The following is a 72,089-nucleotide window of genomic DNA, read 5'->3' on the forward strand; positions in this document are numbered from 1 at the left end:
CAAGCTAAAAACCATCGTAACTCACTCATTTCTACTCGGATTTTCGCAAAATTTACATTTCCAGAATCCTCTCGTCGAGATCTACAACCTAGTATGTTTTAATTTCAGTTTTCTTGAAGTTGTTTTAAGACGAATTTTGGTAAATTTCGGTATTTATACTTATATATTGTGTTTTTATTGTTTAATTAGGTGAAGAATTGGAGGACGAGTTTGGGGACTCGTATATTGTCGAGGATAGCGGCTAGTTGCTTGTTAGGATTTGGGTTTTAAGGTGCTAATTGCTCATTTTCTAGCTTAAGGTAACATGTTTCGAGTTACTCGACGAAAAATCGTCACATGCTTTGATTTTTGTATGTTTTTGTGATTTTTAATTAAGTAGTTAATTTCACATGTTAAAATGATTGCATGCATGTTTAATTCATGTATTTTTGTTAGTTTTAGTTAACAAGTTAGTATTGGGAACGATTAATTATGTTTCAAACGGTCTTATACTGAACAAAAATGGAGAAATGGAGGTGTGGGGGTGGCGGCAGCAGGCCCGGCAGCAGCCCGGCAGGCCCACGGCTGGCCCATGGCTGGCTCGGGTCAGCCCGTTGCTTGTTTCGCGGTTTTCCATGCTTTGTTCGTCATTTTAGGTTCATTAATGATATAATTATAATAAGTAACATATGGTTAAACTTAGGAAATGAATCATAATAGTAGTTAAAAATTATGTTAATGGTAAAAAAAAATATGTTATATTGATAGTTGCACATGTTAGGGTAAATTATAAAATGAAATTGTAACGATTAGGCTCAAAATGAATTATATAGCTATAATAGTAATGTTTTGATGATTGTGCCGAAAACTGAGCCTTGGTCCCTTTGACTGATTCGATGTCAGTCAATTGTGTGATTGGTCACCGCAATTTAACCCGCACTGCCGCAGTGGTGGGGTTGCGGGTAAAAATTCGGTTGGATGAAATTTTATATGAATTGGATAATCGGCATTTTTCTTGTTTTAGGCCATTTATTATATTTATGTTTCACATGTGTAGTTAGTTGATTTGAGTAGCTTCTTATATTGTAAAAATGGCCCTAGATTCCCTAAAGCCTTTAATATTGTTAAAATTGCTAGAATAATGGGTATTGAATATCTCTTGCAGGTTGTTGTGTTTGTCATAGATAGGTCTTTATAGTCTCTGACGAGTATATGTTCACTGCTTAATAGCCTTTGTGTTCCTGACTAGTGGATTTATATCCAAGTTGGGGCATGACCTCGTTACTTATTTTGATAGTAAGTGGTCAGCTTAAGTACTAGCCAACCCTTTGGTGGACTCCTTAGGGTACTCACTTTGTTTTAGAAAAATTGTGGGTCTTGGGTGCGGTGGTGTGTATCCGCATGTCTAGGTCTGCGCAGATTTTAGGCTAGGGTTGTGTTGTGTCTTGGCCATGTTTTATTAATATTAACCGCTGAGCCAAGATACCGGTTCGATTACCTTCCCTATCTCGTGGTATAGACTCGAGTTACAGAGTGACTATTGACCGTACTAAGAACTTATGCCTGTCTTTGATATATTGCCCTTTCTTGTTTGGTGATTTTATGAATTGTAATAGGTGAGATGTAAGCCGGTTACAATTGATAAAGTTTGGATTACAATTTGTTATATGTTTCACATGATAGTTAAATTGGTCAATTTAGTATTCATATGTTATAATACTTGGAAATTAGATTAATTATCTTATTGTTTACATGTTTTACTACATGTTACATTAATTATGACGATTCGTGGCTGGGAGGACTCGAAGTTACTCCCCACTGAATTGTGGCTTTCGTGTTTGTATAAAATGCGATTGACAGGTTGATGATGCCAAGTTGGGGTCACAGACGAGCTAGTGAGTATAAGGAACCTTTGACCTAGTTTGGCTATTCTTATAGTAAACCTTTTTCTATTTTGGCTTTGTATATAATTTGAAGGGACATATGTCTCCCTTTTCTATTTTGGCTTGTATCACTATATTCCCGCGTCTTTAGTTATGTATGTAAATTAGTTTGTTAGAAATTGCAGGTTATGGCACTCTTCTTCTGGAGATGTTTGTGAATGGTTTAGGAAAATTTTTGAAATTACAGGTTTTATCTAGTTGAACCAATTACAAACATATCCTGTCAGTTTTTCCGTAGAATTTACGTCTTTATTTAAGGCTAAAACTTAAGGGTGTCACAATTGGTATCAGAGCTTGTTGCTCCCGACGCACGTTTGTGCACCCCACTTAAAAGTCACTTGACCTTTAAATAATAAACTTGAGAGATGGATAGGATGGGTAGATTTAGGATTTTATGTGGTAGTCTGTTTGTGATTGCTAATTGTTAGGTACTAATTAATTTTCTTTTTTGTAAGATGGCTCCGCCAAGGAGAGACATTGATGATGCTATCTTACTAGTTCTTACTCAAATTCTCCAAAACCAGCAAAATCAGCAGAATCAACAAGCTCCTCCTCCTCCTCCTTTCGCCGAGGGTACTCCTGCACCTATACTTGGGTGGCTAATCAATTAACCCGAATCAACACTCCCACTTATGGTGGAGAGATTGATCCAGCTGCTCTTACAGGGTGGTTTCGGGAGTTGGAGAAAAGCTTTACACTGTATGATGTTAAGGACGAACATAAAGTGAAGCTAGCCTCTCATTTCCTAGTACGAGAAGCAGATCGATGGTGGTCCATGACTGGGCCTACCGTTTCAGCTGAACCAGGATTTGATTGGGAACGTTTCAAGGAATTAGTGGAGGCCCGATTCTATCCGCAAGAACTGAAACAGCAGAAGTTGAAGGGATTTATGGAGTTGAAGCAAGGAAGCCTTCCAGTTCAGACCTTCACCGATAAATTCAATGAGTTGGCTCATTATGCAACTAGATTGGTGAAGGATGACAACGAAAAAGCTTTCTTTTATCTTGAAAAGCTCTCTCCTAAGATCAAAAGTATGGTCCGCCGAGACTCTACTAGCTTTGTTTCAATTTACAACGATGCTTTGTGGGCCGAGAATTCATTGAAAGAGATTGAAAATGAAGCTCGTGCAACTAGTTCTAGTCTTGGCAAGAGGCCTTTATATCCCTCTTCCAGGCCCTTTACTCCTTCACCTAGGTTCATCTCATCTCCCTCTGACCCAAACAAGAGAAGATTTGTTTCTAATGTTCAAGTTAACCGGGGTGGTCAATCTTCAGCTTTTCATGACAATAAGGGTACTAAAGACCGAGTGTGCTATAACTGCAAGAAACCAGCACACCCTGGTAAGTGCTTTGTTGATCCTATCATATGCTTTTCTTGTAACAAACCGGGCCACAAGGCCAATGTTTGCCCGGAGAGGAAGGTGACGGCTCCTACTACTCCTGCCGCCCCAGTGAGGCCAGTGAGGCCGAAGGGTCGGATCTTTGTCATGAGCCGAGCAGAAGCTGAGGCACACCCGGATATCATTACTGGTACATTTTCTATTTTTGATGTTCCTTGTTTGGTACTATTTGATACGGGTGCCTCTTTATCTTTTATTTCAATAAAACTCTCCAATAAGTTATCACTTGTATCATCACAAGAAGAAAGCACATCTATATCCTTACCCTCTGGTGATGTCTTTTCCTGTTCTAAAATCTATCCGGAAGTCCCTATTTCTATTGCGGGATCTATATTTCCAGCAAATCTTTTCCAATTTCCGCTTGAAGAATTTGATGTCATTTTGGGCATGGATTGGTTACATACTTATCATGCTCGATTTGAATGTCGAGATCAGAAAATAATTCTTACAAGCCCTTCAGGTCACCGTGTGTCTTATCAAATGGTTAAAAGACAAACCGGTACTAAATTAATTTCTGCTATGAAGTTTGTCGATGCGATGAAAAAGGGTCATCAAGCCTTTTTGTGTATGGTGACTACTTCTGATTCTTCCTCTCTACCTCCTAAAGAGAACATTCCTGTAGTATGTGAATTTCCCGATGTTTTTCCTGATGAGCTACCGGGAATTCCTCCTGAAAGGGAAGTTGAATTTGCTATTGATCTTATTCCTGGTACCGGCCCTATTGCTAAAGCTCCTTATAGGCTGGCACCGTCTGAAATGAAAGAGTCAAGACTCATTTGGATGATTTGATTGCCAAAGGTTTTATCCGACCTAGCTCTTCACCTTGGGGTGCTCCTGTTCTCTTTGTAAGAAAGAAGGATGGATCTATGCGATTATGCATAGATTATCGTGAACTTAACCGAGTTACTATCAAGAATAAATATCCTCTTCCTAGAATTGATGATCTTTTCGACCAACTCCGAGGTGCTTCTACTTTTTCTAAAATTGATCTTCGTTCGGGCTATCATCAAATTCCAGTCCGAGAAGCTGATATTCTTAAAATCGCCTTCAGTACGAGATATGGTCATTTCGAGTTTACGGTGATGCCATTCGGATTGACCAATGCTCCAGCAGTATTCATGGATCAGATGAACCGTACTTTCAGAGAACACCTCGACAAGTGCGTTGTAGTGTTCATTGATGACATCTTGATCTATTCTAAATCTGAAAATGATCATGCCAAACACCTTCGTGCTATTTTGGAGATTTTGCGCCATGAAAAATGGTATGCTAAATTCTCTAAATGTGAATTCTGGTTACCTAAAGTGACCTTCCTTGGGCACGTCATTTCAAAAGAGGGCGTTATGGTAGATCCTGCCAAAATTGAAGCCGTTGTTGATTGGAAAAGTCCAACCAATGTTTCTGAAATCCGTAGTTTCCTTGGCTTGGCGGGTTACTATCGGCGATTTGTGAAAGATTTTTCAAAGATTGCTAGGCCGATGACTCAGTTGTTGAAGAAAGAGTCTAAGTTTGTGTGGTCTGAAGAGTGTGAAAATGCCTTCCAGGAATTGAAAAAGAGGTTGACTACCGCTCCGGTGTTGACCTTACCTGAAGAAGGAGTGGACTTTGATGTTTACTGTGATGCTTCTAAGCATGGTATAGGTTGTGTCTTGATGCAAAAAGGGAAAGTCATTGCGTATGCCTCTCGACAGCTTAGAGTTCATGAAGTTAACTACCCGACTCATGATCTTGAATTAGCTGCGGTGGTGCATGCTTTGAAGATTTGGAGACACTACCTCATTGGAGTCCATTACAACATCTACACCGACCACAAAAGCCTGAAATATCTCTTTACCCAAAAAGATCTGAACATGAGACAAAGAAGATGGTTAGAATTGGTGAATGACTATGATGCCGATCTAATTTATCACGAAGGAAAAGCTAATGTGGTGGCTGATGCTCTTAGCAGAAAATCCTGTCATTCTTTGAATTCTTTTCGGGACTTACCTCCTGAACTTGCTTTAGAACTTCAAAAACTAGGAATAAGCCTTGTAAAAAGGGGCTCTCATCATCTTGATGCCATGTCAGCTGAACCTGACTTCTACCGTGAGATCCGTGCTTGCCTTTCTGATGATCCTACTTTCAAATCCATTCGAGCTAAAATTCAACTTGGGCAAGCTAAGGATTGTAAGATTGATGATGATGGGTATCTTCGTTATCATGGTAGAATCTATGTTCCGAGTGGAGCTGATTTGAGAAAAAGAATTCTTGATTAAGCACACCTCTCTCCTTACTCCATTCATCCGGGAGGTACCAAAATGTACAAAGATTTGAGATTGCAATTCTGGTGGCCTAGGATGAAGATTGAAGTTATGGAGTATGTCAGTAAATGCCTCACCTGCCAAAAAGTAAAGATAGAGCATCAAAAGCCCGGGGGTTTGCTTCAACCCTTGGATGTTCCTCTTTGGAAATGGGAGTCTATATCCATGGATTTTGTGATGGCTTTACCCAGGACTTCCACTGGGAAGAATGCTGTTTGGGTGGTTGTGGACCGATTGACTAAATGTGCTCGGTTTATTCCCATCAAAGAGACTTGGAGATTAGAAGTTCTAGCTGGTGCCTATGTGAATGAAGTAGTACGCTATCATGGGGTTCCTAAAGATATAGTTTCAGATCGAGACCCTCGATTTTGTTCTCGTTTCTGGACTGCATTACAGGAGGCCTTGGGTAGTAAACTATTAATGAGCACTGCTTTTCACGCCGCCACTGATGGTCAAACTGAGAGAACAATTCAAACTTTAGAGGATCTTCTTCGTGCCTGTGCTTTAGATTTCCAAACTTCTTGGGAGAAATGTTTACCTTTGGTTGAATTCTCTTATAACAACAGCTATCAAGCCTCCATTAAAATGGCACCATATGAAGCTCTGTATGGTAGAAAATGCCGTACTCGATCTGTTGGGATCAAACCCAAAATGTTCCAATGTTAGGACCTGATTTGGTGACCGAGTCCATTGAACAAGTTAAGATCATTCGGGAGCGGATGAAGGCCGCTCAGGACCGTCAAAAATCATATGCTGATGTCCGTCGTCGACCACTTTCCTTTGAGGTTGATGATCAAGTATTCCTTAAAGTGTCACCTATGAAAGGAGTGAAACGGTTTGGTGTTAAAGGGAAGCTGAGCCCTAAATATATTGAACCTTTCCGGGTGATTGAAAAGATTGGTCCTGCTGCTTACCGTTTAGAATTGCCCCCAAATCTGAGCAAGGTTCACAATGTCTTCCATGTTTCTCAATTGAGGAAGTACATTAGTGACCCTAGCCATATCATTCAAGAAGAGATTCTTGAATTGGAGCCTAACTTGGTGGTTGAAGAAAGGCCAATTCGGATTCTTGAAAAAGCCAACAAGCAACTTAGGAGCAAAGTTGTACCTTTAGTCCGTGTTCTTTGGCGTTGTGGAAATGTCGAAGAAGAGACTTGGGAAACTGAAGCTTTTATGTTAGCTAAATATCCTGAATTATTCTCGTAAGGTATTCCTTTTCTTACTCTTTTTCCGAGTTACTAAGCCATGTTTAATCATAATTAGTAAAGATATTATTCTTACTATAGAACTTTAAACTAAAAGTTTGAAAATGCTTTTATGATTTGCAATGGTTTTAACATTAGTGAATGTTAAATCTCGTTGTTGGTGACGTCCCAATAATGGGTTTTCTCATTTATTGGCGTAGAAATATTTTTATGTCTTGATATGAATGTGGATGTTCTTGTCTGATCAACGAGAGTATCACCGTTTCATTGAAAAGATACCTATATTTTCTTATAACTATAATTTCTCCTTCTAGGTTTCGAGGACGAAACTTTTTAAAAGGAGGGGTGATTGTAACGCCCCGTAATTTCGGACCGTTAATATATTTCGGAAATAATTTATTAATCAAATAAAATTTGATATTTAAGTATTTAAAGTAAAAATAATTCAAAGAAATATAATTTTATTATATTTTGAAGAAAAGTATTTATTTTGATAGTTTCGAAATGTTTAAAAATAGTTTAAACCGTGTAAAATCTTTTATTTTGAAATAAGGGCGTATCGGGGGGGGGGGGGGGGGAATGACAATTCTTTTGAACATTGGGTAAACGAATTTGGAAATGGGTCGTATGAATACTCAATTTTCTTGTAATCTCGTGTTTAAGAACTTTGGTCTTGTCGGAATTTACGTTTGACAAGCGGATTTAATTATTATCGAAACGAGTCAAAACCGACTAGTAAAATCCCGACTAAACCCGCACCTTTCCTCTCTTTCTCCTCTAACCCGCGGCACCCCTTCCCCCTTTCCCTTTTTTCTGATTTTTCTTTGTCTTATGTTCATCTTCATCAACAACTTTCCCAAAAACCAAACACCATTAAAACTTATACAAATTCAAGCTAAAAACCATCGTAACTCACTCATTTCTACTCGGATTTTCGCAAAATTTACATTTCCGGAATCCTCTCGTCGAGATCTACAACCTAGTATGTTTTAATTTCAGTTTTCTTGAAGTTGTTTTAAGACGAATTTTGGTAAATTTCGGTATTTATACTTATATATTGTGTTTTTATTGTTTAATTAGGTGAAGAATTGGAGGACGGGTTTGGGGACTCGTATATTGTCGAGGATAGCGGCTAGTTGCTTGTTAGGATTTGGGTTTTAAGGTGCTAATTGCTCATTTTCTAGCTTAAGGTAACATATTTCGAGTTACTCGACGAAAAATCGTCACATGCTTTGATTTTTGTATGTTTTTGTGATTTTTAATTAAGTAGTTAATTTCACATGTTAAAATGATTGCATGCATGTTTAATTCATGTATTTTTGTTAGTTTTAGTTAACAAGTTAGTATTGGGAACGATTAATTATGTTTCAGACGGTCTTATACTGAACAAAAATGGAGAAATGGAGGTGTGGGGGTGGCGGCAGCAGGCCCGGCAGCAGCCCGGCAGGCCCACGGCTGGCCCATGGCTGGCTCGGGTCAGCCCGTTGCTTGTTTCGCGGTTTCCCATGCTTTGTTCGTCATTTTAGGTTCATTAATGATATAATTAGAATAAGTAACATATGGTTAAACTTAGGAAATGAATCATAATAGTAGTTAAAAATTATGTTAATGGTAAAAAAAAATATGTTATATTGATAGTTGCACATGTTAGGGTAAATTATAAAATGAAATTGTAACGATTAGGCTCAAAATGAATTATATAGCTATAATTGTAATGTTTTGATGATTGTGCCGAAAACTGAGCCTTGGTCCCTTTGGTGATTCGGTGTCGAGTCAATTGTGTGATTGGTCAGCCGCAATTTAACCCGTACCTGTCGCAGGGCTGGGGTTGCGGGTAAAAATTCGGTTGGATGAAATTTTATATGAATTGGATAATCGGCCTTTTTCTTGTTTTAGGCCATTTATTATATTTATGTTTCACATGTGTAGTTAGTTGATTTGAGTAGCTTCTTATATTGTAAAAATGGCCCTAGATTCCCTAAAGCCTTTAATATTGTTAAAATTGCTAGAATTGAAATGGGTATTGAATATCTCTTGCAGGTTGTTGTGTTTGTCATAGATAGGTCTTTATAGTCTCTGACGAGTATATGTTCACTGCTTAATAGCCTTTGTGTTCCTGACTAGTGGATTTATATCCAAGTTGGGGCATGACCTCGTTACTTATTTTGATAGTAAGTGGTCAGCTTAAGTACTAGCCAACCCTTTGGTGGACTCCTTAGGGTACTCACTTTGTTTTAGAAAAATTGTGGGTCTTGGGTGCGGTGGTGTGTATCCGCATGTCTAGGTCTGCGCAGATTTTAGGCTAGGGTTGTGTTGTGTCTTGGCCATGTTTTATTAATATTAACCGCTGAGCCAAGATACCGGTTCGATTACCTTCCCTACCTCGTGGTATAGACTCGAGTTACAGAGTGACTATTGACCGTACTAAGAACTTATGCCTGTCTTTGATATATTGCCCTTTCTTGTTTGGTGATTTTATGAATTGTAATAGGTGAGATGTAAGCCGGTTACAATTGATAAAGTTTGGATTACAATTTGTTATATGTTTCACATGATAGTTAAATTGGTCAATTTAGTATTCATATGTTATAATACTTGGAAATTAGATTAATTATCATATTGTTTACATGTTTTACTACATGTTACATTAATTATGACGATTCGTGGCTGGGAGGACTCGAAGTTACTCCCCACTGAATTGTGGCTTTCGTGTTTGTATAAAATGCGATTGACAGGTTGATGATGCCAAGTTGGGGTCACAGACGAGCTAGTGAGCATAAGGAACCTTGGACCTAGTTTGGCTATTCTTATAGTAAACCTTTTTCTATTTTGGCTTTGTATATAATTTGAAGGGACATATGTCTCCCTTTTCTATTTTGGCTTGTATCACTATATTCCCGCGTCTTTAGTTATGTATGTAAATTAGTTTGTTAGAAATTGCAGGTTATGGCACTCTTCTTCTGGAGATGTTTATGAATGGTTTAGGAAAATTTTTGAAATTACAGGTTTTATCTAGTTGAACCAATTACAAACATATGCTGTCAGTTTTTCCGTAGAATTTACGTCTTTATTTAAGGCTAAAACTTAAGGGTGTCACATAGAAGCTCAATGTGACCAAACTACAATCAAATGGAATAGGCCGGTGTATGTCAAATATTAGTGCACAAAATTGGCCTCACAGCTCTAATAAACGTCCTAATTTGACACAATTGACACGACATAAATGACTCTATCAGATTTCCAAGACTAACTTAAAACTTTGTCAAGACTTGGTTGGGGGTCTTACAAGAGTCTTGTCTCAATACTCACACGAGTCTTATTTCAAGACCCACCAATAATCTTACCATAATATATTCAGAGCACTTACTATTATTATTATTACAAGTAATTTAGGGTTATGTAATAAACAAATTAAAATCAATATTGATCATTAATGATGACAGCGAGAACGTAGTTAACGGCTGAGTGAGGATATTTGTATTATTTTTGAGTCTTTTTTGTTTGTTATGTTACCTTTGCCTTTTTTTAAACTATGATTACGGCCAATTTGTCAAAATGAGATGTGAACTAGTGAGATGCAAAATACGTGATAAACAGGACAAATGCTTCATACTCCTTATAAATGAGGATAGTATTGAGGATATCTGTTTGTTAACATCCATTTTTTGTGTGAGAGAATGCTTGATTAATTGATATGTTTGACATCGATCATATTTATAATAGCTTGTACTTTCACATTACTATTAATCAGAACAAAATAATGATATGGTAATGTGTAGGAGGAGAAATAATGTTAGAGATTTAAATTGTGAACAAAAAATGATTTATGATATCATAAGGCTTAAAATGATCTATGATATGATAAGCTTAAAATGATTTACAATTTAAATTGTGAGCAACAAATGTGGATGTTTGTTACAATTCATTCAACAGTAAAAAAACGATTGCAGTATTAATTACACTCTTTAAACAAGAAAACAAAAATGTGTTTAATATTGTGGAAGGACACTTAACAAAAATACAAGAGGGGGATGAGTAAATATTCAAAAAAGATAAACATTTTAACGTAATCCTTTTGGACAGAAAACACAATGGGTGAATGATAAGAGTTCAAATCATCTCCATTTTCTATTCATTTTCTTTCTCTTAATGGTTATAACTTTTATTTTAGGATAAAAGAGAGGACCTCGATTCATTTAACATAGTTTAATCAACATAATTTTTTACATTATCGTGATGAATCTTATTTATCAAATTTTCTCCAAACTAAACAGTCCTAAACCCGTGCAAATTTGCAAGGTTATGCTATTGTAAACATTGTTAGAATAAAAGAAGTGCACAAAAAATAATTTTTGTATCAAGTCATATTTAAAATATGATGGTTTTAGTAATACATTTTGTATGCAAAATATATAATCATATATACATATATAAAAGAGAGTTTTTTCGAGCGATCTGAGAGTGTCCACATCATCAAAAATTAATTTAGGAAAGTATCATAAATAATAATTGTTGATGTAAAAAATAAAGTGGAGAATCTTTTAATTATTATAATATATATATTTTCTAAATTATATTCAAGTGATATTTCCAATTTTTATATCAAACTTTTACATTTCAATTGGCAAAAAAGTATCGTTAAAAAAATTATTAAAATAATATAATTAGCTTCGTGGTAAAAAATGCTATCATTAGAGTATAGATTTCATATTATTTGTACATATTAAAACTTCTTAGTATGTAAAATTGTGTAATTTTTAGTATGTTTTGTCCCACATTGGAAAATAACATAGGTGTGGTGAATATACTACATATAAATATAGAACTAGTTTTGTAACCCGTGAAAATCACGGGTTTGGCTTTTTTTGTTGGTTTGTTTTCGCTGTATTGTTCGTGAAAGTGCTTTTCGCCTTTTTTCTGTACTTTCTTTTTGACTTGGAGATATTATAGTTAGAGGTGGCAACTATTGACACGACACGAAAACACGACACGAACCCGGCATGAAGTTAGCGGGTTAGGGTTAAGACTTTGTAACCCATTTAAGTAATTGGGTCGACACGGACACGACATGAAATATAAATGGGTCGGGTTAGGGTTGAGCTCTTTGACACAAACCCGACACGACTAACCCATTTATTTAAAAGTGTCATAATATATTTGGGGATTGAATCAATAATTCAAACAAAAACTTAAGAATATGCAATTTCATTCATCATTTTTGGGATAATAGGGCTATAAAGCTTAATTTAGTTTATTAGTTTATTGGGTTAAATGAGTTAAAAATGACCTGCTAAAAGATAAACGGGTTAAACAGGTCGGGTTGGGTTATGGAAAAATTAAATGGGTTAGGTTAGGGTTGATACAAATGACCCATTTATGTAATTGGGTCGGGTTAGGGTTAAGGTGGTGATGACCCGTTTAAAGTTGACACAAACACGAACACGACACGACCTGATCTATTTGCCAGGTCTAATTATAGTTAGGGTATTTTGAAAATTTGTGATATGAGTCAAAACTACGTAATGAGGAATAACACCAAAACTCCTGAATCAATATGATAGTTTGATTTGTCTTAATACAACCCCTAAGTTAGTATTCTATTTTAATATTCGAGGATTGTAACCACTAAATCAAAGTTACTTAAGGGAAGAAAAATACTTGGTACATGTGCCACTAAAAAATACTTGGTATATGTGAAATAAAATTAAAAATAAAATATTAATTGTTTATACCTCGACATTTCACGTTTATATCCTTGGTAAGTACATTCTGAAATTAAACAAAAATAAATTAGAATCCAATTAAATAGAGTGTAAAAGACTAAACAAAAGTATGCAAATAAAAATTATAGGTGAATGAAAGTCCCGGCGCCTTTTGTGGTCTTATTTATAATCTTGAGTTATACGAGTTTTAATTGATATATCTCTTGAGTTCTCAGTTATAATTGATCTCCACAAACCCTCTTAGTGCTAATGATAAATGAGAGTTATTGAAATTAGACTTTAATGAATTACAAGGGGTTATAAGATGTAAATCTTATTTTAATGAGTCAGTTTAACCAATTTTTATTTTTTGTCTTTTTAGTTGCCAAGATCACTAACGATAGAGTACTGGAAAATTTAGTGCATATTTATCTTACGGTGTTTATGGAGGTTCTAACATGATCACTTAGCCATTTATTTAACCAATTTTTATTATTTATCTTTATAGTTATCAAGATCATTATTCATCTAGTTATGAAAAATTTAGTGCATATTTATCATTCTTTGTCTTTTTAGTTACCAAGATTATTAATCATGGGATTATGAAAAATTTAGTGCATATTTATCTTAAAAAATTTATAAAGGTTCTTAAATGATCACTTAGCTAGAGTAAGATGATGTCACTTAACACATAAAAAATTGCTCAAAATATCATTTCTATGTTATTGTATAGATAATCGTGATAATAACAATAATAACAATAATTTGTGAATGAATGGACTATAAAAATATCATGTGAAATAAAATTAAATGGTTTAGGTAGCCTTGTGATTGTATATATAATAATAATATCGTACGAATTAATGGATTATAAGTCATTTGAAACAAAATTAAATGGTTTAGGTAGCCTTTGTTTAACTTTACCCTTTTAATTATAATTAATTAATAATAATATAATAATTTGTGGATTAATAGATTAAAAAAATCTCATGTGGAATTGGAAGTGAAATTGGATGTAGTTGGGTGAAATGTAAATAATAAAGTACTCTTTTTATTTTCCTTTTTTTGCTCTTCATTTTGGCTTGATAATTAATAAAGAAATAAATTAATTAATTAAAATGTATAGAAAGTATATTGATTGCTTATCCTATGTAAATTTAAATTAATTTTTAGTGACATGTGAAATAAAATTAATTGCTTTTGCCTAACCTTTTAATAAATATTAAAATTAAATTGTTATGTATAGTTAATATTCTAAATTGCTTGATTTCTATTATGAGTTTTCTTTTCTAATATTAAACGTTGATAATAATCTATACTAAGCTATTAGTTTTATTAGGTAATAATAAGATAAGATTCATCGGAACCATTAGTAATAATGTGTCGTTAAAATGAGATGTATTATAGGTTAGTGACACACACAGGTTCATAATTTTTTGTTAAGATGTGTAATTTTTTCCAAATAGAGAGTTTCATGAAATTCTTTTATTATTTTCACCAATAATTTGTACATAATTCTCATAAAAGTAGTGTGATGATATGTTAATCACATACGAAAGTCATATATTCTTTTAATTGCTTTATTACGTGGAACTTTTATGTTTTTTCCAGCAAGATATTTTTTTTAAAAAAAATGTTCAAGGTTAAGAAAATAGTGAAAACTCTACTTTAAAATAAGATCTCATTGTAATAGAAAGATGTGAGTCCTTTTATATGATTACTTACATTGATTATGTACGTGGAACTCTATGATAATACATAAATCTATAAAATACTATTAAAAGCCTAGACTAAAATGACTCATAAAGTCCACGTAGACAAAGCCACGTATGATCATGAAATGCCACCTTTGATTAACGAAATGCCACCTTTGACTATGGAATGACACGTCCGCATAAAAAATGCCAGCAACATTGACTTCTTAATCTTATCTTTTAATTAATTATTTTTGTGTATTTATAGATAGACTATCTCATGACCTTTGGTGTCAAATATTGTATAACCTAAGTTTGAAAAACATACATCTAACCAACATTAAACAACTAATAAATATTTTACCTCTTCGTATTCCAAAAGCCATCACTAAATGCATACATCCTTATATAAACTAAACCAACACAAAATTCATGCTTCAACACTACCGTATGAAATAAATAGTAATACTCACACCAAAAAAAGGAGAGTAGAAAATACACAATAAACCAAAATATAGTCATTTAATTTTTATACCAAGCGTCTGACTACATATAAAACTTTAATATAATCTTCCGTTATAAACCATGACAAACTCTAATCTTGAAACATCTGCAACATTCTAGAGTTAACGCCTTAAGGGTACCGATTATTAGAATTCGATTTTGTTGATTGAATCCTGAAAAAGAGGTAGCAATAATTAATACTATAAACTATAAAATAAAAAACGTAGCTTTGTTGAAATTAAAGCAAAAATTATCTTTAAGATAGACCAAAGGTAATACACAAAAAAAAAAAAAGAGTAGAAAATACACGATAAACCAAAATATATTCATTTAATTGTTATACCAAGCGTCCTACTACATGCGTATAAAACTTTAATATAATCCTCGGTTATAAACCATGACAAACTCTAATCTTGAAACATTTGCAACATTCTAGAGTTAAGTGTGATTATTAGACTTCGATTTTGTTGATTGAATCCTGAAAAAGAAGTAGCAATAATTAATACTATAAACTTATTAAACTGTAAAACAAAAAATGTAGCCTTGTCGAAATTAAAGCAAAAATTATATTTTCTTATAATTAATGATAAATTAATCATTCGACTTCAACTTATCTAATGATGTGTAGTTGTGAACTTGTTTTATGGTAGGAGTTATATGAGATGTAGAAAAAATGTAAAGGTAAAATAAATATCAAACGCTAATACATGTAATGCCTTATAGAAAAAATATGTAAGCCAAGCAATACCTCATTCTGCCTACATTCATTTTCTATCTGCCCACTTCAAATGCAACATCGACGTGCACATGATGATAATCCAAAATTGATGAGATTCATGGGAACTTAAATGTATACCTTTGAGATCAAGTAGAGAAATTTTACACAGGCATGCAAAGTATTTATTTCATACGGTAGTGTTGAAGCATGAATTTTGTGTTGGTTTAGTTTATATAAGGATGTATGCATTTAGTGATGGCTTTTGGAATACGAAAAGGTAAAATATTTATTAGTTGTTTAATGTTGGTTAGATGTATGTTTTTCAAACTTAGGTTATACAATATTTGACACCAAAGGTGTGACACCCTCATTTTTAGCGTTAAATAAACACGTAAATTCTACAGAAAAACTGACAGGATATGTTTGTAATTGGTTCAACTAGACAAAATCTGTAATTTTAAAAGCTTTTCTAAACCATTCACAAACACTTCCAAATGAAGAGTGCCAAAACCTGCAAATACTAACAAACTAATTTACATAACATAGCTAAAGTCACGAGAATAACGTGGTACAAACCAAAGTAAGAGAGGGAGACATATGTCCCTTCAAAATATAAACACAACCATATGTTTAAAGGTTTACTACAAAATATAACCAAACTAAGTCCAAGGTTCTTTTGCTCACTAGCTCGTCCGTGTACCCCATCTAATCATCATCAACCTGTCAATCGCATTTTATACAAACACGAAAGCCACAATTCAGTGGGGAGTAACTTCGAGTCCTCCCAGCCACGAAATGTCATATTTAATGTAACATGTAATGTAACATGTAACAACATCATAAATAAATTAACTATCGAGTGTTCTAACATATGAACACTAAACTAACCAAATTAAACTATCATGTGAAACATATAACAAGCAGTAATCCAAACTTTATCAATTGTAACCGGCTTGCATCTCACCTATTACAATTCATAAAATCACCATACAAGAAAGGACAATATATCAAAGACAGGCATAAGTTCTTAGCACGGTCAATAGTCACTCTGTAACTCGAGTCTATACCACGAGGTAGGGAAGGTAATCGAACCGGTATCTTGGCTCAGAGGTTCTATCAAAACATGGTCAAGACACAACACAACCCTAGTACTAAATCTGCGCAGACCTAGACATGCGGATACACACCACCGCACCCAAGACCCACAATTTTTTTTTAAAACAAAGTGAGTACCCTAAGGAGTCCACCAAAGGGTTGGCTAGTACTTAAGCTGACCACTTACTCTCAAAATAAGTAACGAGGTCATGCCCCAACTTGGATATAATCCCACCAAGTCAGGAACACAAAGGCTATTAAGCAGTGAACATATACTCGTCAAAGACTATAAAGGCCTATCTATGACAAACACAACAACCTGCAAGAAGTATTCAATACCAAATTCCACTTCAAGCAATATTAACAATATTAAAGGTTTCAGGGAATCTAAGGCCGTTTCTACAATATAAGAAACCATTCAATTCAACCAACAACACATGTGAACTAAAAACATAATAAATGGCCTAAAACAAGAATAAGGCCAATTATCCATTTTTCACAATAATTTTCATCCAACCGAATTTTTACCCGCAACCCCAGTCCTGCGACAGGTACGGGTTCAATCGGTGACCAATCACACAATTGTCGACATCGATTGATCAAAGGGACTAAGGCTCGATTTTCGGCATAATCATCCAAACATTACAATTATCGCTATAGAATACATTTTAAGCCTATTCATTGCAATTTCATATTATAACCTATCCTAACATGTGCCAACTACCCATATAAGCATAACTTTACCATCAACATTATATTTACTACTAACATTATTCTTTTCATAAGACTACCCATATGTTACTTATACTAAATATAACATTAATACATCCGAAACGACAAACAACGCATGGAAAATCGCGAAAACAAGCAACGGGCCAACCCGGGCCAACCCGGGCCTGCCGTGGGCCTGCGACTCTTTGGCCTGCCGGGCTCTCTTTGGGCCGCCACCCCCTCTTCTCCGTTTCTCCGTTTTTGTTCATTTTAACATCGTTTTAAGCATCAATTAATCATTCCCATTTCATTTCCATACTAATATGTGAACTTAAACATACAAAAGACATGAATTTAACACATATTTTCATGTGAAATAAACCACTCAAATAACATTCACAAAATCATACAAAAACAAAGAATGTGACATTTAATCGTCGAGTAACTCGAAATATGTTACCTTTAGTAACAAAATGAGCAATTAGCACCTTGAACACCAAACCCTAATATGCAATCTAGCCACTATCTTCAACTATATACGAGTCTCCAAACTCGTCTTCTAAATCTTCACCTAAATAAACAATAAAAACACAATTATAAGCACTAATAATCAAAACCCTAAAAATGGTGGACAAAATAAATTTAGGGCAAATGAATTTAGAACATACTAGGATGTTGGAAATGAAGAGAGGATTCCAAATATGTAATCCTTATGAAATTTGGAGTAGAAACGAGTAAATTACGATGAAAATTAGCGGAGAAAGCTTAGGTTTGATATAAAAATGGTGTTTTTATGTTAGAATAGTTTAGAACATTCAAGGGAGATGAAGATGGAAAAGAAAAAAAAAACAAAGGGAAGGAGGGAGTAGTGGTGTGCCGTGAGAAGGGGGGAGAGGAGCGGGATGTGGCGGAATTTCATTAGTCGGTTTTGGCTCGTTTCGACAATAATTAGAACCGTTTGTCAAATGCAAATTCCGACATTGCCAAAATTCTTAAACACGAGATTACAAGAAGATTGAGTACTCATATGACCCATTTCCAAAATCGTTTGCCCAATTTTCAAAAGAATTGTCATTTTTCCCGATATGCCCTTATTTCGAAATAAAAGATTTTTACATGGTTTAAACTATTTTTAAACATTTCGAAACTATCAAAATAAATACTTTACTTAAAAATATAATAGAATTATACTTCATTGTATTATTATTACTTCAAATACATTAATATTAAATTCAACTTGTTTATTAAATTACTTTCGCAAAATAATAACGGTCCGAAATTACGGGGTGTTACAAAAGGTCATGAGATAGTCTATCTATAAATACACAAAAATAATTAATTAAAAGATAAGATTAAGAAGTCAATGTTGCTGGCATTTTTTATGCGGATGTGTCATTCCATAGTCAAATGTGGCATTTCGTTAATCAAAGGTGGCATTTCATGATCATACGTGGCTTTGTTTACGTGGACTTTATGAGTCATTTTAGTCTAGGCTTTTAATAGTATTTTATAGATTGTCCCATATCGAAAGATTAGTATAAGGTGATGTGATCCTATGATTATAAATAGGAGGCATATTTGGAACTTATGTATCCACCCAAAAATTTTTGAGTCTCATAAATATTGTTTTAAAGAGCTATTAAGATTTTCTATCATTATCTACGATATGATATAAAATATAAAGTGAAAATTGTTGAGAACTACTCGGGAAAGAGTTAAGAACATGAACAAGAAAATAAAAAAATACAAAACTAAAGGTTTTACTAATGGTAGTCTCCTGACACAGTACAAAACTAAAGATTTTACTAATGGTTGTATTCTGAATGCAGTAATAGAGCGTTGATGAGTCGTTATATGTACGATGTAGAGATCCTTATTTAATGATCGAGACGAAGTGGTTTTACCTTCAAAGAAAAATAATATGTATACAATAGTAGTTTTTTTTTAAGAAGAGACATGTACTTCTTGATATGTTATATCTTTCACATTGAAAAATAATGTAGGCATGATGAACATGCTACTTCTAAATAATTAAATTATGTATCTCACATCGAAAGAATATTATACGGTAGGGTGATTCTATAAATATAAATAGGAGGCATCCTTGAAACTTAGGTATTAACCCAAATTTTTTTGATATAAAAGATATGTACTTTTTAGCATGTTATATGTCACACATTGAAAAATAATGTAGGTGTGGTGAATATATTATGTATAAATAATAGAACTGTCCCATATATATACATTTTCTATATTATATTAAAGTGATGTTTATAATTTTGATATAAAAACTTTATATTTCATTTGACAAAAAAATATCGTATGAAAATTATATAATTAGATTGTGACAAAAAAATGCTATCATTAGAGTGTAGATTGTGTTGTATTTTCTCATTATTAAATCGGGTTGATGTCAAAGTAGGTGCGAAAAAAATGGTGTACTTAGTATGTTATTTGTCCTACATTGAAAAGTAATGTAAGTGTGGTGAATATACTATGTATAAATATTAGAATTGTTCCACATCGAAAGATTACCATAAGGCAGGGTGATCTTATGATTATAAATAGAAGTCATAACCCAAAATCTTTTGATTCTCTTAAGTATTGTCAGAAATCTTAAAAGAGTTTGTATTACTGTCTCTACAATAATGATTTCTAACATAAGTTAATCTTTGGAAAATCTTTTAGTTATTATAATATATACTCTGTATTTCTTATTTTATATTCAAGTGATATTTCTAATTTTTATATAAAAACTTTTACATTTTATTTGTCAAAATAATGTCGGTAAAAAAATTATGAAAATAATATTATTAGATTCATGGTAAGAAATGCTATCATTAGAGTATATATAGATTTCATATAATTTGTATATATTAAAGATGGTGTATTTCATAGTATGTTATATGTCCCACATTGAAAAAAAAATATAGGTGTGACAAATATACTACATATAAAAAATAGAATTTTCCTACATCGAAATATAACATAAGGTGGGTGATTCTATGATTATAAATAGGAGGCATCCTTGGAACTTATGCATCAACCCAAAATCTTTTGAGTCTATTAAGTATTGTCTTGGAAAGCTCTTAAAAGTTTATATCATTATATTTTCTACCTATAGATTTTATATGTCCCACATTGAAAAATAATGTATGCGTGGTAAATATACTACGTTTAAATAATATAATTAGAATTGTGTTAAAAAAAATTATATCATTTGAGTATAGGTTCATAGCATTTGCACATATTTTAATTATGATAAAACAAAATAGAAAACAAACGTATGAATATTAATAGATAATATAGTATTTGCTTATTATTAAATCGGATAGGATGTCGAATTAGGTTCAAAAAATATGGTGTACTTTTAAATATGTTATTCGTCTCGCATTGAAAAATAATGTAGGTGTGATAAATATATACTACGTATAAATAGTTGGATTGTCCCACATCAGAAGATTATCATAAGGTGAGGTGATCCCATGATTATAAATATGATTTATCCTTAGAACTTAGTTATCACCCCAAATATATTGAATCTCTTAAAGTATACTTATTATATAAGAGACTTTAAACATAATCTTAAATTAAATGTTAAATTTTTAAAGTTATAACATTTTTTTAGGTGGGAGAAAGAGCGATAAAATGGTCAATATTATAACGGAAATTTTTCATGGTACCCTCGAATTTTGGTAGATTACACATAATACCCCTAATTTTAAGTTTCTACATATAATACCCTTGTGTTTACTTTTTTTCATAACGATGTTACTCCTATGAGTAACTAGATCAGTAATTGAGCATGTCATGCTATTTGTGTTTTGTTATTTAGGTATTAAATGTTAGTTTATTAAATAAAATATGGATTTAAGAATTAGATGATGAAGTGTTTGTGTAATAGATAACAAAAAAAAGGCGTCACAAGTCATATGAGTAATGGTGTTATGACGGAAGTTGTCAAATGGTATTCTGGGAAAGAAAAAGGTGAACACAGGGTTACCATTTGTAGAAACTTAAAATTAGGGGTACCATGTGTAATCTATCAAAGTTCAAGGTTATCATGAAAAATTTACAATATTATAATGATATAGTTAATTAAATTTTCATTTAAAAGAGAGAGATATCCGTACCAATAAAATAATAAAGGGGGTATTATTTTTTAATTGTTATTTTATTGCCACGCCATCAAACTTAACATCCATTTAACATCCTTTACATTGGAGGGTACCATAGGCAAAAAAATGGAACCTCAATGGTACCATAGGCAGATTCTTAAAAGTAAGGGTAACATGAAAAATCTGACAAAATTAAGGAGTACCTCGGAAAATTTCCGTATCTCAATTATGATAAAAAAAAATTGAAGAAAAACAACTTAGAACTATTAATGGAGAGTACTTGATCATATTATTACATTTAAATATAACTATTAAATATAATGAGTAGCAATTATCCGTATTCAGTATTCGGGATCTGGCTGGATGTCAAACTAAAGGCAAAAAAGATGATGTAATTCTGAGTATGTTATTTGTCCCACATTGAAAAACAATGCAGGGTTGATGAATATATACTACGTATAAATAGTAGAATTGTCTCACATCAGAAAAATAATCCAAGTTTGGTGAATATATTACTTATAAATAGTAGAATTGTTCCACATCGAAAGATTAATATACGGTGGGGTGATTATATGATTATAAATAAGAGTTAACTCACGTATATATTAATCTTTTATTTTTTTTGAAAGTGATATTTTAATAATATGTAAACAAATCATTAGACATAGAATGTAAACATTAAACCCTTATAACGTTTTTTTTTGCATTATAAATAAGTTAATTACCCCGTTGCAACGCACGGGTATCTAAACTAGTTATATAATAGGATAGGTTTTTTATCCCAATAATATAGGTTATTAGTGTTTGTGTAACATTGTACAAATTTCTTTCGCGTTATACCTATAATATGATGCGACAGGTTTTTCCAATAGGGGTTGGTTATTCTAGGAATTTTTTTCCAAAATGGGTTTTTTTAACAAACAAATTAACGAAAAGGGTTGAGTTTCAAACTATTTACCCAAAATGGGTCCACGTAGGATCGGTTTTGGCGAAGCTGGTTGAAAAAGTGAAATCGCTGTGGCGGAAGACGACTTGAAGTCAAAACGCTCTCCCACCGAGCGACTTGCTTTACTGCTGCTGCATATCCACAATTCCACACCAAAGCTGCCCCTTTCCCCTTATTTCATTCATTCATTCCCAAATTAAACAAAAAACAATTCAAAACCCTAAGTTTCAATTACTCGATTTCCCCTCAAAAAAACCCCTCAAATTAATCAATTATTTTATATCAAACCATCCAAGTGTTTCAACATATTCGTTTGATGTTGTTAATTTGGTACATTGTTGTTGTTTGTTGATGATGAGTATGTTGACGATGATTTTCAATGGAGGAATGGACAAACAAATCTTGCCCAGAATCAAGTCGCTTTGGGGGATGACGGTTTGAGCCCAAGTCGCTCCCTCCCAGAGCGATTTAAGTCGAGGTTTGGCTGCCATTAATTCGATATCGAAGGCTTGAGGTTTGGTCGTCGTAACTCACATCTTGGATATGGTCGCTGAGCGGGTGAGCGACTTCTATCCGAGCCTAGCTTCGGTGATGACGTGGACCCATTTTGGGTAAATACTTTGAAACACCACCTATTCCGTTAATTTGTTTGTGTTTGAGCCCTATTTTGGAAAACAATTCTTATTCTAGTGGTTACCTAATAGGAATTGGAAATAAATGTAAAAATGACGGTGCTTTAATATAGAGGATGTCTCATAAATTCAATTTTTTTTATTTGTTTACAAAAATGTAAGCTTCTCATTAATAAGATCAAAATATTCCATTACAAACAAATATAAGGTATATAATCCACATGAGATTATCCTATACTTCTCTTGATACTTTCTAATCAATCTAGGAATTTAGTATTTCTACTCTTTAAATTACATTGTCTTAATCTCATACTAACCTCTGATTTTAAATGCTTAACTAGAATTTAAAGTCCGAGTAGTTAGTAATATGCCTTCAACCCCACACTAGTTCCTACAATACCACAAGTGGTACATCAGACATGCCAACATTAACGCAATAGCTTGTTTTCTGCAAGCTTCTCCATTCCAGCCATCAAGTAATGCAATCTTGAGCAAGGAGTTGTACCTGGCACTAGAGATAAACCAACCTCAAACATCTCATATTGTGCTCATAGCTAAAGAAGATGTGACTATGACTTTCCTCCCTAACTCCACACAAATAACAACAATTGTGGTGTATAATATTCATCCTGGCCATCTTATCCCGAGGCAAGAGCCTCTTATGAGCAACCAACCAGCATAAAAAGGAATGCTTAGAAATAATTCACCCGTTGATCACCCATGAATATCTACAGACCTTCTCATCTTTAGGTACCAGCCATTTATACCCAGTGCTAACAGAGCTTGCACTCCTGCCACACTCCAGCTGCTATCAAACAGTTCAGGCTTATAAATTTAATTTTCTCCACCTATTTAACCCGAAATTCGAATTGACCCAACTAGGTCCAACCCAACCTGAAAATTTATTGTTACCTGCTGATTGATGTTTCCAAATAACTTGATAACAACTCATAAAAAATGATCCGACCCAACTCAAAATCTTGCAAATCCAAATGAACCCACTTGAACTTGACTCGATTAACCTGTTTTCTAGGTTTATCAAATTGTTATCAAACAAATTTAACGTTGATGTACATGAAATCTATTCCTAGATCTCTTAATTGATCTTTGATAAAGAGCAACTATTTTTCCAAAAAAAATGATAGTCCTAGAGTAACTAGATCTCACAAAATGCTACTCTTAAAACGTGAAACAAACCGCAATTAACTAAACCCATAACCCAAAAAAAAAAAAAAGAGAAATTCAAATTACCATTTCTTAGTCCACAATAAAAGTCTAAACACTCCTTCCCTTCCACTTTCCTCTTTTCTCTTCTTCCCTATCTCATCTTTCTCTAGATTTCTGGGAAGAGAGATTTTGTTCAAACACCTCTTAAAATCCCTAAATCTGAACTAAAATGGGGCAACAAAATCTGATCTACAGTTTTGTAGCAAGAGGTACAGTTGTATTAGCAGAATACACTGAATTTACTGGTAACTTCACCAGTATTGCTTCTCAATGTCTTCAGAAACTTCCTGCCACTAACAACAAATTCACTTACAATTGCGATGGTCATACCTTCAACTTCCTCGTCTCTGATGGCTTCAGTAATTTCTCCTCTTTTTCTCCTTTTTTTTGTTTATTGATTTGGATTTTTGAATTTGGTATCTGAGTTTGTTCGTTTTGATCTGATTATGGAGGTTTTTGTTCTATAGGTTTTGTTTTTTAGTGGGTTAGTGTTATTTTCATGTTATGTTTGTTTATGGAATCTGGGTTGTGTTAGTTGATCTTGTTTATGAGGTTTTGTTATTGGGTTACAATGTGATTATACATCTGGGTTTTGATGTTTGGGTGTAGATTTGAACTGGGTTTGTCGATTTACGTTTAGATGGCGAGTTTTTTTTTTATTGTTTGAGTTATGGTGGTGCAATTTACCATTGGATTTTTGAGGAGGGGTTTTCCTCGATTTGATGGTTTCGGTTGCGATTTTGTTTGGAGTTCTGTTCGGTCTTTTTGGTTTGTGGATTTGATATTTTTGATGTTGGATGGGTTGTTTGATTTGGGTTTAGTTGTTGAGGTCTTAGTGGAAGTGAAAGATTTTGCTCTTTTGATGTATTGTTGCTGTAGCTTTCTATTTTCAGATGACGTTTTTGTTTAGGTTTTCGATTGAGGGACGTATTCAGTAAGATTTCATAGGAGTTTGTTTCTACGTGGAGTTGTGTTTGATATTGACCACGTGTGTTTGATTTGCTATTTGGTTGATTGGGTCTGATTCCGATGTTTGTACTATGATGGGATTTCAATGTCTAAACTCTAAGGGAAGGTTGTCTGTTATATGATCTGGCAAAAGAGGAAACATGATTTTGACATTGAGTTTGGTTGAAGTCTGAGATGTGGGTGACTTTGTATGGGTGTGTGTTGTCTGAATATGTACTTTGGTTTTGCGCTTAAGGGCTTTTGTTTTACAGTGTTCTTTTTCTGTCTGCTCTCATTTACACTTTGTTTGGATATAGGTATTTGGTGGGAAACAAAATCCCTTGTTTGGTTAGCGAATTAGGTGTGAGGGGTTTTCAAGGAGGGAAAATGGATCCTCCATTTCCATGAGATGTGGAAGATTTCCCGCCTAGTCGCCCACTGCATTCTCCGCCCCCCTGCCTTCCCTCCCTTTCCCTCTCTTTCATCCTCCTCCCCTCCCTTACCTTCCTCATTTTGTATCTAAGCACACCCTCCGGTCATATCTTTTATTTGGGTAGCAAAATGAAGGTGGATGGAAAGGGAGGGGAAGGAAATGGAGGGAGATGAAATCATTTGTTTGGGTAGCAAAATGAACGTGGAGAAATTGAATCCTTGCATCTCACAAAATGGAGGCAAATTAAAGTCTCTCTAACAAAGGAGATATTGGAGAGAAAAATCCACCCCTCCCATCTCGTCCCTCCCTTTCGCTTCCCTCCTTCCCCATCTCCTGCCTTTACTCTTCTTTTCCTATCCAAACAAGACCTCAATCTTTTTGTATCGGCCCAGCTCGTGTCTTTTAAGTGTCTGGAGTCTGGACTTACCTCTGAGAATTGTTGATTGTCGTTACCAGATGTTGCTTCCTGAGAGAGGAAGTGGCATGTCAACAAAGAACAGGTTATTTATTAGTTAGTTTTAAATGTTATATTTGCCCCTGTTACTTTGCCACTTGCAGGAGTCTTTGGAGCGTTATGGTTTTTTTATATGTGGATCGTGGCTTTTGCCTTTTTTTGCTTTTGTGAGTGGGGATCTCATAATGGAACTAGGGTCACTGTAGATGCCTGGACTCGTCTCTGGGAAATGGGATTATGGGAATGTGAGTGCTATAAACTGGAAGGAAATGAAGGTATATCAAAGAAGAGAAGGCTGCTTATTATGAAAGTTGGGAAGCACAGGGTTAGCTTAATATTAATTAATTTACATAATGGTGTAGTTCAGGGTACACATTTCCATCCGGTCACATCTTTTCCTTTTGAAATACCAAATGAATGTTCGAAATCTTAAAAGATATTATTTCTTATGTTTAGTACTTTGAGCTTTTTCCATTTTCTTTGCTGCTCCATCTTCTACGTTGGCTATTCGTCTTACAGTTTAAAATCTACAAGTGATCTAGTTTAGTTGAGAATAACACAGGTTTTTAGGGAGACAGGGTAGTGTTTCTTGTTTATTACAGGCTTAGATTTCAATTAGTTGTGCTCTATTCTCACTGCTCATGAGTAAACCAGTCTGGGGTGCTTTATAGTATAAATGGTTGGTGGGAAGTCGGGAATAACCTATCTTGTCACTCTCAGTTTGTTGGTTTATTTCACTTTATCATTGCCCATGTGAGGTCCTTACACTTTGTATAACCTCACTTGTTATAAGATAATGCTGTCACTTTTTGGTTTCGCAAGAGCTGAACGTTGGGGTTGCAATCTGACTTCTGAGTTGCATTTGATATATACTTCGTAATATCTTGAACAATTGTTCTGTTTAGCCCCAGATGTCTAATGATTTGCATTTTTTGCAGCCTATTGTGTTGTTGCTGTTGAGTCTGTTGGCAGGCAGATTCCAATGGCTTACTTGGAAAGAGTCAAGGATGACTTCAACAAGAGATATGGGGGTGGAAAAGCTGCTACTGCTGTTGCAAAGAGCTTGAACAAAGAATTTGGGTAGTTTTCTGGATCTTGATATGACATATTTCACAAATTATTGTGTAGATTTGTAGACCGTGAAACTTTTGATGTGTTTTTTTAGGCCCAAACTGAAAGAACATATGCAATACTGTGTTGATCATCCGGATGAAATGAACAAGCTCGCCAAAGTTCAGGCCCAGATTTCCGAGGTCAAAGGAGTTATGATGGAGAATATTGAGAAGGTACAAACTTATTAATTTCCTTTATGAGTGTATGAATTTGTTGATGATAAGTGAGTTATGTCACATTGATTCTTCCTGTTATCTTGCATCCTTGTTCCGACACATTACCAAGACATATTGTCCGATATTCAAAAGAGCTTGCTCAGTTCTGATCCAATTTCCCTCTTAATCAGGTTCTAGATCGCGGTGAGAAGATTGAGCTCCTAGTGGACAAGACAGAAAATCTGCGCTCACAGGTTTGTGATAGTTTGAAAGTTCTAATTCCCACATTGTAGCGATAGTAACATCTTGTAAACATGCATACGTCAATGTTTGTCTAGTACAGCCATACAGGCAGATTGTATATGTTTGTATTTCGGTTATGTTGGGGCATTTTTGGGTGTCATTATCAGGTTTGCTTTGAGTTTCAATTTGATTCCAGGTCTAAATGTTGGTGTATAATTAGAGGAATTTTGGTTATTCTTGTCTAAGTTTAAATTTATGTTTATTGTGTGCAATAGGCACAAGACTTCAGGCAACAAGGAACACAGATGAGGAGAAAGATGTGGCTTCAGAACATGAAGATCAAGCTCATTGTGCTGGGAATCATCATCGCATTGATCCTCATTATAGTCTTGTCAGTATGTCATGGGTTCAATTGTAGCAAATAATCTCTCTGGCGAGTCAGGTTGAAAATCTCGGGTTAAATATATCATTGTAGTGGCCTTCGACACGTCTTTTGCATATGTATTTTCCTGTCTCTACTAAGTAGTTCGGACTTTAGATGATTCATGGTAGAATTTTATGTTTAATTGACTGGTGTTTTGGGATGAGAATGCGTGTTTCAAAGTCTCGTGTGTATAGGTAGTTGGAAAATGTACCCATTTTGTATTGTGAAGAAGTGCTGGTTTACTGTGTTAAATACAGTTGTTTTTGGGGATGAAGGAAAGCCACAAGGTTGCGTGGATGATGTAGGATTCACACCTCAAGTTACGAGTAATGCCCTTTATTATGTGCTGCATAAGCTAGCTATACCATATTCCTGAATACGTTCTTTTTTTTTTTTTAGCTAAGATGGCGACTGATCCCTCGCTCCTAGCTGGACAGATCCTTGCCATTAGTGTTGGTTACATAACATGATGGGTAATTCGGGCCGTAATTGGCTCCTCCAAAATCATATTCCAGCACTTCCGGAAGAGGACAGACCTGAACATTACGGAGTAATTGGGTCCTCCAAAATCATATATACCCATCACGTCAATTGTAATTTGATTGCTATTCGGCCTATTCCATTAAAAGGCAATTTGTTACGGAGTACTTCATAAATTACGATTACACAGTGCAAACAGTTTAGATTCTGTGTTCCATAGCGGAAGAATACTACTCTTTGCTACACTGAAGTGTGAAATCATATGTAGTATATTTTGCATTTTGAGAAAATGTTCCTGGTAAATGATAACCAAACTTCAAAACTGCATACTTTGCACTGATCAGAAAAATGAATTTTTCCTGATAACGCAGGTAGGCGATGAGCAAGGTCCACGACCAAACTGGACCAGACGGAACACTAAATCTAACATTTTCTGAACCAGAGACGGATAAAAAAAGTTCTGTAACATTTGGTCCACAGTCCGGTCATAGACCTAATAGGACAAAAAGTTTTAAAAATGTCATCAAACATAATATACTCATAGTAAAGTTGAACTAAATTAGCAACTACATTACACATTTACACCTATCCATCTTTTACTTTGAAAAAAAACACTAATAGTTTGTTAATGATTTTTCCTGTATAAAAATAAATAATTGTTATACAAATTGTGAAAATTAATTTAAAAGAAACAAAAACGTCCGGTCCATTCGGCCTAAACCAAAAATTTCCGATCCACAGAACGGAGTTACAACTGAAGTGAAAAAAACACGGGGACTAAGAACTGGGCCTGAATGTATTGTGCTTGGGTTTGGTCCACACTGAACAATTCCGTCCAAACCATTTTTCAAGTCCAGACCAATACGTGTTCACCCTTAGCCATCCCTAAGGCAAAATTTCAAAAGATGCCGTCATTTTTATCATCCTCGTTGAAAAAAGAAAAGAGAGGATTTTCCTTGTTACCTTGCATCTTGCTTCCGAATTCATTGGCTTTGTAGTTGTGGGGGCAAGCTTTGTAAAGCTCCTCCTATGGTGACTGGTGGCAAAAATGGAGGAGTTTAATGATTGTAAGTTGGACCTGTGGGCTGTGGCTTTAACTTTAATAACATTCACAGTAATGACTGTGAATTCACATAGACTAATAAAATGAGGGTGTCTATGCTTCAAGGGAGCCATGGTTAGTAAAAGTTGCAGTAACTCTTTTCTGCCTACATTTCAGTGAGCATGGGAAGATACTCCCTGAAATAAGAGGGAATAGGAATATCCATAATCCATCCATGAGAAAAGAGTAGGCAGGCAAGATAAATAATGTAAAGTGAACAAGAAGCAAGCAAGGACCTTACGAAGGTAGTGAAAGTAGGAGCAGCTTCTGTGCTGATTCTTATTTTTGTAAACAATTCGGTCCAGATTTCCATTTTCCACAAAGGATTTAAGCCTTCCCTCCACCAACTCCATCTAAAACCCTCACCATAGAAACACACACCAATAACAATTATACATACATTTCTTGATTGGAAAGAATTCAAAAACCCAATCAATATCTTGTGGTAGGCCGTTCTTCTATTTTGGTGTTATTGATTGGAAGGAGGACAGAAACGGTGGAGAAGCGGGTTCTTGGTTGTGTTTTTGGGATTTTGGGAGGAGACACTTTCATTTGTTTTAACTTTAATTCTATTATTACTTAAATGATATTCACAATTTTTATTTTTTGAATTATTAATTTAAACTCTATAATTCAAATTTTGTAAATATATTTGAAATTTAAAATATATATGTGAATGATTAGGGGTATTTATTTATTTTTTATTTTTTGCAAAATTTCAAGCTTCACAAGTACTACCTAAAATTTCCGTTAGTTATTTTATGTAACGAGTTCGCAAGATTAACCTATTAATAACTAGCTTAAATAATGAACACATTGGGAATATACATAACATGTACGGAGTAATTTTTATTTTTATAACATCAAATTATCATACTTCTTAATTAAGAGATGCATGTTGTGAAGGGGTTTATCTTTCCGACTTCGTCATGGATGTTTGGGGTGTTCAGTCCCCTTATCTATGGATTGTTTGCTTCAGTTGTCGGGCTAATAATGACGACGGTAACTTTATATCTGGTTAGTGTTGTGTCGATCTCTACCCGATCTTCAGGGATGGTTTTGGTCAGGGGGTTGTTCAAGTGGTTTTCTTTATTACCAGTCATTTACTTACTCGCTTTTCTGGGCTACGAGTTTCTTGTCCGTAGTGATGGTGTCCCAAAGTGTAGGAGTTTTCTCTCCTTTAGAGGCAGATTTTTCTGGTATGTGTTCCGCTTTCCCTTTCTACGTTCGTGTGGCGTAAGTACACTTGGCGCTCTCTCTCTCTCTCTCAATGGGGCAAGGGTCTCGTTGGGTTCCAGATGATGTGTATCATAGCCAAGGAGATGCGAGACACTCTTTTGGTTCTTATTGCTGGTATTTCTCCAAAGCTTTGTCTATTAAAATGAGTGAAGATTTGGCCTATCATTTGGCGAGCTCGGTTCGTCCCTTCAAGAAGGTTGAGGATGAAGATGTTGAATTCCGTGTTCAGCCAGCCGCACGCCATCAGCACGTGTCTGTTAACCGATGTATTTACTTTTTTGTCTTAGATTACGATATTAGTAGTATAAGTGTATTGGACCAAATAAGTCCAATGCCAATTGTATAAAAACCTTTCTTGCTGCCACAAAAAAAAAAAAAAAAAAAAAAAAAAAAAAAACTAAGAAAAGTGTCCGGGTTAGATGGGATCAAGTGCGTGTTCTGTGTGCGGGCCAGATGCTCAGACGCAACGTTGTTCTATGTCCCACGCACATTGGGGATGATCAGTTTCAGAGTTCAGACGGGTTAATAGGTCGGACCATATAAACTATTGAAAATGCATTGTCCGTCCCACTTGTTTGTGAGTCGGGTCTAAGGGTCACCCTTCACATAAACAACTCTATTATGACAGACTGATAGTGGCTATACTGGAAACTGTGAACTGCTGAACAAGTCTTTAATTGAGCAGCTGATTCTCCGAATACGTTATTACCTTTGACTTACACATCCTTGCCTTCTTATACTGTCTGCAGAGTACGTTTAGATGCAGGTACTTCTGCACAATCCAATAAAATATAGGCTAAACTTTCATTAAAATTCAAGTCCATAGTCCAATTGTCCGTTGGCAGACAAAAGAAGTATTCTGCCATTACAAGATAGCTCGCCTTTCACAACCTTCATAAGACTACAGACCAACACGAGACCTGAGTCAATGAATTATTTTTAATATCCTAGCAAGAATTTTCAGATAGAAAGCGATTGTTTTTAACCTATATACAACATACTCACCTTATCATCTCTAAATTTTACATGAGAAACTTAAAACATTGCTGTAACGCTGTGGATATACTCAACTAATTCTGATGAGCTTACATGTCGAAATCTAGACAGAACAAGTATAGTAGCCTCTAATTACATTCCAAGCAGAGCATAGTCTGTTGAGCAACAAAAGAAAACATATTAAGCACAAATTAGTCTCACTATAAGATATATGTAACCACACACAACCAGTACAAGTTATAAAATATAAGCTTTACCGTGTTGAGTAGACGAAGAGCAGCAGGTCGAGTAAACTTCCTTGCGAAGAGGAAGCATGGGGCAGGTATCCCCTTGCTACTGCACCACTCTCTTCTGTATTCAGTTTCATAGTTTATATTATCTATTTCCTGCAATCAATCATGTAACTATGTTGAAACTACTACCAAACAACACTCAACATAATCAGTGGTGTCAGCAATTACTACATCTTTCTACCTATATCTAAATAGGGTTTTTCTAACGTGTGCCCTAAGGGCACACATTAATAACCCATATATGGTAAGTTTAACAACAAATTCATATAAGATACTCAAGTATATTTTCATTTTTACCATCTAAATAATATGCTTCATTAAAAAGGATACCTCCGCAGTGTAAAGAATATTATATTATTATCTTAGTTTCCATATTGTCACTATAAGATGATGGAAAACCGACTAAGATGGTTTGGCCATGTGAGAAGGAGACCTATGGACGCACCAGTTAGGAGGCTGGAGACTTGGAGAACAGAAAAGGTCCCTAGAGGCAGAGGAAGACCGAGACAGACATGGTTGAGAGTGATAGAGCACGATATGAGAGTTCTGGGGCTTGAGGAGAGTATGGTGACGGAGAGGGCACAATGGAGGGAAAGGATACATGTGGATTTTTAGTATTTGATGTTTTTTGACAGATTTAGTGTTTTTATTTATTTATTTAATTTACAGAAATTAATTTATTTATTTTTCTCTCCTTTATTACACACTTTTTCAACAACCACTTTCTTATAGATTTTACCTGGTTCATTCCGGATCCTTAACTCTATTTCGGTTTTTAAAAATCGTTTTAATCTTTTATCTCGATTTAAATTTTAAGTTTTTATAAAAGAAAGACGGAATTCGATTTTAAAACCCCTAAGTTCACCTTGACTTTCCATTACATTTTCGTTCTCCCTTTTGTTTTTTATCTTCCCTTTTTTATTCGCATTTTGAGGCGTGCGTTCACCCATGGACGGTTCGAAAGGATGATTCATGTCAGCCGACCCCAAATCATTTTGGGATTAAGGCTCTGATGTTGTTGTTGTTGTTGTTGTTATCTTAGTTTTCATATTACTTATGTGTATATATTTTCTAGTTATTGTGCATATCACATATTTGTCTATATTAGGTAATTTGTATGTTGTAATTTCTTGCTCCTCAAGGTCTTCCACGGCCTACAGCTTAGGGTTAGTTTGGTTCTTCTCATTCTCTAGTTTGTATTAATACTCATATCCGTCATTGTATTTACTTATGCAATTCTCAATTAATAAAACCGTTCTCATAATTCTCACATGGTATCAGAGCCTCGTGCTCTTGATAAAGGTTAACGCCTTAAGAGTTGATCCTCTTCCGCTACCCACCATTCTTACCCCAAGAATTGCATCAAACGTACACCCGTCGCTTTCGAAGCTCCGCAAACACCTTCTACGCATCACCGCAATTCACCACCGTGATCACCAAAATCGACCGTCTCACCACCACCATCGTCACTCGACCTCAGAAACAGACCATACTCCTTAGTCACGCAACCACGAGTCCCACCTGCATCAAACGCATAAACGGAATCGAAACAAACCATACATCACACCTCCATTAAAAAAAAAAAAAACCCGACCCGTCATCAATGTCACCATTCACAACCACCGTGGTACCATCATTCGACCACCTTGCTACAACCCACATTGACACCTCCCATTATCACCCGAGCTTAAAACCCTCGAAAATCGTACCCAAAGTCCTGGCCAAAACGAACAGAAACTGCTCCGTTTTCTCGAAAACAGAGTTTCTGACCAGGCTGTTATCGCCCTTTTTCGCACCATTTAAGACTATCAAAGACCCCGACTCTTCCCATATTCACAAAATTCGTAATCTCACGCGTTTAAAACCTCGGATTTTCGTTACCGTTTGACCCTCCAACGACCTCAGCAAAGACCGTTGCAAAACACACTTTATTTTTCGAAAAACCGTCTAACTTAAGCATATTTCGACACCACCTCCTCCGACTGTCTACACGATCAACACGACACCTACGGCTACCTGGCATCACCGACTTGGTCAACCGTTTGACCACCCCTCAAAAACTTTGTCGCCAATTTGGCCACCCCTTATAATTTTGGTCACTACTCACAAGTCCGCCCTTTTACAAACTTAGTCATTCACACGACCACCCTTTTTAACTTTATCACAACTCGCTCGGTCAAACACTCAAATCTTGTTATCTATTTTTCCCTTTTTTCTCCTTTCTCAAAAAAAAGAAAAAAAGAAAAAAATGACAACCCACGGCAGAATATGCCATCTCCAAAACCCATTTACACGTTTGTATCCATAATCATATATCGTCCTATTTCTTCTTCTTCAAAAAAAAAAAAAAAAAAAAAAAAAAAGCCACCAGGCACCCATGATCCACCAATCGAACACCACCTATCAAGCACTCCCTATCTATAATTCCACTCTCATTGCTCAATTCCACCGTCATGTATGCCTCGTCCACCTGGCCCGTTTATACAGCTATTGCACTGATTCAGTTCCTGCTCTCCAAGATCGGCCTTACTCTTCGACCGTCCGTCTTGCGGGGGCGTGTAAAGAAAATTATATTATTATCTTAGTTTCCATATTACTTATGTGTATATATTTTCTAGTTATTGTGCATATCACATATTTGTCTATATTAGGTAATTTGTATCTTGTAATTTCTTGCTCCTCAAGGTCTTCCACGGCCTACAGCTTAGGGTTAGTTTGGTTCTTCTCATTCTCTAGTTTGTATAAATACTCATATCCGTCATTGTATTTACTTATGCAATTCTCAATTAATAAAACCGTTCTCATAATTCTCACACGCAGGCTACATCAAGTACGACTCCGTCAGTTCCCAAAATAGTTTACGTTTGCGTTTGAATCGGTTTTTATGCAAGTAGAGAAACTGAGAAAGTGGCTACGGATTTTAACATTCATTTTTTTTTTTGCTAAGATAAAATATCAAGGGGCACCAAGGGAGTGACGCCCATGTACAAAAGATATAATAGACGTTGATTACACTCTCAAACTATCATGAGTAATCTTATCCTTAAAAGTTATCACGAAGACATGGTATTTTTTAAAAGGCGGTTGTCACTCAATAAATGAAACGGAGTAATTATAATGATGGATCGACAAATATTTTTTGAAAAATCAAGTATAAGTGTCTAAACATAGTTGTTAAAGGAGGCAAGTTATAGTAGTATTTTGCTTAGATTATGAACATTTTATACAAGTCTAAGGGTATTTTAGATTTTTTTTTTTTTTTTTAATTATAAATGATGGATTGACAGATTATTTTTGAACACAAGTGGAAGTGTCTAACATAATTGTTAAAGGCAGCAAGTTATAGTATTTTGCTTAGATTATGAACATTTTATACAAGTCAGGGGTATGTTAGATTTTTTCCCCTTAAAAAATGAAGGGCACATATTAGAATTTGCAAAAACACAAGGTAACACACATAAAATTCCCAAAAAAAGGTCACAATATGAGACATGGGTTCAAGGTGATACTTTGGCAGCACTACACTAAGGTATCAAGTGTCCCAAGATATTGAGTATATCAGATTCCCTGTTTAGATCCTACTTATAGTGTTGGCCATAAAGTCTCTCATGTTTTAATGGAGATGAAAAAACAGTGTGTGCAAAATATGACCGTTTTATGAAGAAGAAAAATCACCATTTGTTTCTTACTATAACTACGAGGGTCATTTTTTTTTTTTTTGGCGGACGCAATTCCAGCAAACTAGACTCCTCTGCAATATGTCATTTCCAATCAAGCAACGGCGTGAGCCTTTCTTTGGTCAAGGGGATAAAGGTACAAATAAAACTCAGTCGAATGAAGCTGTAGATGCAAGGGAACTATGGTCAATCAACTACTTCCGTATATATAGTCGGCTAACTAGAACTAGGAATAATCATCCAGGGTAACCCTTACTCCTCAACAAAAAATAGGCCCAAATTAGTACCTACACCCCCAACCAAAAAAAAGGTCCAAAATAAGAGAGAAAACACTGGCTTCAGTTTCAGAAATGAAATCAACCCAAGAAGACACAACAAAGCACAAGGGATCCCAACAAAACCCATACGGTACATACTGTCGCCGTCTCACCAGTACTTTCGGACCGCTTATCTTTGCCATTTTGTTGATTTAAGACTACCAGATTTTGCACGAGTGCAACGCTGCAATCTAATGTGCCAATCACAACATGAATGTTTCTCTCTTAGTGAAACATGTGTCACTTTGTTATTTAAGCTACATGTCCACCACGACACATTTTTTAGTTTAAAACGTGAATTTTTTTCCACAAAGTAGTCATATCCTAAACTCGAAACTGTGTCCTACTACTTGCAATCTTGCATTATTTCAAGTGTCAACCAACTCGGAGCAACGTTAAGTGAAACCAGGTTATTTCACCCTCAGAAGACATAGCGAGCTAAGCTTCTTCAACAGCTCGCCATAATGAAAACACAGCATAGTCAACTCTGTGAACATATTAAGATATGAAGTGAACACAAACTTAAAGTTATCTAGCTTCAATACTGGTTATCAATCAGATCTGCAGAAATTAGGCAGCAAACATACCTTGATGGATTGTATCAGCTGAGGGGTAGCGTCAGAAAATTTATAACTAACTGGATGCCATCCACGCCTTTCACGGTCTCTAGTGGATGGAAGATCCCAAGCCGTATGTGTCAAAGATCTCCGTGTAATCTCGTCTTCAAGGCCTTCTTGCTGGATTTTGTCGGCAAAAGGGAGCAAAGTTCAATGGTATAATTATTAGAAATAAAAATTCGCAACAATCCTTTTACTATCAACAATCAAATATAACTTCCTGCACTATATGTTAGTTTTTGTCAGTCTGTTCAGTGCAAACAGGATTCAGTTAAATTAGTAAAATCAGTATATCAAGTTATCACCTGCATAATCAAAGGGCACAAAACAGAAAATATGGAGGACTATTAGTCTATTAGGAACGTATTAAGATCAAATCACTGCTTAGGTTGAAACTTGAAATGGTTCTTTGTATGGTATCATGGCCTCAATGACCCTGAAAACCCCCATTCTAACAAATGAAATTTCAGAACTACGTATGGGTGGGCCTATGTATAAAATTTAATGTAATCTAGTCATTATATGCCTAAGTGTAAAATGACCCGTTTCATAAAGCCATAATAAACAAAAAGGTGACCAACTATGCTACACTAATCACTTTTTTTGTGTTCTAGTTTCTATCCTCTGTTGCTCCAATGTCACAACTTCTAGCTTCCTAAACAGGATCCTTAAAAGATCCAAAAATAAATAGCGGTGTTTGGGCATAAAGCCGTCATAAGGCATGAACCGTCACCTTGTGCCTTGGCTTTAGGAATCCTTTGCACCATGATGAACCTTGCGCTTCCCAAAGCAGAGCTCTTATTGGTCTAAATTAGAATAACGAAAACTTCAGAAACACGCACCCACAAAAGACATGTTTCATAAAGAAAGTAGAGAGCTAAAAGGGAAAAAGATTTTTGACTACGTTATACTCCCTCCATTCACATCAATTCTATTCATTTGTAAATGACGCCAAGATTAATAAAGAGACATAAAATAGGGGAATAAATAGCAACCTATAACGTGCAAGTGTATTGGAAAACATTATGCAACGGTATTTTGGTCTTAAGATTATTTTTTTTTCCAAAAAAGGGAACGTACGGAACCCATATAGGACCAAAATTGAATACGCGTGGAAATGAATTGAACGTAGGGAGTATGAGTTTTTGGTTAGGTGCTACCTTATATTTAAGGGGATTTCGTAAAACAACTACACTTGTTTTACTTTTCTTGCTTTTTTTAGTGAAAGATCAATATCATTAATAAAAGGCCATACGACATCGAGAACGGATATTAGATTGAATGAAATACAATTTTGTAAAAACTAAACAAATCAAATCCTTCCTAAAACAAAGATCGCTATTAGAATAAGACAAGTGCATACCCTCCAATATACCATTGTTTATTGACACAACCTTTCCCGGGTTAATGGATGTGGCGTAGTTTTCAAAAGGATAAAATTTGTCTATTTTGACAGATTGTAGACGAAGATCTGGCCTCAATCACGATACCATATTTAGAATCGTTAAGGCACTGATCTTCCACATACTCCTAACTGAAGTGCTTGAACCTCTCATAATGAGAGAACAAAACCTATGTTACTCCGACACTTCACTTAGCTGCCGTGTCGAGTGTCCGACACCTATCGTGCCGATACCGACACGCACTTTGACACTTCACTTTAGACCAAAAAAATGAAAATTTTGCACAAAATAGCCGTATCCGACACACTCGACATGTGTCAGATACGACACCCGTGTCGCCCGTGTCGGAGAGTTGGGGTAACACAAAACAAAACCACCAAAATACGGGAAGAAACCCATCAATTGATGGGAGCAAAACTCCCCTAAATGGAGAGCCAAAAGCCATTTGAAACACAACTACTATAATATTAATAACTAAAATGAAATTTGGGGCTTACCACTAACCACTACCAAAGATGATAGATGATAGCCCCATGAAGATGGAGAGGGTTTTTTCTTAGGGTTTTTTGGGGAGTGAGAGGAGCTTATTTTTCTTGCTTTACACTACCTTGTGTTTTCATTTTTTTCGCCACACAGTACTAAAGTGACTATTCCGGCCAAAAACGCCAAAATTACGAGGTTAACTTGCTTCTATTTCGCCAAAAACTACGTTACTTTCTCATTTTTTTTACAAAACTACCTAGCATTTTTCTTTGTTCCCAAACTACCTGACTTTAATTTCTGCTTTAAACTAATTTCGATTTTCTTTTCTTCCCCAAATTTGATTTCATTTTCATTTTACCAATTACATGTATGTAATAATAAAATCTTTTCTATTATTTTAGAGTCAAATTAATTTTTTTTTAGTACATTGTTAGAGGATGGCATGGATTTGACAATGCCAATAGACACTTTGGAGAGGAGGGGCACTAAGAGGAGTGTAAAGTTGTAAACCTAAGTCCATAACAAAATAAAAACTTATCCTAAAACACATGGACACCGGAGGACTGCACGCTAGACATTAACAGGCACACCAGCCACCTTAATCTTCTGAAATGGAGCATGTAGAAACTGATAGATGAGCTATCTCAACCAAAACCTTAAGGTGATGGTTGAGGCCCAACTATTATAAATATTCCTATTACGCTCCCTCACTCAAATGCCCATTGGGCTTGAAGAGTGGTTGGTTGTGCACCGGCTCCCCCGTACCGTGTGTTGGGTTTCCACTTCGAGTTTTTGAGGAGTTTTGAGGTTGCCAGGATTTGAACCCGTGACCTTTGGTCACACTGGCTCTGATACCATGATAGATGAGCCATCTCAACCAAAACCTTAAGGTGATGGTTGAGGCCCAACTATTATAAATATTCCTATTAGAAACAATACTCCATGCCCTTTAAGTCATACATTTACCTTTATGTTACTGCTCCACATGTGTACACAATTAACCATAGGTAATCATCTGACCCCCTTGGTTTCTAACTCGGTTTCACAACCAATAAACTCTCTTTTACTTGTACAGTCCCTTAACATATTATAATTCAAAACATGCCACCACTAATTACACCCATGGTCTTACAACCGCTAATTACATGAGAATGGGGTAGCAATCTCAGAGACTTTATCACTAGTTGCACAATGGGCCTTAACCAAGCGCTAGCGTTCTAATGCTTCTGTCAGATTTATCCCAAGCTAAACGCCGAATTTTGGGTACTTGATGCCTATTGAGTATTGACTTGTAGCCTTGAGCACTTTGCCTTCTTTGTTACTATGATAAAAATGATTTACACTAATACCATTTATATGAAAATTGGCACTTTTTACCATTGATATTAATTTTTTAATTTGGATAAGATCTGATGAGGTACTTCATAAGAGCTAACAAAATCAGACAAGAAAAATATTTATATAATGATGAGGTCCTTTCACGAAAGTTAAAACATCCTGTTCTGTAAATTGAATATCAACAACTAAGAAAACCATACTGAAAACTGAGAAGCCATGTAATGTGATAACTCACAGCAAGTAAACTTTGAACATAATGTTCATCTGGTATGCAGTTGTGCTCCTTTGATGGATCGACAGGCTGCAGCCAAATAAAATTACAATTAGAAAGTATGCTATGTGGCTCTTAATAGTAATCAAGTTAGTTTCAGCCTTCAACGGTCTCAGACTTTCAGGTTTGATAAACAAAAGAAATTGTTGCTGAAATGCTGAACAAGAGAAAGGGGAAGCAAACATGACATACACACAATTAGAAAGGACTAAAGTGAGAACTCTTACAAAGGGTTGGTCACGCCAAAATTCGGGAAGTGATTTTCTCTGCAAATTGACAAAATAAGTGATGTAAGAGACACCACGGCTTGCAGAAGAAAACCACGAATAATCCACAAATAATAGAGAAAATAAAATGAACTCCTCTGAGGTCTTGGAGAAATTACAGTGAAAAAGCTTTTGAGACATTACATTCTAATTTGAGTAATCACAGCACAAGCTACAATCATAAAGTCAAAACTCAAAACAGCCTATGTTGACACTTGACGGTATTTGCTTCTGACTTGTATCATAATTGAATGTGAACCATAGAGAACATAAAAGTATAATCGTTTGATTTAATAAAGGATCCTGCCACGGTGCCACCACATTTTACAATCACCAACATCTCATCCAGCATACTGCTGCCGACTTGGCATCCTAATTCCTAAAACAGCAATAGGTGCAGCCACGTCCTGCTTAAGGTTTGAGCAACTTTAAGCAGCAAGGTAGCATAAAGTTTGAACAGCGTAAAAGGGCCAAAGTCAACTGTCTCACAAATTTAACGTCAAAATTAATTTCCAGATGCCTCCATGTAGTAGCACAAATATCTCCAAACAAATAAAACAAAGGAAAGAAGGAGCTCAGTATTTCCATGATTTTGAATGCACGCAAATCCATTGTCTACAGTTTACATTCTAGTGCACAAAGATGACGACTTGAGGGGCATAGATCTCTTCAGAGAGAAAAAAAATATGAACAGTGTCAATATAAACTATATAGCAACCTTGCCATTACCCAGCCAGTTTATCACAAACAATATGAAACTTCTTCCCTAATTCCAACTTCCAAATATCAAGACCATCATGCCATCTCCTATGGCAACAATAAGCCTAGCAATTCACTAAGTGCAGAAATTTATTTCTAGTTGAAAGCGAATAAATGGCAACAGCAACATTAGTGCGGTGCATCAAAGGCTCTCACAGTCCCACAAATGAGGGGCAAGGGAAGTAGGATGTATGCAGTTTCCGGATGACCCATATGAAATTGTATTGAAAATTGCATCGCATGACTGCTACTTCACCAAAAAAAAATAAAAAATAAAGAACCACAACTAGGTTTTTTACTTTATTTTGTCATAATCCAAAACCAGAGATTAGAGAGCCTTTGGCCCCACTGGAAATGAAAACATGTAATGGGCACATTTTTAAAATTTTAGATAGCAAAACTTGCCCTGCAATGCTGTTGAAATACAGGGAAAACCGTTTCATCTTTCACAACGACCTCTGCATGTTTCCTATTTAGCACAACCCACTGCAACAAAAGCACAAAAGCTTAGGAAAAGCAAACAAAACAAAGAAATAGAATATCCTCCATGCTATTCAATTTTTTTAATATCCCTACCTGTGAACCTTTGCGCCAATTACTAACAGGAATAATAGGGTGCATCTTTGGATTGTAACGCCCATCCTTTTTGTCAGCAAAACTGTAACCACAATAAAACGTCTACCACAGTCAAGAGCTATCTGGAGACCTGTATGGGCAAGCTATTACGACCCAGTCCTATGTTATATTAATTTCAAATTTGAAATTTTGAACAAACAAAAACTAGCTTTTGTTAAGATGCGAGCACATAGTGGAACATTGGCATTAGTACACGTTAAGATGCGAGCACATAGTGGAACATAGGCATTAGTACACGAACCAACAAAAGGTAAGACTTGTAAACAAAATGTGAAAAGGAAAACTATTGTAGCTAATCGTATGTCACTTTAAGATGCGAGCACATAGTGGAACATAGCAGATCCTTACCTATCTACAAAACTCCTTGATGTTGACATGATATAATCGTATGTATAGCTAAAGTTGTACAGGGGGATACAGCTGAAATAAGATCAGTTAGCTGAAACATTGTTAGAATGAATAAACACAAACTGAAGCATCCTGGCAAATAACTTCAATAATACTCTTCCGGCTGAGTATTCAGAATTGACAGAAACCTCAACCCAGCTACTTAAACTACTATTGTTTCTCTTGGATACATTGAAACCACCAAATGTAAAGAGAGACAAGAGAACTTTATAAATGACCCTTGATTGGAATGTGCTCACCTGTCGGAAAGGAAAACAAATCGTTCATTTAAAGGATCTACAAGAGCATTTTTCAGCAGAACACGCTCTGCCAGGATCATGGTAGCTTCTCCCCAATCTACCTAGTGAAGTAAATTAGCACAACTGTAATTGTAAGAAAAATGTAACAATGGAGTAGTACACAAACATACTTTCAAATTTAAACCTAACTTTTCTGGTAAATTTTTTTAAGATCAATGAACATAGTTACAATTTACAAGTCCAAAGAAAGACAAAGGATAAGAACCAGAAGTAAAATGAGCACGATCACAACCTAAAGAAACTCAGCCAAAACATTTTAAAACATGAAACAATTTGATTGATAATAACAGAAAGTAGAGAGGCAGAGAAGGGTGGAACCAGAGGTCCACAAAAATTGTGCAGCAAGAAACAGACAAGTGCTATGAAGCATTACAATAGATACATATTAGTGACGTGACAGGGATGCCTTGTGTCAAATGGGCACAAGCCCATACAGACGCTAAAAGTGCCTCTCTCTCCCTCACACAAACACGTGCGCGTGCGCACGCACGCACGCATTTTCTAATTCGACAATGCATGGCTTGAGGTGAAAGAGTTTGTTAATTAGGTGTGAAAGATTGGTGGTTGGGCTTGTTAGTAGCTACCACAGCTTTCTTTCCACAAAAAGTTGGCTAACTTAAAACAACAGTATCAAAAAATGAAACAGAGATGTTCTGAGGCATTTTAATTTTAATAAATAATTAAACAGTTGGTGGTCAAGATTAAGCTTGAATGAGAACTGAGAAGGAACAACTCCAGACACCTTCACTAGCCTAGAAACTTAAGATTGGAGACAAATATAACGAAAACTTCAAACTTAGTAATTTCTTATCTAAGTAAATATTATTAGTTGCTTCATTTTCTTCCCCAACCAAAACAAGCTCAAAACATAGCCATCTCTAATGTAAATGAATATTTTGTAGATTGAAGCCTCGAAGGATGGAGTTCGCTTTCAATTAGTAAAGTTTCCTATTTTTTCTCCATCTACATCACTCCTTCCTTCCCATTTTTGGCGAATTCAATGAAATTCGGGTGAACCAATAAGCAAATTAGGAGAACTTATGTCCAAATGAAACGCCAATCGATTCACGATTTGATTTGTAGGCTCGTTTGTCAAATCTGGCACCCGTGTTCCTTATTGCTAATGAATGCATGGATTCATTACAAAAGTCTAACCAACCGAGTACTGGTGCAAACTTGAACTTGAAAACGCTTATGACCATTTTTCTTGAAGTTCTCTAATGTTTAGTTTTCTAATGGTCTTTTTTCGCATCATTACTAATTGATTCCCGGTGCTTGTTATTTCAATCTGTCGATTTCTTGGCTAGCTCTAGAACCCTGAGTCAAGGAGACCCATCCTCTCCTCTTCTCTTTGTATTAGGTTATGAAATGCTTAGTCTTGGATATGCAAGGCAGTGAAGATAGGCTTTTTAGATGATGTTGAATCTGTAAATATAAACAATTCTTCTGAACATTTCACCTTTCCGCAACTTCCCGCTGCAAATGATACCTTGATTTTTTTAGAACAAGCAAGGAAACTTTGCATTTCCTGAGGTGTCTTTTGATCTTCAAAGCAATATCTTGCCTTGAGATTAATCTCACAAAGTGTATGATAATACCTTATTTCCATATTTCCAATGGAGCCAAAGACTCATTACTCTTTGGTTATGGATTATAATGGAATAAATCAAAGTGGCTCACTAAAGTGGCCGCGCTTCTTTCTTTTGTAAAGTGGCGGTCCTTCGATGCAGTTCTCGACGCAATTTTAATCTTGGGTCATTCGGAAACAGCCTCTTTGTGTTGCTAACACAAGGGTAAGGCTGCGTACATCCGACCCCTCCTTACCCTGCAATTTGCGGGAGCCATTGAGGCACTGGGGTAATGTTGTTGTTGTTGTTGTTGTTGTTGTTGTATGATAATACCTTCACTAAGTGATAGATTTGGATGCAGATTGGATTCTTTCCCTAAGTTGGTCTGCCTCTTAATGCTTATGACACTACATCAAAAAGTGGTCCTTCACAACCTGGACAAGTTGAACCGGATGCAATTCCGCGACCTACATGTAATACCATGACTCGTGATAACGTGAAGCATAATTACGTGTCTCTCATTTGTACAAGTGTCGCCTCATGATATCTTTTTATACACAAGCATGGGCCCTTTAGTAACCTTTGTCATTTATTTGGATGTAAGTTGTGTAGGGAAGAGGAGGAGATGGGAAGGCAAGCAATGGAGGTATTCTCATTCAAGTTCATTCTTATATTGGGAAGAGTTTGATTTGCATTTAGGGATGAAGATAGGTCCTCCATTTTCCCTCACTGTATTTCCTCCAACTCGACCTACTAGGCTACTATCCAACCAAGAGAAACTGATTATCTCTCCTCCCGATCTTCCAACTTTATCCGAGAAAAAATATCAGGTTTACGAATTTCATACGAAGATATTTAACATTATTTTTAGTTAATTAAAAAAAAAAGATGATATTTTGAATACTTAGGACCGGAGAATTACCATGTAAAATATCCTCATGGTTTAAAAGATATATCTCTCCTCATATTCACATCAAAGTTGTTGAATCATATAGCTTATATGTTTATGTTTTGATGATGTCAAGAGTGTTCTATATTTTATATACTTGTTGCGCGTAATCGTTTGTCTAAATATTTTAGATTCAAATCATCTAACACAAGCAATAAAGGACGTTGTGACAAAAGTATACCAGTCTCCATTGAAGATTAAATAATGTGAAGATTCATTCAAGATTTATATGTAGACGAAGTCCGTCTAGAAGATTAATCAAGCTTGGATGATGACGTAGCCTATACTCGAAGATCTCTCTGAAGATTAGAATAGTATAGGTGATTATCTCGTAATGATAATTAAGAATGAGTTTCTTAATTTAGTAAAGTTATAGCTTTGCAGCTATAACATTACTAGTAAAAGAGCTCAATGTTATAGCTCTCCTACTATAACATTGAGATGCTGAGTTTTTACACACAACCTATTTTGTTTCGAAAATTGTTTTGATAATAGTTTAAAATTTATTTTAAATGTTTTAATGAAAGTGTTTATATAGTAAAGCCTGGTTTAGTGAGGAGTTCGGTTTTGTATTGGGCGTTGATTAGTAGTCGTGTTGGGTCAACTTATGAGTTGGACTTTGCTACTAATTAGGGTTTTAACAAAACCTCTCTTAAAACCTAAATTCTAATCCATATGTTAAGACTAGGGTTTGCACGAGTCACGAGGCATATGAGTCGTGACATCTCGTGTTACCTAGTGTATATTAGGTAAAGATTTTATTCTATAATAATATCTTTACATATCTTATATATCTTACTTAACATATTTGTTTATGATAAAAGATATTCTTGTTTTATGAAATCTTATCATAATCTTAGAATTTATAGTAAAGATAATATTTGAATAGATTATATTCTATCTCTTGGAATATTCTTTATTATCTTTTAAGGCTTTTAGGAAAGAGATAATAAGAATATATGATTTGTTTACATATCTTGTTATTTTCGGCTATTAGGGTTTGTGCAAAAACCGTGTGGCCTACTCTTTCTTTCCTATAAATACTTTGCTATTTACAACATCTAAAATAGAGACCTTGAGCATAAAAATTGATTTTTATTTTACAAAGCAAACCGTGTGTTTTCAAACAGAAAAACCGATTTGTTATTTTGAAAAGGTCGTGTGTTTTTAAAAGCTCGCATACTTGTTCTTATTTTATCGTTATAAGATAATAGTGCTTAGTTGATTTCTTACTTGTTCATTAACGTGAACCTTTGTTAGAATCATTAGTGCTTTCTTATTAGCGTAAGTTAGTCACTCGAGTATTTAACGGTACTCATTGAGTTACCGCTAGAGTTAGTTGTATGAGTTGGGTTAGTAAATTTGTAATCCGTAGAAAGGTACTAAATTTATTAATCGAGAATAGTGGACGTAGGTTTCGACTTGTGAAACTGAACCATTTCAAAAACCGTGTGTCTCTTCGTTCTTTCGTTTATTTCGCATACTTTCATTACTTGATTAGTTAAAGTTTAATCAATAAACTTTAAATAATCAATTATACTAGCATAATCGAAAAAGCTTTCAAAAGTTTTAAATCCTCAATTCACCTCCCCCTCTTGAGTATTTTGGATCAATAGACTCTTCAATTGGTATCAGAGCCTCGTGCTCTTGATTGCCTAACCGCAAAGAGGCTGATCTATCTTGTTTTTCATTTATCTTATCGTTTTATATTCCGCTGCCTATCACGTGATAAATGGATTCCAAATATCTCAAGTGTCCCGTCTTTGATGGGAAGAATTATGGATTGTGGAAAAACATGATGACTCACTATGTGAAAGGTCACGATTGGGAGTGCTGGAGGATTATCCAAAACGGACCGCACAAAATTCTTGTAGCATCCGAGGAAGGCACTACCTATGAGAAGAAAGAAGAGGACTATATCGAGGCCGACTACAAGAAGGCCGAAAAGAACTCCAAAGCAATAAGTCTCCTGCAAAACGGAATGACTTCTACGGAATTTGATCGGTTTTCTTCATGCTCTACGACCAAGGAGATATGGGATGGGCTTGAACTAGCTTATGAAGGTACTTCCATTGTTAGGAAGCACCGAATAGATTTGCTTATGCAAAAATATGAGCTATTCATCATGGAGCCTAATGAGTCCTTAGATAGTATGTCGGCAAGGTTTTCAAGCATTATAAACGAACTGAAAAATCTAGGTAGGAAATTCAGTACCGAGGACATCAGGGGCCTTACTAAGAAGTGGCGTGCTAAAGTCACTGCAATGGAGGAATCACGAGATCTTGAAAACCTATCCTATCAAGAACTCATCGGTGCTCTTATGGCTCATGAAATTACTCTTAACAAAGATGACGCCGAACCAAGCCGAAATAAGAGTATGGCCTTAAAGAGTGAAGAAGTGGACTCTGAATTGGAGGATGAAACTGTATTGTTTGCACGCCGTTTCAAAAACAAAATATTTCGAAATAAACAAACAAAATCATCCTACAACAACAACAACAAATCGTCCAACAACAAAAAGGTTGCTGAATCAAAGTCATCTTTCGCAAATAGAGATTGCTTGAAGTGTGGATAATCTGGTCATATGATCAAGGATTGTCCAACATGGGAAAAGATAAAGGACAAGACAAAACGTGAGAAGACAAAAAGAGAATTCAAACAAGTTATGATGGCTTCGTGTTGGGGAGACCTTGATTCTGAAGATGACGAGGAATCTGAAGACGACGAAGTGGCCAACCTTTGTCTCAGAAGTGTTAGTCTTGACCTAATCTCCGACAGCGACGATGAAAGCACAAATTCTCACTCAAACTATTGCTTGCTCGGAGAATCAGACGAAGATGACGATGAAGAGGTGAGTTATCTTGAGCTTAAAAAACGCGTTAAGAAATTGTCTAAGAGTGCTTTAATTGAATTCTTTGAACAATCTCTTGATAAGTGTCACGAACAGGATTTGGAATTGAAAGATCTAAAGGAACAGATTCTCGAAATTGCAGAAGAGAATCATACTCTCAAGGCTAAAGCTAAGAAGTTGAAATCTAAAGTTATAGCTGAGAAAGCAACAACATTAGATTCTACTATGGCTGAAAAGAAGGAATTAGAGTCCAAAGTTATAGCTAATGAAGCTATAACTTTAGAACTTAGAAAAGCCAAAGAAATTTTGGAAGCTAAGGTCACATCTGATGAAGCAGTGATCTTAAACCAAAAGGAAGAGATAGATTCCCTTTCAAAGCAATTAAAGGAATCTAACACTGATATGATCAATGTTAAGAGACAACACACCGATGTTGTGTTCATTCTTAACAAACGATTCCAAGACTTTCGTGATAACTTTAAAAAGAACAATGATGTAGATCATACGAAATGTCAAGAGGAAATTAAAACCCTAAAAGACCTACTTCTACACGCTAGAAAGGTCCATGATAAGTGGGAAGGTAGCACAAAAGTCCTAAACTTCCTAACCGAACAATCTGACAATAATATGAAGATGGGGTTAGGACATGAGTGCTACAGCCGTAAAGATCACTCTAAATGCAAATCAACACCTTCGGATTTTGATTTCGGAAAAAGGAAGTATTTTGATCTTCCTGAATACCTGATTTGCAATTACTGTGGTCATACAGGTCACATCCAAATCAATTGTGTCAAAAAGGCTCATGATATACGAAAAAATGCCGAACATGCTAAAACTGTTGACACAGTTGACGAGGATAAGGAAACCTCCACTAACGAACCTAACGAAGAAAGAAACAATAAATTTCGATGGTTCTACGACATGGCCTTTGACTACACCAAGAAACCTAGCACTTCAGAAAACCCTTGTCGATCTCACCTAGTAAACCTACTTACAAGGGAAATAGTCATGAAAGATCTAGAGAAATTCCTAGACCTAGAGAAAACCCTAACCCTAGAACTCCTCCCAAGCAAAATAAACCAAGGGTTACAAAAACGGTTATTAGACAAATCTGGATTCGAAAAGATCTAGTATATAGAGTAATTAATCATAAGGGACCCAACTTAGCTTGGGTACTTAAAAATTGTATCTAATCCTTTATGCAGGAAGTAGTGAAAGAAAACAATCAATGGTATCTTGATAGTGGATGTTCAAGACACATGACCGGAGATAAGAATCTATTTCTTTCACTCAAGCCCTTCAATGGAGGAAAAGTGACGTTCGGGGACAACAAAAAGGGAAAAGTAATTGGTGTTGGCAAAATCGGAATTTCTAAGTCCCACGCGATCAGTGACGTGACGTTTATCTTGTGGATGGACTAAAACACAACTTGCTAAGCATATCTCAACTATGCGACAAAGGTAACAAAGTAGTTTTTCATACTGATAGTTGTCGCATTATTATTGAAGGAACTAGCAATGTTATTCTAGAAGGCCTCAGGAAAAGAAATGTTTATATGGTAGATTTAAATGTTGTGCCTACTAACTCTTTTTCATGTATGAAAGTCACTCTTGATGATCCTTGTTTATGGCATAAACGCTTTGGTCACATTAGCTCACTAACCTTGAACAAACTCAAGAAGTGGGACTTGGTTGAGGGGTTACCTAAGATCAAGTTCGACCAAGAAAAGATGTGTGACACATGTGCAAGGTGCAAACAAGTAAGATCATCGTTCAAACCGAAAAGAGTAGTAAGCACAAATCAAGCCTTGGAATTAGTACACATGGATTTATGTGGACCAATGAAGGTAAGGAGTAGAGGAGGATCTAGGTACGTCTTTGTTCTTGTAGACGACTACTGAAGGTATGTATGGCCTATCTTCCTTCATTCAAAAGACAAAACATTTGATGAATTCGATTGTCTTATGAAACGTGTTCAAAATAAATATAAGACTAATCTAGTATCTATTCGTACGGATCATGACACCGAATTTGACAATCAAACTTTTATAGAATATTGTAGAGTTAATGGTGTAGGGCATAATTTTTCTGCACCAAGAACTCCTAACAAAACGGTGTTGTTGAACGTATGAATAGAACTTTAGAAGATATGGCACGTACAATGCTTTTGTGTAGTGGTTTACCTCGTAACTTTTGGGCTGAAACCATTAGTACTTCTTGCTACATCCATAATCGTGCTATGATCCGACCTATTCTTAAGAAAACCCCCTACGAACTCCTTAGAGGTCGAAAACCTAATATCTCCCATCTTCGTTGTTTTGGGAGTAAATGTTTTGTACACAATAACGGTAAAAACCGGTTAAGTAAGTTCGACCCTAGGAGTGATGACGCGATTTTCATAGGATATTCAGATCATAGCAAGGCTTACAAAGTCTTCAATAAAAGAACTCTTTGTATTGAAGAAAGTATCCACGTTATTTTTGATGAAGATAACGTGTTTGATAAGCCTCTACAGGATGAGAAAGAAGACTTGGATGAACCCGACTTTCGTCTTTCAAGAGACGATCCCCCGGAATTGGAATTGGAGGACAATGAGATTGAGGGCACGAATGATGAACTTGATCGTTCCTCAAAAGATAAAAAGGAGAAAAACAAAGTTATAGTTGATGATACTATAACATTGACTCAAGACAAGAACTCCCAAACCAATGTTATAGATGATGTTACTATAACATTGAATCCAAATCAAGGTGTAGAGTCCGAGGTTATAATCGGCTCTAATACAACACCCGGATTGGATTCAGGGGGAACTCCCTCCAACTCCGATCCAGATAAAGTTGGGACAAGCTCAAATAACGATGAAGAACCAAGCACCTCAACAAAATGGAAATACAAGAGCTCACACCCCATGGACAATATTCTAGGGAATATTAAGAAGGGTGTTCAGACAAGACGTTCCTTGAACAACTTCTGCTCTTTCTACTCCTTCCTATCTATGATCGAACCAAAGAATATCAATGAAGCTCTTGCTGAATCTGATTGGATTATAGCTATGCAAGAAGAGCTACAACAGTTCGAAAGAAACAAGGTTTGGCATTTAGTTCCTCGACCAAAAGATCGTTGATCATTGGAACAAGGTGGGTCTTTAGGAACAAATTAGATGATGCCGAGTCATTATCGAAACAAAGCAAGATTGGTGGTCCAAGGGTATAATCAACAAGAAGGAATAGATTATGACGAGACCTTCGCACTTGTTGCTCGTCTTGAAGCTATTAGACTTCTAATAGCATTCGCCGCACACAAAGGAATGAAGCTCTTCCGGATGGACGTAAAGACAAAGATTCTTAAATGGATATTTACAAGAAGAAGTCTTCGTTGAACAACCTCCCGGTTTTAAGAATATCAAATTTGAGGATTACGTTTTCAAATTAGATAAAGCCCTATACGGATTGAAGCAAGCACCTAAGGCATGGTACGATAGATTATCTAAGTTTCTACTTGACAGTGGATTTAGTAGAGGATCCGTCGACAAAACCCTATTTCTAAAAACTGAGGGTTCTGACCTTTTGGTTGTTCAAATTTACGTCGATGACATTATCTTTGGATCGACCAACCGAAGCCTATGCAAATATTTTTCTGAGTTGATGACCTCCGAGTTCGAAATGAGTATGATGGGAGAATTGAAATTCTTCCTAGGTCTGCAAATACAACAAACTTTTACAACAAACTGATGAAGGCATTAAAATCCATCAACAGAAATATATCAAGGAGTTGATTCGGAAATTTGGAATGGAAAATTCACACGCTATGCCTACTCCAATGGTCGAAAACAAGAAATTGACATTGGATGAAAACGGTAAACCAGTTGATGAAACTACTTACCGTGGAATGATTGGGTCATTGTTATATTTGACCGCAAGTAGACCCGATATTATGTTTAGCGTATGCGTTTGTGCGAGATATCAATCATCTCCCAAAGAATCGCATATGACGGCCGTAAAACGGATTTTACGATATTTAATTGGAATGGCCAAATTGTATTTATGGTATCCGATGGAGTGTAACTTTGATCTAGTCGGTTATTCCGATGCCGACAACGCAGGATGTTCTCTAGACAGAAAAAGCACGTCGGGTGTCGTCACCTTTGTCGGACCTGTATCATCACGTGGGGTTCGAAGAAACAAAATTCGGTTGCTCTCTCAATCAGCCGAGGAATATATTCTATTGCTGCAGGACTGGTATGTACTCAACTTTTATGGCTTAAGCAACAATTACGTGATTATGGTGTTGACGTAGGATGTATTCCTATTTTATGTGATAATACTAGTTCAATTATTATTTCTAAAAATCCCGCACAACATTCACGTACCAAACATATTGAAATAAGGCACCATTTTAATCGAGACCATGTTGAGAAGGGAAATATAAAACTTGAATTTTGTAGTACTAAAAAACAATGGACAGACATTTTGACAAAATCATTAGCTAGAGAACGATTTGAGACTTTATGGTTGGAAATTGGTTTAATCGGTGGTACCTAAGTTTCTGTATATGTTCAATCTTCTTATGACTGACTAGTTAAGTTAAGATTGTATGACTGTGTCCGTATATTGCATTGCATGAATAATTTCGTTTGTAGGAATATTTTTATCATAAATTTCTATTCGTAATTTAGAATTTAATTGTTATACAAACTTATTCCTTATCACAATAAATAAAACACACCAAATCTTTTATCTTTCCAAATTACAAAGAATCCTTCCTATATTGGTATTCATTGTACACGGCTCACACTTCCTACATACATTCAACTTTCTTAATTTTTATCTTTTACCATATTAAATCTATCACTTAAATTCCAATACCTACCAAAACTCCTATTCTTAATTAACACTTACCATAATTGCCTTCCACTTGTTAAACCTAGACCTAGACTACACCTATATCTACCCCTCCCTTGCGTGTAACCCGTCCAAACACCCCCACTTCCATACTTTTTATCCTCTCAAATTTTTACCATCATCACAAATCTCCTTCTTTACACAAACCATCACCATCACCTCCTTTTTCAACTATCACCATCATCATGAATCCAATCCATGCAAAAACCACCCGATCATCAACCCGTCACCACCAAAACCGCCACTTTCATAACCAAACATCACCACTACCACATGATCCTAATTCCACCAATTTTCCTTCACCTCAACCAAACCCAACTACGCCCCTGTTTCGTGGTCGGGACGAGTCGATGTCCGAAGGTAAAAGGCGACGCCTTTTTAAAGGGAAAAATAAGGTAGTTTGTGATGAGAGTGATGATGTGGAGGAACCCGAGGTAATTGTTCGGAATGGTGTTGCTCGTACCTTACACCGAGATGCTTCGAAAGCCGCAACAAAAGAGGGGTTAAATCGTGTTCGGCTCACTCATGACGAAAGCATCCTTGTTAATCGTGTCTTGAGGTATTCTATTCATGGAGGAAGGTATTATCCGAAATCTTGGGATGTGGGTGTCTCGGTTGTTGGAGATAAAACGAGTGGTGGGACAAGATAGTTACGGTGTTAGTGCACGAGATTGTATGTGTGATAGGTTGATCAAGCTTATGGGTCTTGTTGTTGATGGACCCGAGTTACTTCTTGTTAAGGATGTTGAGAAAACCCCGGGTGATTCGGGTTTGGGAGCTATGGAGCCGAAATTGGAAGGTTTTATGAGTGGTTTAATGGAGAAGTTTGAGGAGCATTCAACGAATTTGGCTACGGTATTGTCGCGGGTTGGACCATCTCGGTCTTTAGACTCGGGTTTGGATGCTTCTCGGGTGTACTCTTGGATGGAGGAAGTGGATAAAAGGTTAGCGGGTTTTGAAAGGGAATTGAAGGCAATTCGTGGGGAAGTGTTCCCACACGGTGATCGTCTTACTTTCCTTACAAGTCAAGGTGGAGCGTTGGTCATGCACGGGAAAGCTATGTCAAGTGATCAAGCGCTCACATTGGAGGCTATGAAAGCTCTCTCCCTGAAAGTGCTTAACTTTGAAAGGAGTATTCAGACTCTTTCTCAGCTTGTTCGGAGCTCGGAGCTCGTTTGATCGTCTTGATGCCTTAGAGCATCGTACTAGGCCCGACTACGTGAACCCGTATAAGACCCGCAACATTTGATTTCCTCTCGCCTTACCATATCTAGCCCTTACCTTATTTAGCTTTCTTTTTATTTTCTATTGGTGTGTTTAAACATTCTCATTCGGCCCATTTTGGCAATGCACTTGAGGTTATGGCCCAAGTGTTTCATTAGACATGTGTTAATTCGGCCCATTTTGGCTTAAACATGTTTAATTCCTAAGCTTGTATGATACTTATCTTTTGGATGCTTATGGTTTTGCGTGATGTTTTTATTTCCTATGACGTTTTATCTCTTGTCTCGTCGTATATTATTCTAGTCATTTTTTATTTGTTCTTAGCTTTTCGATGATGTCAAGAGGGGGAAAGAACGTCTATAGTAAGCATCTACCTAAGCTTGCTCCTTGTCAAGACCAATTGTCTCTTAAAATCCTTAAAGTTTCGGTTTTTGAAAAATCGTTTTGATCTTGCGTTGATCTTTATTATTAAGATGACGGTGTTATATTGAGGGGGAACTACATACTTAGTCACAATTTTAGGAGGCTTGCCATCATCAAAAAGGGGGAATTTGTTGAATCATATAGCTTATATGTTTATGTTTTGATGATGTCAAGAGTGTTCTATATTTTATATACATGTTGCGCGTAATCGTTTATCTAAATATTTTAGATTCAAATCATCTAACACAAGCAATAAAGGACGTTGTGACGAAAGTATACCAGTCTCCATTGAAGATTAAATAATGTGAAGATTCATTCAAGATTTATATGTAGACGAAGTCCGTCTAGAAGATTAATCAAGCTTGGATGATGACGTAGCCTATACTCGAAGATCTCTCTGAAGATTAGAATAGTATAGGTGATTATCTCGTAATGATAATTAAGAATGAGTTTCTTAATTTAGTAAAGTTATAGCTTTGCAGCTATAACATTACTAGTAAAAGAGCTCAATGTTATAGCTCTCCTACTATAACATTGAGATGCTGAGTTTTTACACACAACCTATTTTGTTTCGAAAATTGTTTTGATAATAGTTTAAAATTTATTTTAAATGTTTTAATGAAAGTGTTTATATAGTAAAGCCTGGTTTAGTGAGGAGTTCGGTTTTGTATTGGGCGTTGATTAGTAGTCGTGTTGGGTCAACTTATGAGTTGGACTTTGCTACTAATTAGGGTTTCAACAAAACCTCTCTTAAAACCTAAATTCTAATCCATATGTTAAGACTAGGGTTTGCACGAGTCACGAGGCATATGAGTCGTGACATCTCGTGTTACCTAGTGTATATTAGGTAAAGATTTTATTCTATAATAATATCTTTACATATCTTATATATCTTACTTAACATATTTGTTTATGATAAAAGATATTCTTGTTTTATGAAATCTTATCATAATCTTAGAATTTAAAGTAAAGATAATATTTGAATAGATTATATTCTATCTCTTGGAATATTCTTTATTATCTTTTAAGGCTTTTAGGAAAGAGATAATAAGAATATATGATTTGTTTACATATCTTGTTATTTTCGGCTATTAGGGTTTGTGCAAAAACCGTGTGGCCTACTCTTTCTTTCCTATAAATACTTTGCTATTTACAACATCTAAAATAGAGACCTTAAGCATAAAAATTGATTTTTATTTTACAAAACAAACCGTGTGTTTTCAAACAGAAAAACCGATTTGTTATTTTGAAAAGGTCGTGTGTTTTTAAAAGCTCGCATACTTGTTCTTATTTTATCGTTATAAGATAATAGTGCTTAGTTGATTTCTTACTTGTTCATTAACGTGAACCTTTGTTAGAATCATTAGTGCTTTCTTATTAGCGTAAGTTAGTCACTCGAGTATTTAACGGTACTCATTGAGTTACCGCTAGAGTTAGTTGTACGAGTTGGGTTAGTAAATTTGTAATCCGTAGAAAGGTACTAAATTTATTAATCGAGAATAGTGGACGTAGGTTTCGAGTTGTGAAACTGAACCACTTCAAAAACCGTGTGTCTCTTCGTTCTTTCGTTTATTTCGCATACTTTCATTAGTTGATTAGTTAAAGTTTAATCAATAAACTTTAAACAATCAATTATACTAGCATAATCGAAAAAACTTTCAAAAGTTTTAAATCCTCAATTCACCCCCCTCTTGAGTATTTTGGATCAATAGACTCTTCAAAAGTATTAGTAATACGCGCTTAAAAAAAATTAGTCCAGCATCAGCCCTAATACCCAAGGGTTTCAAATAAATGAGCCAAACATAAAAGAGAGGAGCTGTAAGAATGAAAACGACAGTACAGATCATTGCACAAGTTGAGTTAACTTCAAAGAGGCCTTTCCTACCCAAAACTTAAGACAAAAGATATACTTCGTCCGACGAACTGGCAGCCATACAATGAGGAGCAAAGTTTGTACCAGGAAATCTATCAGCGAAACGAATTCAGATTGTCATTCATGGCTATTCGCCTATTCCATCAGACTTGGTCAAGGGTCCATAACAATCAGTCAATATAAGCCCTAACAATCATGGTATAGAACGTGTGCCAGACACTCCACCACCACCACTTTATAAGGGTTGTGAAGGTTATGACCACTGACTATGAGGCGGTTTACTGATACATTTATGGTACAATGACCAAAATACAGGCGAGGACAGCCAATTAGGCAATCACAACACAAAATTTAATTTAATACCATGGAAATTATGTATATTACTACCTCCATTCATAACCAAACACAACATTTCTTTTCTTTTTTTGACACTATTCATGAACAAGGAGAATCTTCATGATTTCATCATTTTTTGCAATATATAAGAAACAATACGGTCATGTTTAAAGAGTACAATAAGAATATCAAACTTTTAAATGTTTTCATAATGTAAAAGTAAGATATTTACGGTGCAAATTGTGCATGGCAAGTTTATAAAAGTCAAATGTCATGTTTGGATTTGAATGGAGGGAGTACCAAAGAGTATTCAAGAAAACTCCCTAAAATGTATTGCAATTTCAGATACAAACAGAACAAAACATCCTAAATCCCCTGTCTTTTAAATTTTTAATAGAGTTCTTCATTAAGATATTTTATGAATATAAGGCATACCACATCATGTCAGTTATCTCAAAGATCAAACAGAAAATCAGGCTCGAAGCTTACTTGTATACTGCCATTCACTTGGCGGTCTAAAAAGTAGAGGGACTTTGTTGTTGCCTTGTTCAAGAGGAACCCAGGTCTTGAGTGAACATAGATAGTGAATTTTTTGTCCTTGTCTGCCTACAGAAAGACCAACATTGTAAATTCAACGCAATATTATTTATAGCGACATATGCGTATTAGTTTATAAGGAAGATCAACCTATAAATTACATTCACATAAATTGATAATTTGAGCAAAAAGACATATATTCACCCCGGAACATCACATTCAAATGTTTGCATAGACAGAAAAAGGTGAACTACTGTGACGCTGCAATGTGGCCACTAGACATGTTAAGATTCTAAAACTTCCGTGATTACGATCATTACACCCAGACACCCAGTAGATGCAGCATGGCAACAAAAAGCATCAGCTACCTAACAAACTAATATAACCGCATTTCCGTGATTACGATCATAATACCCAGTAGATGATGTGTGACAACCAATTTTCAAATTATCACCTGAACATTATCGACATTTCTGTGATTTTATCTCTAGTGGCCATTAGTTTTATAGAGGATTGTAAAAGGGCACATTCGCGAATGTGTATTGTATATCTATGGAAAAAAAAAAGGCCACAAGAGATAAAAATAGACTACTAACATTGGAAATCAAACTTGAATTTCAAATTCAAGACGTCAAGAATTAACTCGTTTGATAAACTTCTCTGAAATTATGGCCACAATAGCCACATGGTAAATTCCTTAAGTTATGTCTGAGACATCTTAATACTTGGGTTTTATGTTGCTCGGACTCTTCAATATTACCTCACATACTCATGTCGGATGTACACTCGGACAAAATGATATTTCATTTTAGACCAAGAACATTAATTTTTTTCCATAAAATAGTCGTAAAACTAACTATTTAAAATCTACTTTCTGCTAATTGCTGAACAAGGCATTCGATGAAACAACAAAATAGTATATAAATGTGTAAAAGAGTAGCTTGAGCTCCAATCTACTCTCCGGATCCGTCATTTACAAAACACCGTAACCAGAAGATTAATTGGTCGGATATGCTAAATAGTCGTAAATCTAGTCAAAACCACCAATATGTTGTTTACAAAAAAACGCAGCCTTGATTAACAAAATGCAGGATATCATCCAAAGGACCAAGTAATTAAAAGTCGAGCTTGACAATAATCTTAATATGAAAGAAAAAACATCAGTTAATCTGTTAATCAGATAGTAACCGATTAAATAAAAAGAAATGGTAATATGGTTGGATTTTCACAGGAATAGGGTGTTATGCAAACATAAGTGGGCCATAATTAAAATGGTAAACTTGATAATTATGACTAATTAATGACATTTGGATCACTTCATTAAATGTATGGACCTTAATCCAAAATTAGTACAAAAAACATGACAACAATACCACCAACATTATACTCCGTAGTATAAAATTAAAACACAAATTCTCATCTTAAACTTAGTGAATTTAGAAATGGAAGTAAAAAGAGAAGCATACCCTGAAAAATGCATCCCAGTAAAAATCAAGAGGAAGACGATTGCGAGCAATGAAGAGGAAGGCAATTTTAGGGTTAGAAGGAAAGGGATTAGGGAAAAGTAGATTAATAGAGCGGGAATTGAACTCAAGAAGGAGTAAAGATGAAATGCAAAGACATAGTAGTAGTGCGAAGAAAGTGGTAGTGTTGCATTTCTGAAGTGATCTTTGCTGGAAACTGGATCTTCTCTTCATTGTAGATCCCACAATTCCAATTCATGGGGGATTTAGTGTTGTTGATGAAGGAGGAGTAGCAGTGATTTTGCATCAGAGATGCAAAAATGGAGTAAGAAAGAGTAAGACGGAATCAAAGTGGAGTGAGTACAAGTTTGGTCAATTCACTTGAGTCTTGTGACACACCCTCCCAACCACACCTTGTCCTCCCCCTTTTTTTTAAACTAGTTTTGGAACACGTATACTGCATGGGCGGTAACGGAAAGTATTATTAAAATTAAAATTAACATATTTTTTGGATTTAGTAAATTACTAAATTTTAGAAAATTTTACTTTGTCTACTCATACACTCTATAATTTTATATTGCTTAATAATTAATAAATTTTACTAAACCCGCGTACTACACGGGGCAGTTTTAAAAATTGTAAAATCAAGATATTTCAATCCCCGTTTTACAAGATATTACCAATATCCTAGCAATTACCAAATCACCTTCGATCTCGTTAGTATCAATCAACACTCCTGCTTCGTCGTTAGGCCATCAAAACTCTTCCCTAGGGTCCGAGTTTGCTAAGCACAATGAATCCCCACCCATACTTCTCTTATCTCGACCACCCCCTCCCTCAACCTCGATGCCTCCCTCAAAACCCCCAGATTGAGGTCATCCCTCCAACTCAAAAGACGATAATATCCACTTGGCCGGAGATGGCAGCTCCATACCTGGGAATAATGATATCGGAATGCCCAATCATGGATGTGAAAATCGAGTTGGCAAAGGGCAATCAACCGAGTCTAGCGATAGAGTTGTCGATACCATGGAGTATTGACGAAGTTTTAAAACTTGTAAGTCGAGCATATCTATCTTCTATAAATTTTCTACCTGATTTAATGAGTACAAGAATACCAAATTTGACTCCTAACCTTCCCCACATCAAGTTCATGGTGTGGAATGTTCAAGGAACCAGCAATAAGAACAAAGTCAATGCTATTAAGGAAGTTGTTCGCACCTATAAGCCCTCATTATTAGCCCTAGTCGAGACACACATGGGCAGTGATCATGATATTAAACTAGGAAATATCCTAGGGTACAATGGGCACTCTCGGGTGAATATACAGTCGGGTTTAGTGGAGGCATATGGATGTATTGGAAAACTGAAGTCGTCATAGTAACCCCGGTTTATGAACACTCACAATACATCACTATAGAAGTTGCTCGAAATGGTGAATTCCCCTGGTTTTTCTCGGCAGTTTATGCGAGCCCGGATCCGTCCAATCGAGGAGAGCTATGGAGTGAATTGGAAACTTTTGCCCGCAATAACAATAGACCATGGCTCATTGCAGGCGATTTCAATGAGTCTCGATCACTCAATGAAAGACATGGGGGCGACTCTAATATGGCGAGAAGATGTGACAATTTTAACAATTAGGTCGAAGACTGAGTTCATTGAACTTGCGTTTTCTGGAGCATCTCACACTTGGGCTCGAGGCAATACAGTGGAAACACGAAAAAGTGCGAGATTAGATAGAGCCCTCTGTAACGCGGAGTGGGGGACATTATTCGAAGATGCTATGGTGAAACATCTACCTGCTATCCAGTCCGATCACTGCCCTCTGCTTATATCACCAAATGGTTTTGCGCCCCTTGGTGCCGTCAACAGGCCGTTTCGATTTCAAGCTTGCTGGCTGACACACGAGAAATTCAAAGAGTTCGTTGATTCTAGCTGGCCATCAGACGGGTCTTTCCCGTCACGACTAGACACCTTATCAAAGAAGCTCCAAACCTGGAACTCGGAAGTTTTTGGCGATATCTTTAAAAGAAAACGGACTCTAATGGCAAGAATAGGTGGTTGTCAACGAGATTTGTCTATGGCGAGGCAGAGTCATCTAATTAAATTAGAAGCGAGGTTACGTAAGGAACTTGATGAAGTGCTCGCCCAAGAGGAACTTTTATGGTACCAAAAGTCGAGATTAGAGTATATTAAAGATGGAGATCGAAACACGTCTTATTTCCATGTCAGTACGTTAGTGCGTAGATGGCATAACAAGATCACGGCTTTAAAAAACAGTGACGGAATATGGGTAGAAGACACGAGGGAGGTAAAAAATATTGTGGTCGAATATTTCAAAAATTTATATACGGATGACAACGTCTCAAGCGAGCTGGAAAATATACCTTGGGACTTATTCCAAGATTTTAATAACAAGGATTGGGAGTGGCTAACTCGACCATTCTATATCGCTGAGATCGAGCAAGTTATTAATCATATGGGTTTGCTTAAGGCTCCGGGTCCGGATGGCTTTCAAGCCCTGTTCTACCATAAAAATTGGCCTCTTATCGCCTCCTCTTTATGTGACATGGTTATTAGAGCACTCGAAGGAAAGGGGGTGCCGGAGGGGCTAAACGATACTCACCTTGTTCTCATCCCAAAGGTAGATAATCCTGAATCGATTACTCAATTCCGCCCGATTAGCTTATGTAATGTTGCGTATAAAATCATTAGCAAGACTTTAGCTAACCGGGTCAAGAAAGTGTTGCCTCATGTCATTTCTGAGACACAAAGTGGATTCGTTCCAGGGCGTCAAATTACCGATAACATAGTCGTGTTTCAAGAAGCAATACACTCTATGCGTAAGAAGAAGGGCCGAACTAGTATTATGGCAATTAAAATCGACCTTGAGAAGGCGTATGACTGGCTGCGGTGGAGCTTTATTTACGCAACTTTGAGTGATATGGGTTTCCCACGTCTTCTTATCGACGTGATTATGGAATGCGTGACATCGCCTCGTATGCGGATATTATGGAATGGCGAGCCAACAGAGCAGTTTATCCCTTCAAGAGGAGTACGCCAGGGCGATCCTCTGTCATCCTATCTTTTTTTCATGTGCTTAGAAAAATTACAACAAGCCATTGATATAGAGGTTCACAACAACAATTGGAAACCGATCATCTTATGTCGAGGTGGTCCTCAAATCACTAACCTTTTCTTCGCAGACGATATGGTTATTTTTGGGGAAGCTTCAGTGGAGCAGGCATCCGTTATAAAATATGTCATTGATAATTTTTGCAAAGCTTCTGGCGAGAAGGTTAGTGCTGCTAAGTTCCGTATTTTCTTTTCCTCAAATACGGAGTCCCACACTAGAGTTGCGGTATGTGAAGCTTTGGGCTTTGAAGAGACGGATGATCTAGGAACATATCTAGGTATGCCTACTATTAATGGGAGGGTTAGTAGACAAACTTTTGCTCATTTAGAGGATAAAATTAACAAGCGTCTAGCAGGGTGGTCGACCAAACGATTATCGCTAGCTGGCAGATCGACTCTTGTTCAATCAACCCTCACGACCATTGCCAATTATAGCATGCAATCGGCAAAAATTCCACGATCGGTTTGCGACTCTATTGATAGAAAATCTCGTCGGTTTCTATGGGCTGGAAACGAGGAGAAGAAATCGATTCATCTTATTTTATGGGAGAAAGTTCAGCAACCTAAATCGCTTGGAGGGCTAGGCATTCTATCTGCACGACAAACCAATGCAGCTTTCCTGACAAAATTAGGTTGGAGAGTCTTATCCGAACCTTCCAGCTTATGGTCTCGGGTCTTGCGAGCCAAGTATTGCAACAATCGTTGTGATATTGACATCTTTCAAGCCAAGAGAAGCATGTCTAATGTGTGGGCAGGTATACCGTCACAGGCTAAGACAATTGTTTAAGGTACTGCAACTGCGGTTAGGAACGGCCGAAATACTCTCTTTTGGGATCACACATGGGTTGATGGTATTTGTTTATCTGATCACAATATCGCTCCCATACCCGAAGCCTTATTAAGCGTATCAGTCAGCGATATGTGGTGCTCTAATTCAGGGTGGAAGTGGGAACTCTTTTCGGACTTGATACCGCAGGCTACTCTCCAAAAAATCGCTTCCATTTCGCTCTTTAACGATCCTGGTAGGGAAGACTCACTTTATTGGGTTGGCACTTCAGCAAGGAAGTTCACCATAAAATCCACCTTGGGTTTCCTAAAAGGAGAAGATATATCGAACAATCCCGAACCTATTATATGGCGTACCATCTGGCGATTACCCATTCAACAACGAGTTCGCATGTTTTTGTGGCTTGCAGCTCACGAGAGACTTATGGCGAATGTGAATCGATTAAAGCGACATATGGGAGACAATCCCTTATGTCCTAGGTGCGAAGAGGAGGAAGAAACCACTGATAATTTACTTCGCTCTTGTCATGTCTCACGGCAAATATGGGACCTGGTTGGTATTGATAATTCTAACCCTTCCTTTTATAATTCATCCTTCTCAGAGTGGATTTCGAAATATGCTAGCAACGATGTTTTGACAACGGTGCCGAATTGGCCGATTTGCTTTACCCTTACATGTTGGTGGATATGGAAATGGAGGAATAACATCGTCTTTGGGCACGAAGCTGATAATCCTACACACCCTCGGGATTTTCTCTACCAACAAGTTGTGCAACAAAGAAAGCTTTCGACCAATTTGACATCCTTACCCCCAAGTCTCATCCGGTAAATATGGAGGTGTTTATTCGCTGGCTCCCACCCCTACACAATTGGATTCTTTTGAACACTGATGGCGCATCTAAGGGCAACCCAGGCCTGACAGGGAGTGGTGGAATTTTTCGAGACGAAACAGACAATTTCTTCACGGCATTCTTCTTTTCCTGTGGCAGTTGTACCTCGATGAAGGCAAAACTCCTCACCCTTCTTGTTGGACTAGAAAAAGAAAGGTCGATGCATATCACGAGACTTATTATTAACATGGACAACTCCCCGTGTGTGGAGCTCATCAACGAGAACCAACTCATTAGCAACAACCTTAAGTTCATTGCTAGAAGATGTCAGGAGTTGATGCGCGAAGTGTTGGAGTATATGTCCTTGACAATAATGCGATCACATGTTTAAATCTCATATTAAAAATGCTGAGGGATAGTAATATTTTATTGTTAACTGATCCACATCAATCGGTAATGATTGGCTGACTAGAGTTTGACATTACTGTCGTATGACGGTGGTAATCAGTTGATCCCTTAAGGTCATACCTCTAGGGTAACACTCTTAATTGTATGTTGATACAAGTTAATTAATTCCTTAGAACAGATGATTTTGTGAGTGAGAATACGTATCTTATTGTAATTTGATTAAATAAGATTCGTACTGAGTAATTAAATTGTTTTATTACTTAGGTTTTATTATTGTTTATGAAACAATTAAAATAAGAATGAATGGTTTATTATAAATACAAGTTGTTGTGATTTATAATTTTATGACCCATTCTAAGTACTTGTAATCATGAATTACTAGTTAATTTTTGTATGTGATTTATTTTGTTAATATAATGATTTTTAATAAGTTAAAAATGCATTATTTAATAACATGTCTAGTAACATGTACAATATGTCACACAATACAAATTAACATATTGACAAACTTAAAATGGACCCTTTTAAACTTAAGGGTACCGTGTAAATGGGTGTTTGAGGGAGTTGGTTGTGTTTTGTTCATTTAATTAACAAAACATAATCATGCCCTACTAATGATAGGCATGCAAGCCTAATTCTTGAGAAGAACAAACTTGAACATGTATTGGGCATTCTACCCCATGCTACCCGGCCACCCATATGAATAAGGAGAGTTTTTTTCTTCTTACTCTAACAATTCATTCTTACAAAATATTATATTGATAATTGAAATTTTCTCTAAATTGTTGAGAACTTATAAGAAAGAAAGATCACAAAATCTCTAATATTATTCCACCATTATTAGAAGTAGTATACAATAATATTAGTTATATTTTTGAGGGCTCATATTCTAATTTCTAGTATTTAAATTAGCATATGAATTAAGAGTGATTACCTTGGTACAAATCCTTGAGGAGTAGATTCTACTATTGAATCTAGGGGTTTTGTTGGAGCACTTGGATTTTCTTAAGAAGACTAATTTGGTAGGAGACCGATTACTATAAACCATTCGGCCCTCTTTGTAAGTAGATCGTTTTCTTCTTACTTTGTATTATTTTGTTATGCATGCATAAGATCTAGTTAGTTTATGACTAAACTAAATTTTATTAAATTATTAGAAGTGTCAAATAAGAGGTTAGTGAATCTTACAATTGGTATCAGAGCAATGGTTGTTGCATGCATAATCGGTCATTGTTTTTTCGAGTTAATATGTTAACATATAAAACTAGAAATTTGTGATTTATGAGGATAAATGCCACGAAATTTTTGCATGAATAACATTCTGGTCCTAAATTGATTTTAGGTTATTTTGATGATTTATGGTATTTTATTGCTCTTTAATATGATTTTTTGTATTTTTATTACATTTTATTGAATAAAATGACACTTAAAATACTAAAATTAGTTAGACTATGATTCTGACCTTGAAATTTTTACACAACCTCACATGCATATTTTACACATTGTATGTAAAATTTCTTATAAAAGTATTTTATATTGCATGATTTATGATTTTTACATGATAAAAATTGATTAAATAGAGGTATTTTGGTCAAAAATAGTTAGACTTTGATTCTGTCCATAAAATTTTAGTATATTGTCACATGCCACATTTACTCATTGTATGTAAATTTTGAGATAAAATGGTTTTATTTTGCATGATTTATGACTTTTAGATGTAAAAATCACATAAATAGTGACTATTTTAGCAAAAATAGCTAAAATGAATTTTATGGCATGAATTTTTTTTCCAATATTGTATATGTGATATGAACATTATATCTAAAGTTCTATGTCAAATTTCGTTTGATTTGGATATTATTGATTTTATAGTGTAAAATTGATAAATAGTAACTTTATATAGTCATAATTGTAAATTCGATTTTTGGACCTAGAATTTGTCTTTTTCAGGTTCTAGAAACTTATATAGAATATTCAAAATTTTAATTTTGATTTATTACATAATTTTATGGTTAATTTGGAATTAAAGGTTTAAAATTATGTATTATGCGATTTATTTGTGAAATAAATTTAATTACTCTAAGGGCAAATTTTATTAAAATTTTGGAATATTGGGAATTTTCCAGAATATACAAAATTATGATTTTGAAATTTTCGAGTTTTTATGACTTATTGGGAATTATTTCTTTATTATTATGAATAAAAGTGTTTAAAGAGCAATAATAAAATATCAAGTTGAATTATTGTCAAATATTTAGTGAAGACTAAATTTTTGAGTCCTAAGAAGGTTGGGGTAATTAAATTGGACATAGATTTGATTTATGTAATATTGTGTGATTTTAATAAGTTAATAGTCACAATTATCCATAAAACCGGACCGAATATACGATATTAGCTTAAATAGGGCGATTTGGCTCATTACATGGCATGTTTCGTACATATATTAATGCTGCATTTTTATGAATGTCAAGTTTTATTTTTTATAATTTTGAATTATGTAATTTGTACTTAGTATGACCTTAGTTTTTAATTGATATTTCCCGAAATGAATGGGGATATCGATTCGGTTGTAATTAATGTGATCTCGTATCACTTTTATTTTTATTTTTGTTTTTGTTTTTATAATGTATAAAGTAGAAAAGGTATGTATTTTATTTATCCCGGAGATCCTTGAAGACGGTGCCATTCGGGAAGGCGTTCCGACAAAGACGGTGTTGCCTTGAAGTGCGTGCCAAATGAAGTTCAAGGGACCAAAGGAGTTGGTTTCCGAGTTTGTAAATAGTTTATTAGATTTACTATTTTAGGAAGGTCATACTAGGATTTTATTGCTTTGCTTTGCATTTATTTTATATGTTTGCACGCATAGCCAAATCGTCATAACTACACATGCATATCTTATTATATCGAGTTATCGACCGTGTCAATTATAATTATCGTAGTTCACCACTTTAGTTCACTTAAAACGAGATAGATAATAAATTGACAAGACCTCTCACTAAATAATAATTGAGAATTAGCCTTACCAAATAGTAGAACCATAAGTCCCAATTTCATAAGGAAGTAGGCTCGGCTCACCGGGGTGCTAAACTTGTTACGTTGGGTAAGTGAGTAATAAATTGTTATTACATCGAAATTTGGATTGAGCTCAACGGAAATATTCGCGACCGTAGCCGCATATGTTCCGGGCTTAAGATAAATATTAAAGTAATTTTATCGACCGAGAGTTCTAGAAGTATAATCGATTAAAGAGTTACTCCACCGAGTTATATTAATTAGGGATGAATCGGCTCACCGTGTCCGAGTTAATATGAATTTGGATCTCGGAATCATTTATAGTAGTTGGGTAGAGGTCACTATATAAATGCTTAAAAACTTGTTTAAAATGTTTACAAGAATTATTAAAACGATGAATGTTTATTAATTCCTTCACTTCCTATTTTTGTAGTAAAAAATTGTTTATCAATTGCAATGACAACTCCAAATTCATCCACCAACACTAGCTCGAACACTCTCACCAATGCTTCTTGGCTCCGATCCTTCATGGATCGATGTAAATTAGAAAAGAATGGGTCCAATTTCGCCGATTGGGACGCACAACTTCGCTTGGCAGCGGAGGGTGACGACAAGCTTTGTTACCTTACCGAGGCCTCTCCCACCGCACCTACTGCAAGGTCTACCCCCGCCGCTAGGCAAGCCTATGAGACTTACCAAAAGGAGTCGGCCGCGATAAAAAAATGTGTTGATCTTCTCTATGGAGGCCGAACTCCAAAGGAGTGCTATAAAGATTAGCACCGCATATGAGATCTATACGAAGCTTGTGACCATGTTTTCACAAGCTCCGAGGATCATTCAATATGAAGCGGCATCCGCATTCTTCGATCTCAACATCAAGGAGGGCCAAAAAGTTAGCCCTCATGTGCTCAAGTTGATGGAGCATGTTGAGACTATAAAGATGCAAAAGGTAGAAATTCCCGAAGAACTCATCATTGACCAAATTCTTCATTCCTTGAACAAGGTTAAGGCATATGTTCAATTCAGGGTGAATTTTATATGCAAAACTTGAAAGTTTCCCTCGATGAATTGCACAAAATGCTTGTGCAAGCCGAAAGGGACATGGGGCTAAGTGGTTAGCACCACCAAAGATGTGCTCAACATTAATCATAAGAGTAAAGGGAATTTTAAGAAAGGTGGCAATAAGGGAAAGAAGCAAACCCCCTGCAAGAACAAAGGAAAGGCTTTCAAAGCTAGCTCCTCTAAGCCCAAGAAGGGTGCCCCGTCCGTGGACAAATGCCACTATTGTAATGGTGTTGGGCATTGGAAGAGGAATTGTCCAAAGTATCTTGTGTAACGCCCCGTAAACAACAGGAGTACAAAATGGTATATTTTATTAATAGCAGCGAAAATTACAGAGCGTTACCGCCGTATTTCCCCATATAGAGAAATACAAGGCTTACATTATTCCTTAGTACAATCAAATAACTAGTAACAAGTCTTATTGATAAGATTATATTATTATGATACATTATTCTTATTCCATTTTCTTGCGTCAACCTCACTCATGCCCTTCCCTGTTTCCTGTACCTGAAAAAGATTAATAAAATAAAAGGTCAACCAACCACATGTTGAGTATATTTCCCATAACCTCCAACTCAAATTAATATAATTCGGGTCATTATTATTGAACAGGGCCACATTACGGAGCGGAGACCCCCTTAGGCTATGCCCTCCTCCGTGTACACAGGATAACAATCTTTGGGTCTGAAACCCTTCTTTTTCTCTTTTTCTTTCTTTTACTCCTTTTTCTTCTTTTTCTTTTTATCCGGATATAACGGGGCGGAGCCAATTGCCGAGCCCCCTGCCGAGCTCACTTCAGAGCTCACGTCCATGTACACGGGTTAAAATAATAGTGTGGTCCAATCCCTTTCAATAATAATGTCCCCGGATGATACATTGGCCAAATGTACATCTTAATAACAGTATCATAACATTAACATTACCATAAGAGCAATATAACATCATTCCTTAACATATCCAGTACCACAGTCATATCTCACGTAAACCACATTACGTAAATTATATAAGTATAACATAACTTTATCACATAAACAATCATTCACGTACATTATAATTAGTTAAGTAATTATGACGTTAACATACTTACTCATTACATTAACTTAAGATGAAGGGGTAGGAAATATACCTTATATTTTCTGTGAACTAGCTAATTATACGAAAGAAGCTATTTTTTCTCCTTTCTTTTTCTGTGAGAGTCTGTAATGTGAAGTTTATTGCCTTCCTATTTATACTTGTTGTAAGTCGGTTACATGCTAGACTCTATCACCTTACTAAATCTTACGTTCAACCTCACTTTACCATGCAAAAATTGTCATTTCACCTTGGCCTTAGGCTCACCTACGTGGTAGTGCTAATTACCATGTGTTGGACAACTTTTTTTATCTAAATTTTGACATGTGCTTCAAAACCTCTTTTAATATGTGATAAGTTTATAAAATATCTAGATATTTTACTTTACAGGTTATTTTCTTTTAGATAGGTCTAGTAAAAATTCTACGGGTAAAGTTATTATTGAGTCAGATTCCAACCGAACTATTTTATTCTTATTCTAGGGTCTTACCTATACTAGGTTACTATGCCTTTCGAATTTTATTAGGTCAATATCTCCCTCTAGGATGGATTCAGTTCATTTGTGTACCTTCTCGACTCTAAAAATTCTTTCCCCTTTCAAACAAAGAATTTTCTTAAATCTATTAAATAATATAATTTTATTTGGGGTATCACATTCTACACCCCTTAAAATAAGTTTCGTCCTCGAAACTTGTATCATTACCTTATTGGAACAAATAAGGATATCGGCTTCGCATTTCTTGTTCTGTTTCCCAAGTTGCTTCTGTGTCATTGTGATGTGACCACAAAACCTTTACTAGTGGAATAACCTTGTTTCGAAGAGCCTTTTCCTTGTGATCTAAAATTTGAATCGGTTTCTCTTAGTAGGTTAGGTCCTCTATAACTTGAACTGGAGGTAAGTTAATGACGTGACTAGGGTCGGGATATACTTTCTTAAGTGTGACAAATGAAAAACGTCATGGATTCTAGAAAGTTCTATTGGAAGGGATAGTCTATAGGCAACATTTCCAAATTGCTCCACTATCTTAAATGGTCCTACATATCTTGGACTCAATTTTCTCTGTTTCCCGAATCTGATAACCCCTTTCGTTGGTGATACCTTAGGAAATTTGAATCATCTACTTGAAATTCAACTTGTCGTCTTTAAGGTTAGCTCAACTCTTTTGACAACTTTAAACAGTTCTCATTTTCCCTTATATGCTTTTCACTTTTATACGTGGTTTCCTTAATCAGATATGGTCCAATAACCCTCGATTCATCAATATCACTCCAACATATTGGGGATCTACATTTTCTCCAGTACAAAGTCTCAAAAGGTGTCATTCCAAAACTAGCACGATAATCATTATTGTATGAAAATTCTATCAAGGGCAAACGTTGTTCCCAAGACCCCTGAATTTCTAGAACACATGCTCTCAACAAATCCTCCAAAGTTTGAATTGCTCTCTGTGTTGGTATATTAGTCTGTGGGTGAAAAGCAGAAATGAGTACCCATGGCATTTTGGAAACTTTTCCAAAATTTCGCTAAGGAGTTCGTGTCACGATCCGATACAATGGTTGTGGAAATTCCGTGTAATCTGCCAATCTCTTTTATGTATCTTTTTGCAAACTGTTCAGAGTTCCTCGTGGTTTTGATTGCCAAAAAGCCTTCTTGGTTAGTCAGTCTAATCACCATATCTCATTCATTCATTTTGTTGTCAAAGGCAACATTGTCACAAAGTTCACTCCTATCGACTCCCATTTCTATGATGGAATGTCTAAAGACTCTAAAAGTCGTCCTTGCCTTTGACGTTCAATTTTCGCTTGCTGGCAGGTTAGACATTTTGCAACGAATTCTAGCGCCTCGTATTTTCCTATGACCCCATCATATATGTTAAATGTTTTTATACATCTAACTTCCTTAAAAGGTGTACTAATATAAGGTACATGTGTATTATTTTCTCCTTCTTTCAAAATTTCCACCACTAGGTACACTCCTTGCTCTCACAATCATAATACCCGTCATCATACATAATAAGTCAAAACTAATTTTTTCTATTCCCGTATCTTTTTAAATCTTCTAAACATACAATACTAGTTAACTAAATCTAATTTCCTTTATCATCATATATCCCGGATTGTCTAACTACGGGTAGGTAAACAATAAAACAGTTACCACTAAGTGTCTCTACTACCACATATGTCCTACAAAGGGGGTATTGAATTCTTATATTACAATCCATGAGAAACTTCGACTATTTTACCTCGTCTCATGCAAACCTCCCTTTCTCTTTTATCTAAATAAAAATCCAATAGTCTTTCCTAGTTTGTCCAAGAATCAACCAACTTCTGGTTAAAGGCGTCACTGTATAGCTTTGCTTCTATGCCTGGGAATAGGCGCACTGAATATTAAGTTCAAACCAATTTCCTCTGCCTTTTCCTAATTTATACATTATCACTTTATATAACTTAATTTATTGACTGTATAAATAGACTTTCTACTTATTTACGGTTCCACCGACACTTACTGTTCACTGACACAACAGTACCCACTGGCGCTACAGTAGTACAATACCCACCGACATTTTTTTAAAATATATTTTTTTTCTATAAAAACCACAAAAATTAACTATTTTATCCACTCACTTCATTTATTTCTTATCCAAAATCTCATAAAAAAAATACTCTCTAAATTATGGATAAATCATCCGGTAATTCATCCAATAAATCACCCGATATCTCCTCCGATGAGCTTTATAATTCCGTTACAAAGTCTCTTAATGAAGTGAAGTCACTCATTAGCTTGCTAATGATACTAATATGTGTATTAGTAGCGGTATTTGCAATAATTATAGTTTATCTTACGAAATAAATAACTATTGCTTGTAATCCTCTCTTTGATATTATTAATCATGTTACTAATATAGTGATTTGTATATTCTTAGAAGTTTTATTATCGCCTTATAACAACTTGTTAAATAAACTACACATGTTAATCATGTTTTAAAAAAATTAAAAATTGGGTAACCTTTTTTTTTTTTTTTTTTTTTTTTTTTTGCTTTTACAAGAAATCGAACCTCAGACTTCTTAAACGATCTGAGATTCTCGGACCACTTAGGCTCCCTTCCCAAGTTGACATCTCGACTAGAAAATATT

At 35.7% G+C, this 72,089-nt stretch overlaps 2 protein-coding genes and 1 long non-coding RNA gene across 5 annotated transcripts; 1 reads left to right on the forward strand and 2 right to left on the reverse strand.

Moving 5' to 3' along the window:
* The first annotated feature begins 23,708 nt into the window (after window positions 1-23,708).
* Window positions 23,709-28,191, forward strand: LOC141647863 (vesicle-associated membrane protein 721). The gene is made up of 5 exons (XM_074456222.1): window positions 23,709-24,531; window positions 26,946-27,087; window positions 27,173-27,293; window positions 27,467-27,529; window positions 27,794-28,191. The coding sequence occupies exons 1-5, from the start codon at window positions 24,342-24,344 to the stop codon at window positions 27,941-27,943; spliced, it is 666 nt and encodes a 221-aa protein (XP_074312323.1). The 5' UTR covers window positions 23,709-24,341; the 3' UTR covers window positions 27,944-28,191.
* Window positions 28,192-29,067: 876 nt separating this feature from the next.
* Window positions 29,068-30,106, reverse strand: LOC141647864 (uncharacterized). Its single transcript, XR_012545880.1, has 2 exons — window positions 29,761-30,106; window positions 29,068-29,458 (listed from the first exon to the last, which is right to left on the reverse strand). It is a non-coding gene; the product is annotated as an uncharacterized LOC141647864 (long non-coding RNA).
* A 1,436-nt stretch (window positions 30,107-31,542) lies between these two features.
* LOC141647865 (glycosyltransferase BC10-like) lies at window positions 31,543-59,055 on the reverse strand. Of its 3 annotated transcripts, XR_012545881.1 has the most exons (12): window positions 58,654-59,055; window positions 57,140-57,256; window positions 42,467-42,567; window positions 42,168-42,239; window positions 41,760-41,841; window positions 41,589-41,669; window positions 40,386-40,424; window positions 40,123-40,188; window positions 36,634-36,783; window positions 32,017-32,145; window positions 31,750-31,914; window positions 31,543-31,683 (listed from the first exon to the last, which is right to left on the reverse strand). XR_012545881.1 is itself a non-coding variant. In XM_074456224.1 (11 exons), the coding sequence occupies exons 1-11, from the start codon at window positions 58,882-58,884 to the stop codon at window positions 31,888-31,890; spliced, it is 1,095 nt and encodes a 364-aa protein (XP_074312325.1). In that variant the 5' UTR covers window positions 58,885-59,055; the 3' UTR covers window positions 31,543-31,887. The 3 variants fall into 3 exon arrangements, 2 of the variants coding, with proteins under 2 accessions (XP_074312325.1, XP_074312326.1); XM_074456224.1 differs by having other exon boundaries at window positions 31,543-31,914; XM_074456225.1 differs by lacking the exon at window positions 42,168-42,239 and having other exon boundaries at window positions 31,543-31,914.
* Between the last annotated feature and the right edge of the window lie 13,034 nt (window positions 59,056-72,089).

This window comes from Silene latifolia, chromosome 3, assembly GCF_048544455.1.
Source record: "Silene latifolia isolate original U9 population chromosome 3, ASM4854445v1, whole genome shotgun sequence".
Classification (NCBI taxonomy): Eukaryota; Viridiplantae; Streptophyta; class Magnoliopsida; order Caryophyllales; family Caryophyllaceae; genus Silene; species Silene latifolia.

What these genes read in the sequence shown, in the direction of transcription:
- LOC141647865 (XM_074456224.1), bottom strand. Translation starts at nt 58,884, where the DNA reads ATGAAGAGAAGATCCAGTTTCCAGCAAAGATCACTTCAGAAATGCAAC. An exon ending in ACTGGGATGCATTTTTCAGG is followed by an intron (nt 57,257 to 58,653) that starts GTATGCTTCTCT and finishes GTCTTTCTGTAG; the next exon opens with GCAGACAAGGACAAAAAATT. An exon ending in CTCTTCGTCTACTCAACACG is followed by an intron (nt 31,915 to 32,016) that starts GTAAAGCTTATA and finishes GTTGCTCAACAG; the next exon opens with ACTATGCTCTGCTTGGAATG.
- LOC141647863 (XM_074456222.1), top strand. Translation starts at nt 24,342, where the DNA reads ATGGGGCAACAAAATCTGATCTACAGTTTTGTAGCAAGAGGTACAGTT. An exon ending in CCTCGTCTCTGATGGCTTCA is followed by an intron (nt 24,532 to 26,945) that starts GTAATTTCTCCT and finishes CATTTTTTGCAG; the next exon opens with CCTATTGTGTTGTTGCTGTT. An exon ending in TGATGGAGAATATTGAGAAG is followed by an intron (nt 27,294 to 27,466) that starts GTACAAACTTAT and finishes CCTCTTAATCAG; the next exon opens with GTTCTAGATCGCGGTGAGAA.